The sequence below is a fragment of the Myotis nattereri genome (assembly GCF_964212035.1).
Source record: "Myotis nattereri genome assembly, chromosome: 8".
Classification (NCBI taxonomy): Eukaryota; Metazoa; Chordata; class Mammalia; order Chiroptera; family Vespertilionidae; genus Myotis; species Myotis nattereri.
The window spans coordinates 6326197-6387144 of NC_138083.1; the positions used below are offsets into that span (position 1 = coordinate 6326197).

Below are 60948 nucleotides of genomic sequence, written 5' to 3' on the forward strand. Positions count from 1 at the left end.
ACTCCAAGTAATATTTTTGTATACTCTTTAAATTTTTTCATATAAATAATTATGACATCTATAAGTATAAGGAGGCTTGTTGTTTCTTTCCAGTCTCTACAACTTTTATTTTTCTTGCCTATGACACTAGCTAGGCATTTCAGTACAGTGTGGAATGAGAATGATGAGAATAGACATTCTTGCCTTGTTTCCAATCTCAGGAGAAAAGCTTTTAATATTTCCGCAATAAATATTATGTTAACTAGAATTTTCATATGTCCTTTATCAAGGAAAAGTTCTCTTCTTGTCCTAGTTTGCTGACAGTTTTGGTCATGAATAGGCACTAAATTCTGTCAGGTACCTTTTCTGTATCTTTTAAAATGATCATATGGTTTTACTCATTTGTTTTGTTAATGTGATGAATTATATCAGTTATTTTTTAAATGTCATATCTTTGCATTTCTTCCTTGGACAAACTACTTAATTATGATGTATTACCATTATATGTATCACTGGATTTAATTTGCTAATATTATGTTAGGGATTCTTTGCATCTGTTTCATGAGGAATTTTGGTCTGTAGTTTTCTTATAATGTCTCTGTCAGGTTTTGGTATCAGGATTAGGCTGACTTTCTGAATGAAAGTTTGTGTGAGTGGTATTATTTCTCCCCTGTGTGTTTGGTAGTGGTCACTAATAAGGCACTCTGGACCTGGATTTCCTTGTGGGAAGAATCCAATAACAAATTCAATTTCATTCATAGATATTGGGCCATTCAAAGTATCTACTTCAAGTTGTATCAGTTTTGGTAACTGGTGTTTTTCAAGGAATTGGTCCACCTCATATAAGTTTCAAACTCACTGGCATAGAGCCTCCCAAAATAATTATTTTATGTCTGTTGGATCTATAATGATATTCTCTCTTTAATTTCTGATACTGGTAATTGGTTAGTCCCCACCCCCTTTTATCTTGATCAGTTCTGCTAGGGATTTTAAAAGAGCTTTATTGATGAAAAACCAAGATGGAGGCATAGGTAAACACTGGAGATTGCTGCCTCACACAACCACTTCAAAAATACAACTAAAAGACGGAACGGACATCACCCAGAACCACAGGAAGGCTGGCTGAGGGGAAATTCTACAACTAGAAGGCAAGAGAAAAGCATACCTAGACTCAGAGGAGGTGCGGTATGGAAGTAAAATACGAAGGTGCAGAGGTGCGTGTGGAGCGGGTTGGCGGCTGAGGGCGCAGCTGTCGTTTTCAATCGGGAGGGAGTCTCAGGCTCTGTGCTCCAGTTCCGGGTGAGTCTCTGGGGACCCAGACTCAAACGGGAGAAGCGGGACTGTCTGGCATCGGTCAGAACTCGAGGGCAGCTTTCTCTCTGAGGTACTTGCAGCGGTTGCTGGGACACTGAGAGGCAGAGCCTCTGGGGACAGGACTGAGAGCAGCCATAACTGCTCGCTCCACCCACCCTGTTGATCCCCTGGGACCAGCCCTGCCCAAGCCCTGTGCAGAGGCATTTGCTGGATAGCCTCAGGCAAAGGCTAGATTAGCACCTCCCTAGAGGACAGAAGTTCTCCCACTGCAGACACAACTGATTCTCACAGCCAGCTGGCCTGGAGGTCAAATCCCCGCCAGTGTTACTTACAACAATCAAGGCTTAACTACAACAAGACTGCGCACAAAGACCACTTGGGGGTGCACCAAGAAAGCATAAAAAAATGCGGAGACAAAGAAACAGGACACAAATGACAGAAAAGGAAGAAAGCAAAATGCTGGATATAGAGTTCAAAACCACACTTTTAAGGTCTCTCAAGAACTGTCTAGAAACCGCCGATAAATTTAGTAAGGCCCTTGAAAAGACTGGTGAGACCACCGATAAATATAGTGAGATCCTCAAGAAATCTAATGAGACCCTCGATCTTGTGATAAAGGACCAACTAGAAATTAATCATACACTGACTGAAATAAAGAATATTATACAGACTCCCAACAGCAGACCAGAGGAGTGCAAGAATCAAGTCAAAGATTTGAAATGCAAAGAAGCAAAAAACACCCAACCGGAAAAGCAAAATGAAAAAAGAATCCGAAAATACGAAGATGGTGTAAGGAGCCTCTGGGACAGCTTCAAGCACACCAACATCCGAATTATAGGAGTGCCAGAAGAAGAGAGAGAGCAAGATATTGAAAACCTATCTGAAGAAATAATGACAGAAAACTTCCCCTACCTGGTGAAAGAAATAGACTTACAAGTCCAGGAAGCACAGAGAACCCCAAACGAAAGGAATCCAAAGAGGACCACACCAAGACACATCATAATTAAAATGCCAAGAGCAAAAGACAAAGAGAGAATCTTAAAAGCAGCAAGAGAAAGAAAGTCAGTTACCTACAAGGGAATACCCATACGACTGTCAGCTGATTTCTCAAGAGAAACTTTGCAGGCCAGAAGGGAGTGGCAAGAAATATTCAAAGTGATGAATACCAAGAACCTACAATCAAGATTACTTTATCCAGCAAAGCTATCAGTCAGAATTGAAGGTCAGATAAAGAGCTTCACAGATAAGGAAAAGCTAAAGGAGTTCATCACCACCAAACCAGTATTATTTGAAATGCTGAAAGGTATTCTTTAAGAAGAGGAAGAAGAAGAAAAAGGTAAAGATACAAATTATGAACAACAAACACACATCTATCAACAAGTGAATCTAAGAATCAAGTGAATAAATAATCTGATGAACAGAATGAACTGGTGATTATAATAGAATCAGGGACATAGAAAGGGAATGGACTGACTATTCTTGGGGGGGAAAGGGGAGTGGGGGATGCGGGAAGAGACTGGACAAAAATCGTGCACCCATGGATGAGGACAGTGGGTGGGGAGTGAGGGTGGAGGGTGGGGTGGGAACTGGGTGGAGGGGAGTTGTGGGGGGGAAAAAAGAGGAACAAATGTAATAATCTGAGCAATAAAGATTTAATTTAAAAAAAAAAGAGCTTTATTAAGGTATAACTGACACACCTTATGTATAAACTGCACAATTTGATGAATACTGACATACATATACATCCATGAAACCATCACCATAATCAAGATAATAAATATTTCCATCACCTAAAAGTTTACTCAGGCCTCACTGTGATTCCTCTCCCACCTCCACCTCACCTCCACCTCCACCTTCACCTCCACCTCCACCTCCACCTCCATGCTTTTTGTAACTAAAGATCAGTTTATATTTTCTAGAAGTTTATATAGATAAATATATAGTATATATGGTACTATTGGAGTTGGCTTTTTTCATTCAGCATCATGATTTTGAGATTCAATCATCCATACTAGTGCATGGATCACAAGTCTGTTCTTTTTTATGGATGTATAGTATTATATTATAAAGAAATACCAAAATTTATTTCTTTGTTCACCTGGTGATGAACATTTGAGTTGTTGCCAGTTTTAATCAATAAAACAAATATGAACATTCATGTGTAAGCCTTTGTATGCCTTCATTTCTCTACCTTGAAGTAGAATGATTGGATTGTGTGGTAGGTTTTCTTTAACTTTTACGAAATTATCAAAATATTTTCCAAAGGAATTGTACGATTTTATATTCTCATCAGCACTGTCTGAGAATTCCAGTTGTTCCCTGCCCTCTCCAACATTCTGTGGTCAGTTTAAACATTTCAGACATTCTAATGGCTAAAACAACCTTTAATATGATCGTTTTTAAATTATAGTTTTAATTTTATCATATTGTTTTAATTTGCAGTTACTGAAAAATGATGTTCAACATCCTTTCATGTGTTTATTTGCCATCTATATATCTTCTCCAGTGAAGTGTCTGTTCAAATCTTTAGGCCATTTTAAAGTTGTTTGTTTGTATTCTTGTTAAGAGTTATAAGAGGTCTTTATATATTTTGGATAAAAGTCTTTTGTCAATTATGTGTTTTGCAAATATTTTCTCTCAGGCTGTGGCTTGCCTTTGTCTTTTATTAACAGTGTCTTTTGGCAAACAAAGCTTTTTAATTGTGATGAAGTCCATTCGGCATGATTCTCTTGAGTACATCCAAGTTGTCGCATATGTCAATAGGACCACTGAGTAGTATTTCATGGTACAGATGTACCACAGTTATTTAACTGCTCACCCAGTGAAGTTCGTCTGGGTTGTCTTTTTTTTTTTTTTTTTTTTTTTTTTTTGGTTTATCACAACTGAAGCTGCTATGAACATTTGTGTATGGGTTTTTGTGAAATCTGTTCCCATTTCTCTGAGTGAATGCCCAAGAGTGCAATTGCTGGGTCATGCTGCATGCTTAGTTTCCTAAAAAGCTGCCGAACTGTTTTCCAGGTTGGCTGTCAATGTATGAGTGATCTAAGTGGGTTGTATGGTAAGAGTCCCTCTAGTTTTGTAAGAAACTGCCAAGCTATCTTCCAAAGTGGCTGTACCATTCGGCATTCTCACCAGCAGTGAATGAGTGTTCCTGTTGCTCCACCTTCCCAGCAATTGCCATTATCAATGTTCTGAATTTTGGCCATTCTGACAGGTATGCAGTGGTATCTCTTTGTTTTAATTTACATTTCCCTGATGGCGTATGATGTGGAGCGTCTTTTCATATGCTTAGTTGCTGTCTGTATATCTTTGGTGAGGTGTCTGTTTAAGTCTTAGGACCTAGGACCTAAACAAATCGGGTTATTTGTTTTCTTACTGAATTTTAAGAGTTGATGAGGTCTTTACTGTGAATAGATATTGAATTTTGTCAAAGGCCTTTCCTGTACCTGTTGAGATGGTCATATACTTTTCTTGTATGGTCTGTAGATATTAATTACATTCATTCATTTTCTAACATTAAAATAGCCTGAGTTCCCAGGATAAACCCTACTTCATCATGAGGCATTACATATATATATTATTACATAAATCTGAGAGAACCTTGCTGAGGAATTTTGCATCTATGCTTATGAGGGCTATTGTTCTGTTGCTTTATCCTTGTAATGCATGTGTGTGGTTTTGGTTTCAGCAATGCTGGCTTCATAAAGTAAGTTTGGAAGTACACTCTCCTATTTTCTGGAAGAGTTTGCATAGAATTGATATTATCTGGTTCTTAAATGTTAGCAACAAAGCTATTTGGGCCTGGTGTTGTCTTTATGAGAAGTTTTTAAAGTTCAAATTCAATTTATTTAATAGTTACATGGCTATTCAGGCTTTATATTTCATCATGGGTAAGTTCTTGTAGACTGTGTCTTTTAAGCAATTTGTCCATTTTATCTTAGTTACTGAATTTATTGAAAAAACATTGTTCATAATACTCACTTAATATCTAAGGATCTTTAATGATTACATCTAGTTCGATATTAATTTATGTCTCCTTTTTCTCCTGATCAATCTTACCATACATTTATAAATTATATTGATATTCTTTTGAAATGAGCTTTTCCTTTAATTGTTTCCTATATTGTTTTTCAGTTTTCTCTTGTACTTTGGGTTTAACTTACCTTTTTTTTTTTTCCAGTGGAAGTTTAGGTCATTCAAGTTTTTTCCTACTTTTCTAATATAAGCACTTAATGCTTAAAATTTCCCTCTAAGCATTAACGGCATGTCACAAATTTTAAGTATGTTTTCATTTTTATTCAATTCAAATATTTTATCATTTTTATTGTGATTTCTTCTTTAACTCATAAATATAAGTATGTTTTTTAGCTGTGGCTGGTTTTCTCAGTGGTGAGAGCATGAGCCCCCAGACCGAAGTGTCAGTTTCAATTCCCGGTTAAGGGCACATACCTCCGTTGCAAGCTCTATCCCTGACCCCGGTTGGAGTGCAAATGGGAGACAACCAATCAATGAGTCTCTCTCACATCAATGTTTCTCTCTCTCTTTCTTTCTCTCTTTTCTCCCTCTTTCCCTACCTCCACACTCTCTAAAAAAGTCAACGGAGAAAAAATATCCTCCATTGAGGATGGGGAAAAATTATATAAACAAAATTATCTTTTGAATTTATACAATTTAACAAAAGGAAGACAAAGAAGCCAATTAAAAAATGGGAAAAGCACCTACATAGACACTTCTCCAAAGTGGACACTCAGATGGCCAAGAGACATATGAAAGAATGCTCAAAGTCACTGATTATCAGAGAGATGCAAATTAAAACGACAATGAGGCATCACCTCACACCTGTCAGAATGGCTACCATCAACAAATCAACAAATGACAAGTGCTGGTGAGGATATGGAGAAAAGGAACCCGACCATAGTACATATGCTGGTGGGAATGCAGACTGGTGCAGCCACTGTGGAAAAGAGTATGGAGTTTCCTCAGAAAATTAAATATGGATCTTCCATTTGACCCAGTCATCCCACTTCGAGGAATATATCCTAAGAAACCCGAAACACTAATCAGAAAGAATATATGAACCCCTATGTTCATAGCAGCACAATTCACCATAGCTAAGATGTGGAAACAGCCCAAGTGCCCATCAGTAGATGAGTGGATAAAAAGCTGTGGGACATTCACACCATGGAATACTATGCAGCAGTAAAATAGATGCATCTCTTACCCTTTGAGACAACATGGAGGGACCTGGAGAGTATCATGCTGAGTGAAATAAGTCAGTCAGAGAAAGACAAGTATCACATGATCTCACACATATGTGGAATCTAAATAACAAAATAAACTGATGAACTGAGTGGATCCAGAGGCATGAAAACATGGAACAGAGTTTGGAATCTCAGAGGGAAGGCGGAGATGAGAGTGGGGGGATGGGAAGTAATCAACCAAGGACCTTATATGCATATATGGATAACCCATGGACATAGACAATGGGGTGGTGAGGGCCTGGACCAGGGATGGGGTGAGCTGGAGGGGATTAATGCAGGGAAAGGGGGGACATATTTAATACTTTCAATAATAAAAAATTATTTAAAAAACAAATAAAATAAATATCAATAAAACCATATTTTGAAAAAAGAAAAAGCATTTCAGATTAATAACCTAATTGTACATATTAAGGGGCTAGATAAAGAAGATAAAACTAAACCCAAAACTAACAAGAGAAAGGAAATAATAAAGATTTGTGCAGAGATAAATACAATGGACAATAGAAAAACAATACAGAGGTCAATGAGACCAAAAAACAACAAAAAGATCAACAAAATTGTCAAACTATATTGACTAAAAAAAAAGGGGGGGGAGAAGACCCCAAAAACTAAAATTAGAAATTGGCAAGGGCACATTACAACTGACGCCGCAGAAAACAAAGGAGTATAAGAGTATACTAAGAACAACTGTACACCAACAAAATGGATAACCCAGACAAAACAAACTCCTACTAACACAAAACCTACCAAGACTGAATCACAAAGAAACAGAAAATCTGAACAGCCCCATAATTAGTAAGAAGATTGGATCAGAAATCAAACCGTCCCAACAAGCCTGGCCGCTGTGCTCAATGGTTCAGCGTGACACATGCACCGAGGTCGCCTATTCGATTCCAGTCAGGGCACAGCCCAGGCTGACAGCTCATCCCCCAGAATAGGGCATGCAGGAGGCAGCCAGTTTCTCTCCTATTGATATTTCATTCTTTTTCTATCCCCGACCCACACCCCCCCCCCCGCCATCAATGTTTCTATCTCTCTCACACTCTTCCTTCCTCTTTCTCTAAAATCAATTTTAAAATTAACCAAACAAAAATACTAAATGTCCCAACACAGAAAAGCCTAGGATCAGATGAGGGTCACTGGTGATTCTACCAACATTAAAGAGTGAACACAAATCCTCTTCAAACATTTCACACACACACACACACACACACACACACACACACACAAAGGCACTTTTCCAAACTTAAATAAATCAACACCCTAGCATTACCCTGATAACATAAAGTTAGACAAAGACACTACAAGAAAAGAAAACCTATCCAACTAGAGGATGTAAACCTGGTAAACATATATGCACCAATTATAGGAGCACCTAAATCTATAAAAAATCTTCCGAGAAGAACACAGTAGGAGGGATCTCAATACCTGATATCAAGCTGTATTACAAAGCCACTGTTCTCAAAACTGCCTGGTACTGGCACAAGGACAGACATATAGATAAATGGAATAGAATAGAGAACCCAGAAATCGGCCCGAACCAATATGCTCAACTAATATTTGACAAAGGAGGCAAGAACATACAATGGAGTCATGACAGTCTCTTCAATAAATGGTGTTGGGAAAATTGGACAGATACATGCAAAAAAAATGAAACTAGACCACCAACTTAAACCACACACAAAAATAAACTCAAAATGGATAAAGGACTTAAATGTAAGACGGGAAACCATAAAAATACTAGAGGAATCCAAAGGCAACAATCTCAGACATATGCAGAAGCAATTTCTTCACTGATACTGCTCCTAGGGCATTGGAAACTAAAGAGAAAATAAACAAATGGGACTACATCAAAATAAAAAGCTTCTGCACAGCAAAAGAAACCATCAACAAAACAAAAGAAACCCACTGCATGGGAGAACATACTTGCCAATGTTATCACCGATAAGGGTTTAATCTCCAACATTTATAAGGAACGCATACAACTTAACAAAAGGAAGATAAACAATCCAATCAAAAAATGGGCAAAGGGCCCTAACCGGTTTGGCTCAGTGGATAGAGCATCAGCCTGTGGACTGAAGGGTCCCAGGTTCGATTCCAGTCCAGGGCATGTACCTTGGTTGCGGACATATCCCCAGTAGGGGGTGTGCAGGAGGCAGCTGATCGATGTTTCTCTCTGATCGATGTTTCTAACTCTCTATCCCTCTCCCTTCCTCTCTGTAAAAAATCAATAAAATATATATTTTTTAAAAAATGGGCAAAGGCCCTAAATAGACACTTTTCAAAAGAGGACATTCAGAAAGCCAAGAGATATGAAAACATGCTCAAAGTCACTGATCATCAGAGAGATGCAAATCAAAACAGCAATGAGGTATCATCTCACACCTGTCAGAATGGCTATCATCAACAAATCAACAAACGACAAGTGCTGGACAGGATGCAGAGAAAAGGGAACACTCGTGCACTGCTGGTGGGAATGCAGACTGGTGCAGCCACTATGGAAGACAGTATGGAGTTTCCTCAAAAAGTTAAAAATGCAATTCCCATTTGACCCAGTGATCCCACTTCTAGGAATATATCCCAAGAAACCAGAAACACCAATCAGAAAGGATATATGCACCCCTATGTTCATAGCAGCACAATTTACCATAGCAAAGATCTGGAAACAGCCTAAGTGCCCATCAGCAGATGAATAGATTAGAAAACTGTGGTACATCTACACAATGGAATACTATGCTGCTGTAAAAAAGAAGGAAATCTTGCCATTTGCAACAGCATGGATGGAACTGGAGAGCATTATGCTAAGTGAAATAAGCCAGTCAACAAAAGAAAAATACCACATGATCTCACTCATTTATGGATAATAAAGACCATTATAAACTTATGAACAAAATAGATACAGAGGCAGAGCAACATCGAACAGACTGTCAAACTACAGCGGGAAGGCCAGGGAGGGTTGGGGGTGGGTAGGTGGGGTAAGAGATCAACCGAAGGACTTTTATGCATGCATATAAGCATAACCAATGGACATAAGACACTGGGGGGTAGGGGAGGCCAGGGGAATGTCAAGGGGGAGGGAAAGGAAACATATGTATTACTCTTTGTAATACTTTAAGCAATTAAAAAAATAAAATAAAGTCAAACTTTATATATAAAGCTACTTTTATTAGAGGAGAATTATATTGCTTAAGTAAACAGTTTATTTTGTAATTGAGTTTAATTTAAATATATATAATATTATTGTGAATCAAAGTATTACTTCAATAATGTGATACAAATTTTACAGTTTAATATAGAATAAAATCAAGATTATCAAATTTTAAAGTAAATGAAATTAAAATTTTTCATGGGAGAAATATGGCAAATTAAAGACGATAAAAAAGATTAGAGAGCAAAAAAAAAAACAAAAAACAAAAAACACTTCCGGAGGACTTTAACAGAGAGATCCATAATAATACATACATAGTAGGGGACTTGAACACCCCGCTGACTTCACTGGATAGATCTTCCAGACAAAAACTTAGCAAGGAAACAGTGACACTAAAGGACACACTGGATCAGGTGGATTTAACTGACATTTATAGAACATTTCACCCCAAAGCTGCAGGATATACATTCTTCTCAAGTGCACATGGATTATTCACAAAGATAGACCACATGTTAGGAAACAAAACAAGTCTCCACAAGTTCAAGAAGACAGAAATCACATGAAGCATCTTCTCAGATCACAGTGGAATGAAATTAGAAATCAACTATAGTAAAAACATCCAAACACATGGAGACTAAATAGCATGTTATTAAACAATGAATCGTTTACCAGCAAGATCAAGAAAGAAATAAAAAAACTTCCTGGAAACAAATGAAAATGAACACACAATAACAACCCCAAAACTCTGGGTCACAGCAAATGCAGTCCTGAGAGGGAAGTTCATAGTACTACAGGCATACCTCAAAAAAAAAACACACAAGAAAAATGAACAATAAACTATTTTACACTAAACCTTAAAGAACTAGAAAGAGAACAACAAGAGAAGCCCAGAGTAAGTAGAAGGAAGGAAACAATAAAGATCAGAGCAAAAATAAATAACATAAATATTAAAAAAAATAAAAAAAATAAATGACATCAAGAGTTGGTCCTTTGAAAAGATAAACAAAATTGATGAACCATTAGCCAGACACATCAAGAAACAGAGAAAGGACCCAAAGAAATAAAATCAGAAATCAAAGCAGAGAACTAACCACAGAAATACACAGGATTGTATGAAAATACTATGAACAACTATATGCCAACAAGCTGGACAATGTGGATGAAATGGACAAATTCCTAGAAAAATATAATCTCCCCAAACTGAATCAGGTAGAATCAGGAAAACTGAATAGGCCAATAACAACTGATGAAATAGAAGCAGGAATCAAAACACTCCCAGCAAACAAAAGCCCAGTCCGGAAAGACTCACAGGGGAGTTTTACCAAACTTTCAAAGAAGAACTAACACCTCTAGTCCTCACACTATTCCAAAACATCCAAAAGGAAGAAACTCCTCCAAGTTCTTTTTATGAGGCCAGCATTACCCTAATTCCAAAACCACATAAAGACACTACAAAGAAAAAGAATTACAGGCCAATATCCCTGATGAACATAGATGCTGAAATCCTCAACAAAATAATAGCAAATTGCATCCAGCAATATATTAAAAAATCATACACCATGACCAAGTGGGATGTATTCCGGGGATGCAAAGCTGGTACAATCTTTGCAAATCAATAAACGTGATACATCACATAAACAAATTGAGAGATAAAAATCACATAGTCATATTAATTGATGTAGAAAAAGCATTTGACAAAATCCAACCCCCTTTCTTGATAAAAACCTTAAGCAAAATGGGAATAGAGGGATCATATCTCAACATAATAAAAGCCCTATATGACAAACCTACAGTCAACATCATACTCAATGGGCAAAAACTAAAAACATTTCACCTAAAAATAGGAACGAGACAGGGATGCCCACTTTCACCACTCCTGTTGGACATAGTTCTGGAAGTGCTAGCCGTAGCAATTAGACAAGAAGAAGAAATAAAAGGTATCCAAATTGGAAAAGAAGAGGTAAAATTGTCATTATTCGCAGATGACATGATACTGTACATAGAATACCCTAAAGACTCCCTCAAAAAATTAGGAGACTTAATAAATAAATTCGGCAATGTAGCAGTATACAAAATTAATGCCAAGAAATCTATGGCATTTCTATACACCAACAGTGAACTTACAGAAAGAGAGACTAAAAAAACAATCCCATTTACCATCACACCAAAAAAATTAAGATACCTAGAAATAAACTTAACTAAGGAGGTAAAAGAACTGTACCTGGAAAACTACAGGACACTGAAAAAAGAGGGAGACATAAACAGATGGAAGAACATACCGTGTTCATGGATTGGTAGAATCAATATCATTAAAATGTCCATACTACCCAAAGCAATCTATAGATTTAATACACTCCCCATTAAAATACCAATGGCATATTTCACAGACCTAGAAAAAACTCTTCAAAAATTCACCTGGAATAAAAGAAGACCCCGAATAGCTGCAGTGATCCTGAGAAAGAAGAACAAAGTAGGAGGGATCTCAACACCAGATATCAAGCTGTATTATAAAGCCACTGTTCTCAGAACTGCCTGGTACTGGCACAAGGACAGACATATAGATAAATGGAATAGAATAGAGAACCCAGAAATCGACCCAAATCACTATGCTCAATTAATATTTGACAAGGGAGGCAAGAACATACAATGTAGTAAAGACAGTCTCTTCAATAAATGGTGTTGGGAAAACTGAACAGACACATGCAAAAAGATGAAACTAGACCACCAACTTACACCATACACAAAAATAAACTCAAAATGGATAAAGGACTTAAACATAAGACAGGAAAACCATAAAAATATCAGAGGAATCCACAGGCAGCAAAATCTCAGCGATATGCCGAAGCAATTTCTTCACCCATACAGCTCCTAGGGCAATGGAAACTAAAGAGAAAATAAACAAATGGGACTACATCAAAATAAAAAGCTTTTGTATGGCAAAAGAAACCATCAACAAAACAACAAGAAAGCCCACTGCATGGGAGAACATATTTGCCAATGTTATCACTGATAAGGGTTTAATCTCCAACATTTATAGGGAACTCATACAACTTAACAAAAGGAAGATAAACAATCCAATCAAAAAATGGGAAACGGACCTAAATAGATACTTTTTGAAAGAAGACAGAAGGAAGGCCAAGAGACATATGAAAACATGCTCAACGTCACTAATCATCTGAGAGATGCAAATCAAAACGACAATTCGGTACCATCTCAAACCTGTCAGTACGGCTATCATCAACAAATCAACAAATGACAAGTGCTGGCGAGGATGCGGAGAAAAAGGAATCCTCGTGCACTGCTGGTGGGAAAACAGACTGGTGCAGCCACTGTGGAGAACAGTATGGCGTTTTCTCAAAAAATTAAAAATGGAACTCCCATTTGACCCAGTGATTCTACTTCTAGGAATATATCCCAAGAAACTAGAAACACCAATGAGAAAGGATATATGCACCCCTATGCTTACATTAGCAAAATTTACAATAGCTAAGATTTGGAAACAGTCTAAGGGCTCATTAGCTGATGAGTGGATTAGAAAACTATGGTACAACTACACAATGGAATACTATGCTGCGGTAAAAAAGAAGGAATTCTTGCCATTTGCAACAGCATGGATGGAACTGGAGAGCATTATGCTAAGTGAAATAAGCCAGTCAGAGAAGGATAAATACCACATGATCTAACTCATTGGAATATAATGGACAACATAAACTGAAGAACAAAAACAGATCCAGAGACAGAAAAGCATCGATCAGACAGTGAAACCTCAGAGGGAAGGTAGAGGAGGGTGAGGGTAAGGGGGAGAGATCAACCAAAGGACTTGTATGCATGCATATAAGCCTAACCAATGGACACAGACACCAAGGAGGTGAGGGCATGAGTGGGGGCGGGGGGGCATGGGAGTATAAGAACACATATGTAATACCTTAATCAATAAAGAAAAAAAAAATAAATGACACCAAGAGCTGGTTCTTTGAAAGGATAAACAAAATTGATGAACCATTAGCCGGACACATCAAGAAACAGAGAGAAAGGACCCAAAAAAATAAAATCAGAAATCAAAGCAGAGAACTAACCACTGACACCACAGAAATACAAAGGATTGTATGAAAATATTATGAACAACTATATGCCAACAAGCTGGACAATGTGAATGAAATGGACAAATTCCTAGAAAAATAATCTCCAAAACTGAATCAGGAAGAATCAGGAAAACTGAATAGGCCAATAACAACTGATGAAATAGGAAAACTGAATAGGCCAATAACAACTGATGAAATAGAAGCAGTAATCAAACACTCCCAGCAAACAAAAGCCAGGTCCGGACAGACTCACAGGGGAGTTTTACCAAACTTTCAAAGAACTAACACCTCTACTCCTCACACTATTTCACAACATCCAAGAGGAAGGAACTTCTCCAAGCTCTTTTATGAGGCCAGCATTACCCTAATTCCAAAACCACATAAAGACACTACAAAGAAAAAGAATTACAGGCCAATATCCCTGATGAACATAGTTGTTAAAATCCTCAACAAAATAGTAACAAATTGCATCCAGCAACATATTAAAAAATCATACACCATGACCAAGTGGGATTCATTCCGGGGATGCAAGGCTGGTACAATCTTTGCAAATCAATAAACGTGATACATCATATAAACAAATTGAAAGACCAAAATCACATGGTAATATCAATAGATGCAGAAAAAGCATTTGACAAAATCCAACACCAATTTTTAAAAAAATATTTTTATTGATTTCAGAGAGGAAGTGAAAGGGACAAAGCGATATAAAGATCAATGATGAGAGAGAAACATTGATTGGCTGCCTCCTGTATGCCCCACACTGGGGATCGAGTCTGCAACCCAGGCATGTGCCCTTGGCTGGAATCAAACCCGGGACCCTTCAGTCCACAGTCCGATGCTCTACTCACTGAGCCAAACCGACTAGGGCCCAACACCCATTTTCAAAAAAAACTCCCAGCAAAGTGGGAATAGAAGGAGCATATCTCAACCTGATGAAGGCCATATATGACAAACCTACAGTGAACATCAAACTCAATGGCCAAAAACTAAAACCATTTTCCCTAAACAGGAACAAGACAGGGATGTCCCCTTTCACCACTCTTCTTCAACATAGTGCTGGAAGTCCAAGCCATAGAAATCAGACAAGAAGAAAAAAAAAGGCATCCAAATTGAAAAGGAGGAAGCTAAACTCTCATTACTCCCACATGACATGACATTGTGCATAGTTAACCCTGAAGACTCCACCAAAAACTACTAGATTTAATCCATGAGTGTGGCAATGGAGCAGGATATAAAATCAACACTCAAAAAACAATGGCCTTTTTATACACCAATAATGAATTCTCAGATAGAGAAACTAAACAAGCAATCCCATTTACCACTGCAACAACAATAACAACAAACAAACTAAGATACTTAGGAATAAATTTAACCAAGGAGGCAAAAGACCTGTATTTGGAAAACTAAAGGATGCTGAAAAAAGTGATAGAAGAAGATATAAACTACTGGAAGTGTTCATGGGTTAGTAGAATAAACATCATTAAAATGTCCATACTACCCAAGGCAATCTACAGCTTCAATGCAATCCCTATCAAAATACCAACCACATATTTCACAGATCTAGAACAAATACTCCAAAAAATTTATATGGAACCAAAAAAGACCCCAAATATCTGCAACAATCTTGAGAAAGAAGAACCAAGTGGGAGGAATCATAATACCAGATTTCAAGTTATCCTACAAAGCCACCATAATCAAAGAGCCTGGTACTGGCACAAGAACAGGCATATAGATCAATGGAACAGAACAGAGACCCCAGAAATCAACCCAAGCCATTACAATCAATTAATATTTGACAAAGGAGGCAAGAGCATACAATGGAGTCAAGACAGTCTCTTCAATAAATGGTGTTGGAAAAATTGGACAGATACATGCAAAAAAAATGAAACTAACCACTAACATATACCCTACACAAGAATAAACACAAAATGAACAAAACACTTAAATGTAAGTCAGTTAACCTTAAAAGTCCTAGAAGAAACCACTGCAAAATCTCAGACTCTATCGTAGCAACATGTTTACGGATACATCTCCTAGGGCAAAGGAAGCAAAGGAGAAAATAAAAACATGGGACTACGTCAAAATAAAAAGCTTCTGCGTAGCAAAAGACACCATCAACAAGACGAAAAGGGAGCCACTGTATGGAAGAACATATTTGACAATAATACATCTGATAAAGGGTTAATATCCAAAACATATAAGGAACTCATACAATTTAACAAAAGGAAGGCAAAGAAGCCAATTGAAAAATGGGCAAAGGACCTAAATAGACACTTCTCCAAGGAGGACATAGGGATGGACAAGAGACATATGAAAACAAGCTCAAAGTCACTATTCATCTGAAAGATGCAAACCGAAACAACAATGAGATACCATCTCACTCCTGTCAGAATGGCTACTATCAACAAATCAACAAATAACAAGTGCTGGCAAGGATGTGGAGAAAAGGGAACCCTCATACACTGCTGGTGAGAATGTAGACTGGTGCAGCCATTATGGAAAACAGTATGGAGTTTCCTCAAAAAATTAAATATGGATCTGCCATTTGACCCAGTCATCCCACTTCTAGGAATATATCCTAAGAAACCTGAAACACCAATTAGAAAGGATGTACGCACCCCTAGTTCATAGCAGCACAATTTACAATAGCTAAGATCTGGAAACAGCCCAAGTGCCCATCAGTAGATGAGTGGATAAAAAAGCTGTGGGACATTTACACCATGGAATACTACGCAGCAGTAAAAAAGAAGGATCTCTTACCCTTTGAGACAGCATGGAGGGACCTGGAGAGTATTATGCTGGGTGAAATAAGTCAGTCAGAGAAAGACAAGTATCACATGATCTCACTCATGTGGAATCTAATGAACAAAATAAACTGATGAACTGAGTGGATCCAGAGACATGGAAGCAGGGAACAGAGTGCTGACTCTCAAAGGGAAGGCCAGAGAGGGTGAGTGGGTGGGAGGCAATCAATCAAGGATCTTGTTTGCATATATATGGCCTATGGACACAGACAATGGGGGATGAGGGTCTGGGGGGGGGGGCGGGGGCGGGCTGGAAGAGGCCAATGGGGGAAGAAGGGAACATATATAATACTTTCAACAATAAGGAATTATAAAGGAAAAAAAAAGAAAACCACGGACCAATATCCCTTATGAACATAGCTATAAAAATCTTCTACAAAATACCTGCAAACAGAATGCAACAGAATATGAAAAGAATGATGCACAATAACCAATTGGGATTTATTTCTGGAATGTAAGGGTGAGTCAACATACAAAATTCAATAAATGCAATATACCACATTAATAGAATGAAGAAATGCCTCATGCAGACTTAATATACTCATGCCTGCCATTTTGCTGTTCTCTATATGCCACATGCTTTTGTTCCTTTTATTGTCTTTTGTTATATTTGATAAATATTTTTTATTCCATTAAAAAAAACTAAAAGTATCTTTTTTAGTTTCAAATATTTGTGATTTTCTAGATATTTTGATGCTAATTTCTAATGTAATTCTGTTGTGTTCAGAGAATATTACTTGTGTAATTTCAGTGCTTTTAAATTTATTAAGAATTGTTATAGGGCCCATAATATAATCTATCTTGATAAATGTTTCATCTGCCCCTGAGATGAATATGTATTCTACTACCGTTGACAGTGTTGTTCATGTCTTCTGTATCTTTACTGACTTCCTGTCTGCCTGTTTTATCAACTATTAAGAGAAGGCTGTCAAAAACTGCAATTAATTCTGGATTTGTCTATTCCTCCTTTGAAATGTCAGTTTTTGCTTCATGTATTTTGAAGTTCTATTACTTGGTGCATAAATATTTAAGATGATTAGGTCTTCTTGATGAATCATCCCTTTAATCATTACGAAATGGTCCTCTTTATCCTTGTAATATCCCTTGCTCTTAAATTCACCTTGTCTTGTTTAATATAGCAGCTCCAGTTTTCTTTTAGTTAGTGTTAGGATTGTATCTTTTTCCACCATTTTACTTAGAAGTCTTGAAGTGAGTTTCTGATTAGACAGTGTAGAATTGGGTATTATTTTTATTTCCAATCTCTTCCTTTTAACTGGTACATCTAGAGTACTTGCATTTTGTGCGATAATTGATATGGTTGAATTTAAATGATGTTGTTGCATGTTTCATAAGTCCATTTGTTTTATTGTTTTTGTTTTTTTGTGTTTTTTTTAAAGAGAGATTTATTTTTGAAAATATATTTTATTGATTTTTTATAGAGAGGGAGAAGGATAGTTAGAAACATCGATGAGAGAGAAACATCGATCAGCTGCCTCCTGCACACCCCCCACTGGGGATGTGCCCACAACCAAGGTACATGCCCTTGATTGGAATTGAACCTGGGACCCTTCAGTCCACAGGCCAACGCTCTATCCACTGAGCCAAACCAGTCAGAGCTAGAAGTCCATTTGTTTTTCACTTCCTGTGTGTGTGAGTCTGCCATTTAAAGAATGAACACCAATCCTCTTCAAACGCTTCCAAAAAATAAAAAGAAAGATGAAAGAAAGAGGGAGGGAGGGAGGGAGGGAGGGAGGGAGGGAGGGAGGGAGGGAGAGAGAGAGAGAGAGAGGAAGGAAGGAAGGAAGGAAGGAAGGAAGGAAGGAAGGAAGGAAGGAAGGAAGGAAGGAAGGAAGAAAGAGAAAGAGTGTGTGTGTGTCTGGAGAAAGTTTCAGGGCCATAGCACAGGGAATGGGGATGCAAACATAGTCCAGTGACTCCATGAGTTGAGCAGAGTTTGGGGTTCAGGGAGCCCAAGGTGGTAAGAATTTGCAAGTCAGAGTAGAGAGAAGAGAAAGCTGAACACAGGGAAAACATTAACATCTGCAGAGGTTCCCCTTGAGCCTGTAGCTGAGTGTTGATCATGAAGTGTGTGTGAGAAAACTGTCAAGGTGGTAGGAAAAAACCATTGGAAAGCAACAGAAAGAATAATTTCTGGAGCTCAAAGTAGGCCAGGAATAATTTGTATTCCCATGATTCCTGGTGGAAAGGCCTCATAATGCATGGGGCGCAGAGCATGGCTTCAGGGATTGCTGTCTTGTCTGCTGCTTGTTCTTTATTTCACTGGTTTCTGCTTTTATCTTTATTTCCTTTATTCTCTTACTCAGGCTTAACTTGCTCTTCTTCCTCTAGCTTCTTAAATGGTAATTTATATCATTGATTTTTCAACCTTTCTCTCTTTTCCAATACAAATTAAAATCTATGAATATCTCTCGAAGCACTGTTTCAACGGCATCTGATAAATTTTATGTCAAAATGTCATTCAGTTGGAAGTATTTTTTAAAATGTTCTCTGAGATTTCATTTTTGATCCATGTCTCATTTGAACATGTGCTGCTTAATTTCCAGATATTTAGGAGCTCTTCTATATATCTTTTTTATTGATTTCTAATTGAACTCCATTGTGTTCATACAATGGGAAAAAACATAAGTTTTCAATCTTTTGAAATTTACAGAGATAATTCATGGCCTAACATATGTTCTATCTTTTTTGTTGTTATTATTAATCCTCACCCAAGGATATTTCCCCATTGATTTTAGATAGAGTGGAAGGGAGGGAGGGAAACATTGATGTGAGACACATGGATTGCCTCCCACACTTGCACGGACTGGAGCTGGGGATCGAACCTGCACCCCTGGTAGGTGCCCTTGACTGCGTGCGAATCAAATCCATGACCCCATAGTCCAAAGGCCGATGCTCTAACTACTGAGTTACACTGGCCAGGGCCTATGTTCTATCTTGAAGCATATCCATGTTTATGTGAAAAATGTATATTGTGTTGTTGCTGGGTATGGTGTTCTATAAATGTCAAAAAGGGAAGGTGGTTAAATATTGGAATCTTTTATGTTTATTTTTTGTCTAGTTTTATCACCAATTTCAGAGAGGAAGTATTAAAATCCGTCTACAGATCTTTCCATACTTATGGCTGTTAAGTTTTGACTTCATGCATTTGAAATTTTGATATTAGATCATATACATTTATGGCTATGTTTCCCTGATGAATTGTGTAATGTTCTCATCATTATTATAAAGTGTTTCATCATTATGACATGTTCCTTAGAATCTCAGGTAATACTTTCTTTTTGTTTACAATTTTTTATTTTTAATACTTATTTTCTTGTAGTCCATATTGTTATATTAATGTAACCCTATCAACCGAATTGTGCTTGCTGTTTGCATAATATGTATTTTTTACCCTTTTACTTTTAACCTGTTTCTTTATGTCTTGACTATTGTAAATTACATGTAGTTGGATCCTGTGTTTTTAAATCTAATTGAACAATATTTGCCTTTTAATTAGAGTGTTTAGTCCATTTGTATTTTAAGATAGTGATTTATAAGGTCACGTTTAAGCTTACTATTTCCTATTTGTTTTTGTGGGGTTTTTTTGTTAATCCTCACCAGAGGATATTTTTTTTCCATTCATTTTTCTAGAGAGAGTGGAAGTGAGGGGGAGAGATCGAGAAAGAGAAACACTGATGTGAGAGACACATCGATCAGCTGTCTCCTGCATGAGTCCCAACCAGGGTCAGAGATAGAGTCTGCAATCGAGATCCGTGCTCTTGACTGGGAATCGAACCTCCAATCCTTCACTCTGAGGGCAACACTCTAACCACTGCGCCAAACCAGCGAGGGCCCTATTTGTTTTTAATGTTTTTTTGGGGTTTTTTGCTTCTCTGTATTTTTCCCTCTCTTCAGTTAACAGGAGCATTTTAGTATTTTTAAAATCCCATTTTAATTCCTTGTTATCTTTTAAAATATGCAACTTTACACTTTGTTTTTAATGTCTGTTCCAGGGATTATAAACAGAATTTACCATATAATCATTTTTAAATGTACAGTTCAATGGTATTAAATATGTACATATATAATGTGCTACCATCACCACCATCCGTCTCTAGAATTCTTTTCATCTTGTGAAACTGAAACTGTGTCCCCATTAAACACTACCTCCCTATTCTCTCCCCGCCCTCAGTACCTGGTAACCACCATTTTCCTTTCTGTCTCTATGAATTTGACTACTCTTAGTACCTCATATATAAGTGAAATCAGATGGTGTTTGTCTTTTTTTGACTAGCTTATTTAATTTAGCATGTTGTCCTCAAGATTCATCCATGTTGCAGCATGTGTCAGAATTTCCTTCCTATTTAAAGCTCAGTAACATTCCATTGTATGAATATACCATACTTTGCTTATCTGTTATCCATTAATGGACACTTGGATTACTTCCACATGTTGTGAATAATGCTGCTATGAACACGGGTATACAAATATCTCTTTGAGACCCCGTTTTCAATTCTTTTGGGTATGTAGCTAGAAGTGGAATTGCTGGATCATACGATAATTTTATTTTTAATTGTTTTAGAGACCACCAAACTGTCTTCCACAGAGGCTGTCCTGTTTTACATTCCCGCCAACAGTGCACACGAGTTTCAATCTCTCCACATTCACACCAGCCATTTTACTTCCCAGGTTGCTTGTTGTTGTTGTTTTATACTGGCCACCCTATACTGCATTTCCCAAATGATTAGTGATGTTGATCATCTTTTCATGTGGTTGTTGGCCATTTGTATATCTTCTTCGCCCATTTTTGAATCAGGTTGTTTCGTTGTTGAGTTTAGGATATTAATTATCCTATATATTTTATATTAATATTCTGGATATTAATGATCAGATATATGATTTGCAAATATTTTCTCCCATTCTATGGGTTCCCCTTTTACTCTAAGAAAGTGCCTTTTGCTGTACCAATTTTTAAAATTTTCATGAAATCTGTTTTTTTCTTTTGTTGCATGTGTCTTTGGTGTCATATCCAAGAAATTAATGACAAATCCAACGTCATAAAGCTTTTGCCCTATGCTTTCTTCTGAGAGTTTTATAGTTTTAGGTTTTACATTTAAGCTTTTGACACATTTTGAGTTAGTTTCTGTATGTGGTGTTAGGTAAGGTTCCAACATCATTATTTTGCATGTAGATATTCAGTTTTCCCAGCATCATTTGTTGAAAAGACTGTCTTTTCCCCACTGAATAGTCTTGACACACTTGTCAAAAATCATTTGACCATACATGCAAGAGTTTATTTATAGGCTCTCTATTCTATTCTATTCTATTCTATTCTGTTCTATATGCCAGTACTACACTATTTTGATTACTGTAGTTTTATGCTAAGTTTTGAAATCAGAAGTATGGGTCCCGGCTAGTTTTCTCAGTGGTTAGAGCATCTGCCTGCAGACTAAGGGTCTCAGGTTCCATTCCTGGTCAAGGGAACACACCTTGGTTGCAGGTTCCCCAGTCCCAGTAGGGGCTCACGGGGAAGGCAACCAATCCATGTGTCTTTCCCATGTGGCTATTTCTCTCTCCCCCTCCTCCCTCCTTTCCATTCTCTATAGAAATCAATGGAAAAATACCCTTGGATGAGGATTAAAAAAAAGAAAGAAAAAAGAAAAGAAGAAGTATGAGTCTTCTGGCTATGTTCTCCTTTTTCAAGATTGTTTTGGCTATTTGTTAAGGAGTCACTCAAGAGGCCATATGAATTTTAGAAGGGGTTTTTCTATTTCTGCAAAAAATAATGTCAATGGGGTTTTGATAGAAATTCCATTGAATATGTAGATCGATTTGGGTAGCACTGACATCTTAGCAATATTGTCTTCCAATCTATGAGCATAGGATGTGTTTATGTAATCTTTAACTTTTTTTCAGCAATGCCTTTTAATTTTGATTGTATAGTCTTTTATATCCTTGGTTAATTCCTAAAAATTTTATTCTTTTTCATGATAATGTAAAATGAAGGTGCTTCCTAAATTTCTTTTTTGGATAGTGTGTTGTTAGTGTATAGAAATGCCACTGATTTTTGTGTGCTGACTTTGTATCCTGCTACTTGGCTGAATTCATTTATTCTAAAAATTGTTTTGTGGCATCTTTAGGATTTCCTACATATTTGATCATATCATCTGTGAACAGAGATAATTTTACTTCTTTCTTTCCAATTCGGATGCCTTTTCCCCCCTTTTTCTTGACCAACTACTCTGGCTAGAACTTCTAGTACTATGTTGAATAGAAATGGCAAAATTGACATCCTTGCCTTGTTCTTCATCTTCAGGAAAATCTTGAAGTCTTTTACCACGGAATACAATTTTATTTACCCATTCATCTGTTGATAGATACTTGAGTAGCTTTTACTTTTGACTATTGTGAATAATGCTACTATCTATGAACATAGATGTCTAACTGATTTTTTAAAATTTACATATCAAATATTCATTGCTAATATACAGAAATATAGTCTTGGCCTTGTATCCTTTACCTTCCTTAAAATAATTTCATATTCTAGGGACTTTTTGTACATTTCAGTAGGTCTCAGAATTTTATATGTAGACCATCATGTCATCTGTGAATCAATATCATTTTGCCTCCTCCTTGCCAATGCTATTTCTTACTGATCTTAGGGGAAGACTTTCAGCATTTCACCATTAAGTGTGATGTTAGCTGCAGTGTTTTTTTTTATAGATGCCCTTAACCGGATTAAAAAAGCACCCTCTGTTCGCAGTTTGCTGAGAATTTTTATCATATATACATGTTGAATCTGTCAAATACTTTTCCCTCATCTATTGAAATATGATCCATCTTCTTTAGTCTTAGTCTGTCAATATGATGTATTGATTTACTTTGTAATGTTCAAACCCATTTGGTAAAGATAAAGATGTCTTACCTTTTTATATATTGTTGGATTCGATTTACTAATATTTGATTGAGGATTTTTATGTATATATTGATGAGGTATATTGGTTGTTTCTTTTCTTCTAATGGCTTTGGTTTTGATATCTGGGTAATGTTGGCCTCATAAAATGCGTTGTAAAGTGTTCTCATCTTTTCTATTTCTGGAAGAGCTTGGGTAGAATTTGCCTTTGAAATAATCTGGGCCTGGAGTTTTCTTTGTTGGAAGATTTTTTTTTAAGAGTTCAATTTCTATAGTATATCACTTTCTTCTTGAGTTTTGGTGTTTTGTGTCTTTCAATTAATCAGTAGACTTTATCTAAATTGTTAAATTTATGGCATAGAGACATTGCCTTATTTTCCTTTTAATATCTATATTATCTGTAATGATATCCCATTTTTCATTCCTGACATTATAACCTATGTCTTCGCTTTCTATTTTGGTCAGTCTGCCTAAAGAGCTGTCACATATATTGATTTTTTCAAATAACTAATTTTTGGTTTATTTTCTATTTGTTTTCAATTATACTAATTTCTTATCTTGCTTATTTCTTTTCTTCTGCTTTCTTTGAGTTTAATTTGCTCTTTTTCTAGTTTCTAAAGTGGAATCTTAGATTATTTACTTGATACTTTCTCTTTGGTTCTACATGTTAGAGGTATGTTAATTTCCAAATATCTGTGGAGTTTTCAGATATCTTTGTTACTGATTTCTATTTTAAGAGCATTATGGTCAGGGAATATCCACTGTATAATTTTAACTCCTGTAAGGTTTTAATTTTTAATGTCACAGAATAAGATTTATTTTGGTGAATGTTCCACTTGCACTTGAAAATAATAAGTATTTTGTTACTGTTGGCTAGAGTGGCCTATAAATGTCAACTAGGTCAAGTTGATAGTATTGTTCAGGTCTTCCAGATCCATGCTGATTTTCATTCTACTTATTATTCTGTTGATTATTGAGAAAGAAGTAATGATGTCCCCAAATAGAATTGTGGGTTTGTCTATTTCTTTTAGTTCAGTCAGTTTTTGTCTTGTGCTGTTTGGTACTCTGTCATTGGGGGCATCCCTATTTAGGATTGTTCTGTCTTCTTGGTGAATTGATCCTTGTACCATTATGTAACGTCCCTATTTATACCTGGTCATTTTCTTTGTTCTGAAGTATTCTTTGTCTGCTATTAATATAGCCACTTCTGCTTTATTTTGATTAGTGTTAGGTTGATATGTATTTTTCCATCCCTTTAATTTTAATCCATCAATATGAGGAGCAAGCAAACTTTTTCTATAAAGGGCCAGTAAGAAAAGCTTTTAGTCTTTGTGGCCACATATGATCTCTGTCTCCTCTTCCTTCTTCTTTTCTTCATAACCCTCACAAAGTATTTTTTTAAATTTCTTTAAAACAGGAGATGGGCCCTAACGGATTTGGCTCAGTGGATAGAGTGTCCACCTGCAGATTGAAGGGTTCCAGGTTCGATTCCAATCAAGGGCATGTACCTTGGTTGCAGGCACATCCCCAGTGGGGGTGTGCAGGAGGCAGCTGATCGATGCTTCTCTCTCATCGATGCTTCTAACTCTCTATCCCTTTCCCTTCCTCTCTGTAAAAAATCAATTAAAATATATAATAAACAAACAAAACAAAACAAAAAAATAGGAGATGGACTGGATTTGACCTGTTGGCCAGTTCACTAGTCCCTATAGATTTTTATGTAGGGTACATTTCTTGTAGACAGCATCTAATTGGGTCCTCTTTTTTCTCTCAATCCAATATGGTAACATGTTTTTAATTGCTGTATTTAGACCATTCAGATTTAATGTAATTATTGCTAGAGCTGAATTTAGGCTTACCATTTTGTTACATTTCTATCACTCTCATTTTTTCTCTTTTCCTTTTTCTGCCTTTGAATTTGTTTGAACTCTTTTTTAAAGTATTCCATCAATTTTGTCTATTGGTTTTTTAGCTGTGTCTCTTTGTGTTACTTTTTAGTTGTTGCTTTAGGGATATATAAACCAAACTTTTCACAATCTATTTTAGAATTAACATCTTCCCACTGCATGTAAAATACAGAAGCCTTATAATCATCTGTACTTTCTCTATGTTCCCTTCTGTTATAGTTGTCGTATATATTACATCTATACAGCCTAAATCTCTCAGATAATGTTTCCATGTTTGCTTTTTAAAGTTATACATGTTTTAAAGTACTTTAAAAAATATTCCATTGCCTGGTCGGCATGGCTCAGTGGTGGAGCAGCGACCTATGAAACAGGAGGTCATGGTTCAAATCCGTCAGGGCACATGCCCGGGTTGTGGGCTCAATCCCTGGTGTATGTGTGTGTATGTATGGGGGGCGGGGGGGAGTGCAGGAGGCAGCCAGTTAATTACTCTCTCTTCATTGATGTTTCTATCTCTCTCTCCCTCTCACTATCTCTCTGAAATCAATAAAAATATATTTTAAAAAAGATTCCATTATTTTTGCCCGGATATTTACCTTTTCTGTTGTTTTTCCTTCATTCTTGATGTTTCGAGTTTTATTCTGGTATCATTTCCCTTTTGTCTGGAGAACATTCTTTTATATTTATTTCTTTTAGAGCAGCTCTGCTGGTGGACTTGTAATTTTTTCTTCTTCTTCTGAGTATGTCTTTATTTTGCCTTCATTCATAAAAAAATATTGTTGCTGTATTTAGAATTCTGAGTTGACAGTTCATTGCATATTTTTAAAGACATTGTTTTGTTTCCCTTTCTTTTGGCCATCATTGTTTCTGATGAAAAATCTTCAGTCATTTTACCCTTCAAGTAAGGCATAATTTTCCTCTGGCTGCTTTCAATATTTTCCTTTATCTTTGGCTTTCAGTAATTTGATTCTGTTGCATCTGGGTGTAGTTTTCTTTGACTGTACCCTGTTTGGAGTTCTCTACATCTTTTGAACCTGTAAATTTAAGTCTTCCAATATATTTGGGAAGGCTTAACCATAATTCTTTCATAAAATTGTTTTGGACTCTGGTGGAAACTACATATATTTAGGCCATTAAGATAAATAAGTTGTAGAGATATACTGTAAAACATAGGGCCTATAATTAATAACACTGAATTGTATATTTTCAAAAAAATTGCTAAGAGGATAGATCATAGGTTAAGTGCTCTTACCACAACAAGAGAAAAACAGAAAAACAAAAGGGGAAGGAGGAAACTTTTAGAGATGAAAAATGTTATGGCATTGACAGTGATGACAGTGGGTGTACACTTCAATCTGTTTCTCATCTGCTCAAAACTCACTGGCTTCCATTGCTCTCAGATAAAACTCAACTCCTCACATAGCCTGCAAGGCTGCGCATGCTCGGGCCCTGCTCGCCACATGAAACCCCCCTCACCGCCCCATCTCCATCCTTTTCTCCTTTCCTTTCTGCTCTGCTACCTGGGCAACACCTGCCCCACCCTAGGGCCTTTGCACATGCAATTCCACTGCCTGAAATGATTTTTTCCATCTTCTGCACCATTTAATATCCACTCATCCGTGCACTCAGCTCAGATGCCACTTCCTGGAGATCAGCCTGCCTCTGCTGGCCCTCTCTCCTGCCGAGCCCCTCACCTATAACTGCGACTTGTGGGCTGTGTATTTATAGCACATTCTCTTACCTGAGTGGTGGAGGAAATGGGACTTCATTGTTCTCCAGCCACAGAAGGAAACGGTGCCTTCCTGGGCCCCAGCTGGCTGGCAGGGCTGTGCCGCCAAGCCATTCCGACTCATGGGACGCATTTGTTTAGTATCTGAAAAATCTCCAAAAAAAAAAAGCCCTTCACAGGTGAGGGCAGCATGGCAGGATCCTGCAGGGCCCTCAGCGTGACTGTTGTCCTTGTCCACTCGCGCCGGTCCCGCTGCCGCAATGCTCAGCGCCTGCTGTCCAAACGCCAGCGTGCCTTCATTTTGGAGCACCGGCTGCGGCTGCACTGGCTGCAGGCCGCCATCGCGCTCCAACCCCTTCTCTCCGGTTCGCGGGACAAAGAACCTGAGGCCCAGGAGTCAGTCAGTGGATGGTCCTGGTGCGCAGTGCAGGGCCAGGGGCCGGCCCCCGCCAAGTCCTGTTTGCTGAGCCAAACCTTTCAGCAGCCGACTCAGCATTCTGCTCTCAGGTCACAGGAAACCAGAGGGATCTAGGGCCCATCCATTTCATAGGTGAGGACGCTGGGGCCAAGCCCAGGGCCTCAGGGCTCCCTGGGGAGTTCAGCCAGCGATGAGCTGCTCTGAGCCGCTGCTGAGATGCTGAGTCTGTCTGCATCAGGCTTGGTGCGTCTATTGATTCTTCTCCCTCCTCTGTAGGGGAGGAGCTCCGAAGGCTAGAGGTCTTAGGACAGAAGCAGAAATCAAGCAGAGAGAACACAGGTCCCCCGCTTCCCCCCAAATTTGCAAACTAGCCACAGAAAGCCACCCAACGCGTGGGTGGAAAAAAGAAGTCCCAGGCATCACCAAGAGGTCTGCAGTTACGGAGTTTGTGGAAACTTCCTGAATGGATTTGGAGGTGGGGGAAGGGGCCCTAGCAGCACGGGGCGTGTTAGTTTCGGCTGGAGGCCACCTGCGTTCTAACTGTGCTAACGGTGAATGTAAACCAGGTCTCCGAGGTTTTCGATTTGGGGGTTTGTTTTTTCATTTTGTTTCGTGACTGAAGGACTGATCCCCAAAGCTTTCAGGATCACAGTGGAGACTGAAGTGAAACCAGCGCACCAGTGGAAGTCCCTGCGGACCAGTTCTGCCCCTTGAGGGAGTGCGGGCCTTCTGGAGTCTCCTGCCCCCACACGGCTGGCCCCTGGCCCCCACAGGCTGCCGGGAAGACACAGCGTTCCCTGGGCCATCGGGCCTGGGTTTAGGGACCTAACTGGCAGCAGGAGGATGAGGGCAGCCTTTCTCCCCGTCCTAGCCACGTGTGCAAGGACCCCCACCTGGGCAGCATTCTCCGTGAGCTGATCCTGGCTCAGGGTGCAGAGCTGAGACACCGCTCCCATGAGGACAGCATCTCAATGTGCGTGGGGCCTGGTACTTTTCCAAGGGCTTTTAAATGCATTATCTTGTTGGAGGCTCATTTGAGGCAAGGACTCGCGGCAGACTGGAAAACAACTCATTTACTGACTCCTGAGTGGGGAGGAAGCTGAATGCAGCTATGTTTTTGCTGAATCTCAAACCAAAACAACCTTTTGTTAAAGAACAAACAAATAAACAAAAATGCTAAACATCAATTCACCAAATTCACCAGGGAACATGGTCTGAAGGGAGGTTCTAGGCAGAGAATCACAGAGCAAATTCAATTCAACAAACATATATTGGGGTGGCTCCTGTGGCCACAGATGTGCGCATGGGGCCAGGGAGTGACGGTGAGAAGTCCTCCCTCTCATGAACAGGGTGGGGTGGGGGAAGCGACAGCTCAGCTGTCTCAAGGTGGGTAGTGGTGAACCCGGAATCTCAGTGACCAGGAGGCTGCCCCTCTCCTAGGGCTGTGGCCTCCTCGCTCTCCTGAGAGCCAGGTGACAAAGGTCTCCCTAACCGTGTCAGAGGCCCTCCCCTTGAGTGGCCCTGTCTTCCCAGGGCTTGTGCAGGGCCTGACAAAGGCTCTTTCCTCATGTCGCCACCTCTGCTGACACAGACCTGACCTCGGGGATGGGGCTTTGGTCTCAGTGCTGGGATTGGACTTGCGGTCCCTCTCCTGGGGTGCTGCTGACCACACTCCTCTTTTGCACAGGATGAGGCTGGCTGGCCTGCAGTGTCACAGTCTGGCTCCCGCCGCTGAGGCCTGCTACCAGCCCAGCCGCCGGGCAGTAGGTGGTCCAGGAACGGTGGCCAGGCTGTGACCAGGGTGGGGCTGCGGCCAGGACCTGGAGTGGGTGGTCTATAGTGACAAATAGGCCCAGAGCCCGGGCTTCCTGGCGGGATATGGGAAGGCTCTCCCGGCCTGGGCTCCTCTGACCCTTCAGGCCCCCTCACCCCTGCTTCCCAGAACAGCCGCGTCTAAGCTTCACCCTCTCACAGGAGAGTGGGGTCTCCTGTCCTCTCACCTGCTCCCCGAGTCCTGGAGAAGCCCGCTAGCTCCAGCAGGAAGCCAAGAGTTCTTTCCACCCCAGGTACCTCCTTCGCAAAAGACACTGCCCTTCCCTGTCTCTCGTTCTGTCTGCTGGGTAACGTGCTCTGCTCCTGGCTGCCCTCCAACCCCAGGCGGGTGCGGGGTCGCAGACTACTCACGGGAAGTTCCCAGGCCGTGTCAGCCTGCCCCCTCTCTGGGCTGAGTGCAGGGCTGTGGTCTCCTCTCCGGGGAGAGGGTGCCGACCCCACACGCCTCCCCAGCTACGTAGGGCTCTACCATGTCGTGTCGGTGGTGATAGTTGTGGCCAAGTTCACCCAGAAGCACTTCCTTGGCATTGCCCACTCTCTCGTGTCTGCCCGGCTGCCTGCTGTGGGCCACAAGCTCCAGCTCCGCGCACACCTTCCTGGCTCTCAAGCTGGGCGAGCGGGGGCTGGGGCAGCAGAATCTCTGTGCAAACTCACATTTCTGTATCACTCGCCAGGAACCACTATCAAGTGGACCCACTGTGCCCACCTGCCCCACCGCCACCCCCTGACCCAGTGGCCTGGGCTTCGTGGGGTCAAGGGAAGCAGCTGTCTTGTCCTAAGGTCCTTTGGCCACTGGGAGAGCAAGGCCTTCGGCTCACAGCCGCCCCCCCCCCCCCCCCCCGGGCACCAGTCTCCCTAAGGCCTGGCACGTAGGCAGGCCCTGAGCCGGCAGCTGCTCCCCAGCTGGGTCCCTGGCCCTAAGGCCGCCTTTGTGCCCGCACAAGGCAGACTCAGTTCTCCTGCTCCTTGACCCTGCATCCTGCAGCCCCTGGCAGGGGGGCGGACAGTGCCAGCTGCCTGAAGCAGGAACTGGACCACCGCAGTGACCTCTGTCTCCTTCGGGGCACCGCAGAGGGAAGCTGGCGAGAGCTGCTTATTGCAAGGCCATTAAGCAAGCTAATGACCCATGAAGGCTCCTGGCTGTTCTGGCCACCCTGGTCGTGCCTCCCCTGGGCTTACAGAGCCTGCTACCCACCGCCCGCCCTGTGACCGCTACTACTGTTACTTAACGTGTCGGGCCAGTTTTCCCACCCAGGGCCCGGTCTGGGAGCTGCTGCTTGACTCTTCCAGCTGAGCTAAGGCTGTGCACACAGCAGGCAGGTAATAAATATTTATTTCGAATCAAGCCCAGAAAGAGTCACCTTGATTTCTAAGGCTGGGGAAGGGACTTGAGTCTGGGGACACTTGGTCAGGGGTGAGGTAGTCAGTGGGCCAGGGCACAAACTGGGGCAATGTGTCGTGCACCTGTGCTCTGACCCGCTCTCAGCAGAGGCGCGGGCAGCTGCTCTCTGCCAGGTGGGGCCCGAGCCCCTGATCTCTTTGCCTCGGCAGCTGTGGGACAGAGCACAGGAGGGGAGAGGGGCCCTGCTTGCACTCTCGCTGAACTCAGGAGAAGTTGGCTTCCAGGCGCCCTGGGCCCCTCACCTGGGGTCAAGTGGGAGGCCTCCCTGAACCCTGGCCGCTCTTGCCCTTCAGCCCTAGAATCGTGCCTTCAGTGCCAAGGAAACATACCTGACCCAGTACAACACTCAGCCTCAGGATGTGCTGGGGGGTGGACAGCCTTCCCTGCAGACCTGGGCTCTCAGAGCCTGATGCTCACTTGGGAGAAGGTGACAGCAGGCCTTGGGGTGGGTTTCTAAAACAGGGCGGGAGAAACAGCGAGACACAGGCCAAGATGTGATGTGGTGCAGCCACATTTAATTCAACCGCCAGTGAATTCTAAGGGGCCAGAGCAGACTCCTCTCGCTTTATAAAACTGAGTCCCCACGCAAGTCACCTCCATCCTTTCAAAAGGGTGGGCTGTCTGGACACAGCAGCAGCCCAGGCCAGAGCACGGGCCTGGGCTCTCCGTGACGAGGGCCATGTGGGGAACCCGGGGCAGGACACAGGGCCATAGGCACCCATCTGGGCACCAAGTAGACGCAGGAGGCCTGAACGCAGGAGGCCTGAGGGCCAGTAAGCCAAAGGTGTTGGGCTGTCCATGCGGAGGCCCCAGGAAGCAAGTGCAGAAGCTGGTGGGAGGCCTGCCGACCACTTACACAGCCCAATGCTTCCAGCCCTTCCTCAGCCCCCCCCCCCCCCAGAGCTGTTGTCTAAGACATAGGAGCCATTTCCATCACCACAACAACTAAAAACAAAAACAAACCAAAGCCCATCTTAAGGTATAATCTTCCAATTGCTTAAAATTAATCAGTGCAAAGTGAGGCAGAGCCCCTGCCACTGGGCCAGGCGGGCTGCCAGCCTCACACAAGCCTGCGCCTCTTGGAGTCCCTGTCCGTGTCCCCCTCCTGGGGGTCTTCCTCACAGCCAAGCGGGGACACCAGGTTCAGCAGAGGGTCCTCAGAGGCTCGCCCGAAGAGTGCCAGGAGGAGGGCCACCCCGAAGCCCGTGGCGCGCTCACCCTGTGGACAAAGTGCAGCTGGAGCCCCTGCCAGGGAGCCAGACCCCCTCAGCGAGCCACCTCTGCGGGGAGAGGCTTAGGCCAGGGAGAGGACCCCCACTTTCCCTGCAGACCCCTTCTGCTGCCCTCAACACTCGAACCAAGGAGTGCTCTGGCCTCACTCAGGTTTTATCAGGGTGCAAAAGGGTGAGACCAGGGCCCGGGCCTCCTGCTGAGAACGGCTGGCTGGGGAAGGATCGCAAACAGCAGCCACTCTGTTCCCAGGAATGAGGAGACCAGAGGTCAGGGGGGACCACAGCTGGCCGGGAGGCTGGGCCATAGACGGTATGACCCTCAACACAGAATGTTTCCGATGAGCTCAGCCTGCAGCTCTGGAGCCAGACAGGGCTCTGGACGCGCATCCGATGGCGGGAGCCAGGCCGAGGGGAGGGACGGGAGGGGAAGCAGACTGGAGGGCCAGCCAAGGAAGTGTCCTAACCAGGAGGGGAGGACGCCCACTGGGGCCCTGCACTCACTGCGTGCACAGGCGCGGCGATGTCCAGGTGGACCCAGACCCCAGGCCAGTCGAAGCCAATGTGTGAGGCAATGAAAAGGCCAGCACAGGAGCTGGGGCTGTTGTCCCGGTCCTGGGGAGACAGAAGGACAGACAGTGACCCTTCCCCTCCCAGCAGTGGGGGCTTGGGCGAGGGGCTCCACCAAGAGCACCATCAGGGCCTATTGTGGACCCACCTGGCCATCCTCAGCCACCTCCCCTGGTGTCTGAAAGGGCTAGGGAGGGTCCAGCGCAGCAGTGGCAGCTGAGAGGGACTTGGGACCCCAAGGACCTTGCATGTGAGCTTAGGTCTGCCTTCACCCCAAGGCAAGGGGGCAGTCAGCAAAGGGACTGACGGGGGACAACGGGCAGACCCCAGATGGGGAGGAAACCCAGTACCAGACGTGGTGCGTGCGCCGGCAGGGAGCCCAATGAATGGTACATCCCCTCTTTAGATCCCCCCTGCCACCCTCCCTCCCCCCCAGCCACAGCAAAGATCTGGGGCCTCCTAGGGGTGACCCTCGTCTACACTGCTGCTGTTTCGTGGGGTCACGCTGACACCTTGAGAACAGGGCTCTGCCTGCCCCGCTCCCTCACCTCAGGAGCCACTCCAAACCTACCGCCACGGAGTTCTTCATGTCGGCCACGGCCGAGGTGAACTCGCTGAAGTGCAGCTCGGGACAGTAGACGAGAGGGTGCACGAGGTCCCCGCATTTCCGCCCGGACTTCACGCAGGCCGCCTCCCACTCGGCACTGTTGGTGAGCACGGCAGCGTGGTACTTGCCCGTGGCGATGCCCTGGGGGTCAGGGAGAGTGGGACAGAGCCCCCAGGAGAGGGAACAAACAAGGCAAGAGAGGTGGTGAGAGACGCAGGGGAGGAAGGCCTCCGCCCTGCCCGGGCACCCAGGCCTCAGTCCACGGGCTCCGCTACCTGCACCCTCCCTGGGTCCCCCACCAGGTTATGAAGATGAAATGACAGCACCCCTCTTTCCTGGAGGCCAGGTGGCCTTAGGCTCCCACCTGTGCTCCGGTCAGCGTGGCCATGTCTAGGATGATGTCAGCCCCCAGGTCCTTGCAGGCGTAGGACACACCATCCGCTAGCACCAGCCTGCCCTCAGCATCCGTGTTGTTGATTTCCACTGTCCTGGGGGCAGCAGACACCCCACTCAGGATGGCACTCTCTGAGGCACTGGTAGTGAGTCCCTTTGGAACTGGGTGACCCCACCTCGAGCCCTTGTTTCTGTAACTACCTCACCACCCCTCTACAGTGCCAGGGTCAAGAGCAAAGGCCATTGTGTCAATCCCGCTCATCCCTGTCCAGCTAGAATCTGGACAAGCCACCCAGCTCCTGGCCTCAATTTCCTCTTCTGTAAGACGGGAGAACAGGGTTGTGTGGGCAGCATCTACACCGTTCCCTGGCCCTAGGGAAGTGCAGGGTTACCTGTCAGGGTAACCCTGGGGATGGGCACCATGTGGCAGAGAAAGGGCTCACCCTAGTGAAGCAGGGTGGTTCCTGAGCCCCTGAGCCAGGACCCTGGTCACCCTTCTGGACACCCCTGGGAGCAAGCAGCCTGTGGGCCAGGGCTACCTGTCACAGGGCATCTCCAACAGGGTCTGCCGCCGGCTGGAGCAAGCAAGGTGGAATCTGCCCCCAGCCAGCATGGCTCCAGCTGGCCAGCCTGGCCTGGGAAGGAGAGGGCAGCACGGCCGAGGGCCCGGGGCTGCGTGGTGAGCGACGGGTGGGCTTACTTTCCTGAGTAGAGCAGGTGGATGTCATCAGGCCTCGTGGCGTTGGGCCCCACTGAGTTCTCGGCCAAGCAGAACACCGCGTGAAGGTTGTCTTTGAAACCCTGGGGGAGATGTGGGCAGAGGCTCCAGTACAGGCTGGTCATGCTCGGACCCTGGAGTCTTTCTGACAAGCTCATCAAGGGAGGCAGCGGGCAAGGGGGGCGAGGGGCGGGGCAGGGGGCAGGAGCCCGGTGCTGTGCCCCAGGCAGAGCCTGCAGTGCTGAGCAAGGTGAATGCTGGCCGCACTCCTCCTTAGTCTCCGGCCAGCGAGGGGACAGGAGGGCGGATGGCTCGTGCTCCAGGTGCCGCCTCCCCTGCGGGACCACGGTGGCCTGTGGCTTGTGGCTGTGCTTCAGAGAGGCCCCAGGAAGGTCCATTTCTAATGAGGCTGTGTGGGGCAGAAGCAAGAGCAGCCAGGCTCTGGGCCCCTCCCTCCTGCAAGTTCTGTCCTCTTGCAGGGAATAGGCTGGGCTCCTGATCGGCATTAATTAGAAACTTTGCCAAGACCTTCTGCTCTCACTTTAAGTTTACCCCCCGGAACCAAGCCAAACAGGTAGGCCCTACAGAGAGAAGAGGCCTTACATTTGGTGACAGGAAGAGCTGGGCCTCCTAGAAGCAGCCGTAGCAGCTCCTTTTAGGAGGTAAGTCGTCCCTGTGGTGGTCAGGGCACATCACCCCTTTGTTGAACACACACTTTTTACCCGTTTGACATGGGCTTTGGGCTCCAAAGGACATGCATCCCCCAACCTCACCCACTGGCAGCGATCACCGCCCCGGGCAGGTGAGGAGCTGCCCTGGAGCCCTCACTTCTTCCCCTTTTAGAGCCTTTGGCCTGTGATGGGTGTGGACTCCGCAGGAAGGATAGGATGGGGGTCCTCCTCTCCCAGGACTGCAGGAGTGGGACCCTACTAACCTGCTTGACGGCAGCCCTGAAGGCCCCTAAGATGGCTGCAGCACCCCCGCAGTCTCTCTTCATCCCGGGCATGGTAGTCTGCGGACAACACCGATGGGAGAGAGGAGTGAGTAAATGCTGACTGGTACCCACCTGCCCCATCCCACCCTACTCAGCACCTGGGGCCCAGAGGGGTTCCCTAGACCTGCAATATCTAGAGAAGGGAAGCCAGGACACTCTCACTGGTCAGGTGGGTGTTCTCTAAAAGCAACGGGCAGTAATGGCCAAAGACCAGGGGACCCTTTCACCTGAGCAGAGTTTTGGGGGTTATCCAAGGAAACTGTGGGGGAGGAGAAAAGTGAACAGGAGGAGGAGAATGAAGAGGAGGAGGAGGAGGAGGAGGAGGAGGAGGAGGAGGAGGAGGAAGAGGAGGAGGAGGAGGAGGAGGAGGAGGAGGAGGAGGAGAAGGAGAATGAAGAGGAGGAGGAGGAGGAGGAGGAAGAGAATGAGGTGGAGAACGAGGAAGAGGAAAAGGAGGAGGAGGAGCCGGAGGAAGAGGAGGAGGAGGAGGAGGAGGAGAATGAAGAGGAGGAGGAGGAGGAGGAGGAGGAGAATGAAGAGGAGGAGGAGGAGGAGGAGGAGGAGGAGGAGGAGGAGGAGGAGGAGGAAGAGAATGAGGTGGAGAACGAGGAAGAGGAAAAGGAGGAGGAGGAGCCGGAGGAGAGGGAGGGCAACAATGATAAAGAACACACAACAGAGGAGATTAAAAATGGCGGCAGAGTCAGTGGAAGGTACAGGACATGCTCCCAGGACCAAACGAATTACACCTAAAATAAAGAAAAATTCCTCAATAGTCAACAGAAGATTCTCTGGAGAGAACCCTGATAACAGGACAGAGAGTGGAGACCACAGAGACTGGTGGGAGGGGCGGAGGTGCGAAAGGCCTGCCGGGCTCCCACAGACAGCAACTGAGGTTCCAGAGAGAGGTTCTCAGCTGTGGGGGTTGCCACTGAGAACTGTAGGATCTAATCCCCAAGCTGGGCCCCCAGCAGAGAGCACCAGAACTGAGAGGGTACCCACATCCCATCTGGCTGTGAGAAGCAGCAGGGTGGCTGTGGGCCAGGGAGAGACTGGAAATTCCAGCACTTTCTTAAAGGGCCAACACACAAAATTCCCTATGGAGCCACCCATCTTGTGCTCCAACAGAGGGCGGGCAGAGTGGACTGGAGCTGTGTGAGCAGAAGCTGGGATCAGAGGTTCTAGGGTTAGAGCTCAGAAGGCAGACACCCCAGTTTCCTGTGCTGAGTCATTCCCTCACACTGCGGAGGTCATCTTTCTCACACAGACATTTGCTATACAGGTGACCTTGCCTGGGGGGAAGACAGCTGATCCACCCTATTGGAAAATGCCTTGCACCACAGTGCAGAGTTTCTGAGGCCCATTAAGAGACAGGATAACAATAGCATCCAGGCAGAAGCAATTGCCCCACCTGTTGAAAACACTCTTGCCACACCTGTGGATGATTGCCTGAGGGCAATTCAAGACAAAATCCTATCAGTTTGTAGACAGAGGTGATTACTGGAGGCTTTGAATCTTGCCTGATCTAATTAGTCAGAAACAGCATTTGACACTGTCCTGCACTAGAGATTGAGAGGCATAGCAGATCTACCTAATACACAGTCACAAACCCAAACAGGCAGCTAAAATTGGGAGGCAAAGAAACAAACTCCAAATGAAAGAACAGGAGAATTCTCCAGAAGAGATAAATGAACCAGAGATAAGAAATTTATGTAGTACAGAATTCAGAATAATGACGATAAAGATGTTCAATGGCATGATAAAAGATATAGTAACTATGAAAACAGAAATAAAGAATGACATAGCACAAATAAAGAATATATTGGAAGGAATAAACAGCAGATTAGGAGAACCTGAGGACTGAATCAATGAATTAGAAGACAGGGTTGTAAGAATAACTCAATCAGCAAACCAAAAAGAAAAAAAAAGAAAAAACAGGAGGACAGCTTAAGGGAGCTGTAGGACAAGGTGAAACATAACAATATTCGAAAAGCAGGTGTGCCAGAAGTAGCAGGAAGGGAGAAAGGGATAGAAAACGTGTTTGAAGAAATAATGGCAGAAAACGTCCCTAGCCTGGTAAAGGAAAAAGTCACACAAGACCAGGAGGAACAGAGAACCCCAAACAAGAAAATCCCAAACAGGCCCACATCCAGACACATCACAATTAAAATGCCAAAAAAAAGACAAAATGAGAATCTTAAAGGCAGCAAGAAAAAAGCAAATAGTTAGCTACAAAGAAGCTCCCACAAGGCTGATTTCTCATTAGAAACTCTACAGGCCAGAAAGCAATGGCATGAAGTACTCAAGGTAATGGAAAGCAAGGATCTGAGACCAAGATTACTATATCCAGCAAAGCTACCATTCAAAATAGATGGTCAAATATAGAGTTTCCTGGACAAAAAAAGACTAAAGGAGTACGCCACCACCAAGCCAACATTATAATAAATGCTAAAGGGACTGCTGTAATGAGAAGAAATAGAGAAACCCAGGAATACACAATTAGAATGGCAATAAATAATTACCTATCCATAATAACCTTAAATGTTAAAGAATTAAATGCTCCAATCAAAAGTCATAGGGTAGCTGAATGGATAAGAAAACACAACCCATATATCTGATGTCTACAAGAGACCCACCTCAGAACAAAGGACTCACACAAACTGATAGTGAAGGGATAGAAAAATTTTTTTCCAGGTAAATGAAAATGAAAAGAAAAAAAAAAGCTGGGGTAGCAATAGTTATATCTGACATAATAGACCTGAAAGTGAAGGCCATAACAAGAGATAAGGAAGGCCACTTCATAATACTAAAGGGAGCAATTCAGCAAGAGGATATAACTCTGGTAAACATATATGCACCCAATACAGGAGCACACAAATACATAAAAAAACTTCTGGAAGATATCAAGGGAGAGACCGCCAGCAATACAATCATAGTAGGGGACGTTAATAACCCATTGACACCACTAGATAAATCCTCTAAACAAAAAAATCAGCAAAGAAACATTAATTCTAAATGACTCACTAGATCAGATGGAATTAATTGACATCTTCAGAACATTGCACCCCAAAGCTACAGAATATACATTCTTCTCAAGTGCACATGGAATATTTTCAAAGATAGACCACATATTGGAACACAGGCAAAGTCTCTTCAAATTCAAGAAGATAAAAATCCTATCAAGCATCTTCTCAGACCACAATGGCATAAAATTAGAAATCAACTACAATAAAAACAATGAAAAAAATCAAACACTTGGAAGATGAATAGCATGCTATTAAACAATGATTGGGCTACCAAAGATATCAAAGAAGAAATTAAAAACATCCTGGAAATGAATGACAATGAAAACACAACAATCAAAAATCTATGGGTTCCCTGGGAGGCTGAGATGGTCCCTGTGAAGCTGTGACAGCCCCTGTGAGGCTGAGACGGTCCCTGTGTGGCCGAACACAGGGACACGTCACGGATGGAAATAGCTACATTTTCCATGTGTATGACCCGGCAACAAAAAGCGTACACCTATGGATGAGGACAGTGGGGGGGGGGGGGTAAGGGCAGAGGGTGGGGTGGGAACTGGGTGGAGGGGAGCTATGGGGGGAAAAAGGGGGAACAACTGTAATAATCTGAACAATAAAGATTTATTAAAAAAAAAATCTATGGGACACAGTGAAAACAGTCCTGAGAGGGAAGTTTATAGCTCTATAGGCCTACCTCAAAAAACAAGAAAAAATGCTAATAAGTTATCTAACTCTACAACTTAAAAGAATTAGAAAGAGAGCAACAAGAAAAGCCAAGAGTGAGCAGAGGGAAGGAGACAATAAAGATTAGAGCAGAAATAAATGACATAGAGACCAAAAAACAAACAAAAAAAAAAAGATCAATGAAATCAAGAGCTAGTTCTTTGAAAGGATAAACAAGATTGATGAACCTCTGGCCAGGCTCACCAAGAAGCAAAAGAGAGGACCCAAATAAACAAAATCCGAAATGAAAAAGGTGAGGTAACAATAGACTCTATAGAAATACAAAGGACTGTAAAAAACAAAAACAAAACTCGAACAGACAACTCCACTCCAATAAACTGGACAACCTAAAGGAAATGGACATATTCCTAGAAAAATACAACCTTCCAAAACTCAATCAGGAAGAATCTGAAAACCTGACTAGGCCAATAACTAATGATGAAATGGAAACAGTAAGCAAAAATCGTCCAGCAAACAAAAATCCTGGTTCGTACAGCTTTACAGGGGAGTTCTACCAAATACTCAAAAAAGAGCTAAAACCTATCCTCCTCAGACTATTCCAAAAAATTCAACAGCAAGGAACACTCCCAAGCTCATTCTATGAAGCTTAGATAAAGACAAAGATAAAGACAAAACCAAATAAAGACACCACAAAGAAAGAGAACTACAGGCCAATATCCCTGATGAACATAGATGCTAAAATCCTCAACAAAATTCTAGCAAACTGGATCCAGCATTACATTAGAAATATCATACACCATGACTAAGTGAGATTTATTCCCGGGATGCAAGGATGGTACAATATTCACAAATCAATAAATGTAATACATCACATTTGAGAGACAAAGATCACATAATCATATCAATCGATGCAAAAAAAAACATTCAACAAAATCAAAAACACTTTTTTGATAAAAACTCTCAGCAAAGTGGGAATAGAGGGATCATACCTCAATATAATAAAAGCCCTATATGACAACCCTGCAGTCAACATCATACTCAATGGGCAAAAACTAAAACCATTTCCCCTAAGAACAGGAACAAGACAGGGATGCCCACTTTCACCACTCCTGTTCAACATAGTACTGGAAGTGCTAGTCAGAGTGATTGGACAAGGAGAAGAAATACAATGCATCCAAATTGGAAAAGAAGAAGTAAAATTGTCATTATTCGCAGATGACATGATATTGTACATAGAAAACCCTAATGACTCCATCAAAACACTACTAGACTTAATAAATGAATTCAGCAATGTAGCAGAAATCTATGGCTTTTTTATACAATAATAATGAACTCACCGAAAAAGAAACTAAAATAAAAAACAATCCCATTTACCAGGGCACCAAAAAAATTAAGATACCTAATAATAAACTTAATTAAGGAGGTAAAGAAAACCTTGTACTCAGAAAACTACAGGACATTGAAAAAAGAGATAGAGGAAGACATAAACAGATGGAAGAACATACCGGGTTCATGGATTGGTAGAATCAACATCATTAAAATGTCCATACTACCCAAAGAAATTTATAGGTTCAATGCAATCCCCATTAAAATACCAATGGCATATTTCACAGACCTGGAGTAAACTCTCCCAAAATTCATCTGGAATTAAAAAAACACCCCAATAAGCCACAGCAATCCTGAGAAAAAGAACAAAGTTGGAGGGATCACAATACCAGATATCAAGCAATATTACAAAGCCACTGTTCTCAAAACTGACTGGTACTGGCACAAGACCAGATATATAGACCAATGGAACAGAACAGAGAACCCAGAAATCAACCCAAGCCATTACGCTCAATTAATATTTGACAAAGGAGGCAAGAGTATACAATGGAGTCAAGACAGTCTCTTCAATAAATGGTGCTGGGAAATTGGTCAGATACTGGTACGTGCCAAAAATGAAACTAGATCACCAACTTATACCATACACAAAAATAAACTCAAAATGGTTAATGAACTCAAATGTAAGACGGTAAACCATAAAAATATTAGAGGAATCCACAGGCAGCAAAATCTCAAACATATGTCGTAGCTACATCTTTACCGATATAGCTCCTATGGCAATGGAAACTAAGGAGAAAATAAACAAATGGGATTACATCAAAATAAAAAGCTTCTGCACAGCAAAAGAAACCATCAGCAAAACAACAAGAAAGCCCACTGCATGGGAGAACATATCTGCCAATGCTATCTCAGATAAGGGTTTAATCTCCAAAATTTACAGGGAACTCTTACAACTTAACAAAAGGAAGATAAACAATGCAATAAAAAAATGGGCCAAGGACCTAAATAGACACTTTTTGAAAGAGGACATACAGAAGATTGAGAGACATATGAAAACATCCTCAAAGTCACTAATCATCCGAGAGATGCAAATCACAACAACAATGAGGTACCATCTCACACCTGTCAGAATGGCTATCATCAACAAATCAACAAACAACTGCTGGAGAGGATGTGTAGAAAAAGGAACCCTCGTGCACTGCTGGTAGGAATGCAGACTGGTGCAGCCACTATGGAGAACAGTATGGAGTTTCCTCAAAAAATTAAAAATCGAATTCCCATTTGATCCAGTAATCCCACTTCTGGGAATATATCTCAAGAAACCAGAAACACCAATTAGAAAGGATATATGCACCCCTATGTTCATAGCAGCATAATTCACCATAGCTAAGATTTGGAAACAGCCTAAGTGCCCATCAGCAAATGAGTGGATTAAAAAACTGTGGTACATCTACAACAATGGAATACTATGTTGCTATAAAAAAGAATGAATGTTTACCATTTGCAACACCATAGATGGACCTGGAGAGTATTATGCTAAGTGAAATAAGCCAGTCGGAGAAAGATAAATATCACATGATCTCACTCATATGCGGGATATAATAAACAACATAAACTGATGAACAACAATAGATCTAGAGACAAAGTAAGCCTGAACAGACCGTCCAACCTCAGAGAGAAGGCAGGGGGAGGGGGGGTAAGAGGTCAACTATAGGAGTTGTATGCATGCATATTAGCATAACCAATGGACATGGACACTGGGGCGGTGGGCACTTATCCTGGGGAGCGGGAGTGGCGGGGGGGAGGGGAGTCAAGTGGGGAAAAGGAGACAGAGGTAATACTTTAAACAAAAAGTCATAGGGTAGCTGACTGGATACAAAACTATGACTTAACTATATGTCATCTAAGAGACCCATCTCAGAACAAAAGACACACAAGGGTTGAGAGTGAAGAGATGGAAAAATTTTTCCATGTAAATGGGAAAGAAAGAAAAGCTGGAGTAGCGATACTCATATCTGACAAAATAGACTTTAAAATGAAGGCCATCACAAGAGACAACAAAGGTCACTATATCTATCCAACAAGAGGATATAACCCTGGTAAACATATATGTACCCAACATAGGAGCACCTAAATGTATAAAAAAACTCCTAGAGGAATTTAAGGGAGAGATCGACAACAATACAGTCATAGTAGGAGAGTTTAACACACCACTGACTTCACTGGATAGATCTTCCAGACAACAACTTTACAAGGAAACAGTGACTCTAAAGGACACACTGGATCGATGGATTTAATTAACATTTATAGAACATTTCACTCCAAAGCTGCAGAATATACATTCTTCTCAAGTACACATGGATCATTCACAAAGATAGACCACATGTTAGGACACAAAACAAGTCTCTACAATTCAAGAAGATTGAAATCATATCAAGCATCTTCTCAGATTACAGTGGAATAAAACTAGAAATCAACTACAGTAAAAACACTCAAAAACATTTAAACACATGGAGACTAAAGAGCATGTTATTAAACAATGAATGGGTTACCAATGAGGTCAAGAAAGAAATAAAAAACTTCCTGGAAACAAAGGAAATGAACATACAATAACAACCCAAAATCTCTGGGACACAGCAAAAGCAGTTCTGAGTGGGAGGTTAATAGCACTACAGGCATACCTCAAAAAACAAGGAAAATCAGCAATAAATTATTTAACCCTACAACTTAAAGACTAGAAAGTGAACAACAAGAAAAGCCCAGAGTACGTAGAAGGAAGGAAATAATAAAGATTAGAGCAGAAATAAATGACATAGAGACTAAAAAAATTACAAAAAATCAAGGAATGCAAGAGCTGGTTCTTTGAAAGGATAAACAAAATTGATAAACTGCAAGTAAGACTCATCAAAAAACAAAGAGAAAGGACCCAAATAAATAAGATCAGAAACAAAAGCGGAGAACTAACCTCTAACACCACAGAAATACAAAGGATTGCAGGAAAAATACTATGAACACCTACACTGAGTGGCCAGATTATTATGACCACCTGACGTTTGTAGGCAAATTAGCCGTACACTGCATTGTATAGGATATGGAAGCCGAAGGCCTGTTCAAACACCTTTGCTGTCTGCAGTTACCAAGATAAAACGTCTACAATTCGCACAGGAACACAAGGATTGGACAGTAGAGCATTGGAAAAAAATCATGTGGTCCGATGAATCACGTGTCCAGTTGCATCATGCAGATGATAGAGTGAGAATTTGGCGGAAACAGCATGAAAGCATGCACCCCACATGCATGAGTACAACCCTTCAAGCTGGTGGGGGCAGTGTTATGGTTTGGGGCATGTTTTCCTGGCATGATTTGGGCCCTTTAATTCGTGTGGAACAACGTCTGAATAGCACAACATACATAAGTATCGTTGCTGATTAAGTTCATCCTATCATGTTGATGGCATATTCCAATGGAAATGGCTTCTTCCATGCCACGGTGCTCATATTGTGCAGGAGTGGTTTCAAGAACATGAGGGAGACTTTACCTTGCTCAGGTGGCCCCCACGATCACCAGATCTCAATCCAATTGAGCATTTGTGTGACAAAGTTAAAAGCCATCAGGCAGCTGGTTCCACAGCCATCAAATCTCACAGAACTGGACAGTGCTATTCATCAGGCATGGTGTCAGATTCACCTTTCAACATCTCGTGGAGTCAATGCCAAGAATCACCGCAATATTAAAGGCAAAAGGTGGCCCAACGAAGTACTGATGGGGTGGTCATAATAATCTGGCCACTTAGTGTATATGACAACAAGCTGGACAATGAGGATGAAATGAAAAAATTCCTAGAAAATACAACCTCCCATAACTGACACAGGAGAAATCAGAAAACCTGAATAGGCCAATAAAAACTGATGAAACAGAAGCAGTAATCAAAACACTCCCAGCAAACAAAAGCCTGGGTCCGGACAGCTTCACAGGAGAGTTTTGCCAAACATTCAAAGAAGAACTAACACCTATACTCCTTGAACTACTTCAGATTAATCCAAGAGGAAGGAATACTTCCAAACTCGTTTTATGAGCCCAGCATTATTGTAATTAGAACACCAGTTAAAGACACTACAAAGAAAGAGAATTACAGGCCAATATCCCTGATGAACATAGCTGCTAAAATCCTCAACAAAATAGTAGCAAATCACATCCAGCAATATATGAAAAAGATTATACACCACTACCAAGTGGGATTTATTCTGGGGATGCAAGGCTAGTACAATAAATTGATAAATTGATAAATTTGATAAATCACAGAAACAAATTGAAAGACAAAAAACACAAGAGGATATCAATAGACACAGAAAAAGCATTCAACGAAATCAAACACCCATTTTTGATAAAAACTCTCAGCAAACTGGGAATAGAGGGAGAATATCTCAACATGATGAAGGCCATATATGACAAACCTAGAGTGAACATTATACTCAATGGGCAAAAAAAACCCATTTCCCCTAAACAGGAAAAAGACAGGGATGTCCGCTTTCACCACTCAATACTACCTAAGGCAATCTACAGATTCAATGGAATCCCTATTAAAATATAACGGCATATTTCACAGACTTAGAACAAACACTCAAAAAAATTTATATGAATTTAAAAAGACCCGGAATAGCTACAGCAATTTTGAGAAAGAAAAACAAAGTTGAAGGAATCACAATACCAGATTTCAAGTCATATTACAAAGCCACCGTAATCAGAGCAGTCTGGTTCTGGCACAACAACAGCCATATTGACTAATGGAACAGAACAGAGATCCACAGGTTGACCCAAGCCATTACGCCCAATTACTATTTGACAACAGAGGCAAGAGCGTACAATGGAGTCTAGACAGTCTCTTCAATGAATGGTGTTAGGAAAATTGGACAGACACGTGCAAAAACAATGAAACTAGACCACCAACTTACACCATAAACAAGAATAAACTCAAAATAGATAAAAGACTTAAGTGTAAGTCAGTTAACCTTAAAAGTCCTAGAAGAAACCATAGGCAGCAAAATGGCAGACATCTCTTGCAGCAATATGTTTACAGATACATCACCTAGGCCAGTGGTCGGCAAACTCATTGGTCAGCAGAGCCAAATATCAACAGTACAACGATTGAAATGTTTTTTGAGAGCCAATTTTTTTAAACTTAAACGATATAGGTAGGTACATTGTTATTAACTTAATTAGGGTACTCCTAAGGCTTAGGAAGAGCCACACTCAAGGGGCCAAAGAGCCGCATGTGGCTCACGAACTGCAGTTTGCCGACCATAGTCTAGGGCAGCCGTGGGCAAACTACGGCCTGCGGGCCGGATCCGGCCCGTTTGAAATGAATAAAACTAAAAAAAAAAAAGACTGTACCCTTTTATGTAATGATGTTTACTTTGAATTTATATTAGTTCACACAAACACTCCATCCATGTTTTTGTTCCGGCCCTCTGGTCCAGTTTAAGAACCCATTGTGGCCCTCGAGTCAAAAAGTTTGCCCACCCCTGGTCTAAGGGCAAAGGAAACTAAGGAGAAAATAAACAAATGGGACCACATCAATATACAAAGTTTCTGCACAGCAAAAGAAACCATCAACAAAACAAAAAAAGAGCCAACTGCATTGGAGAACATATTAGACAATGATACATCTGATAAAGGGATAATATCTAAAATATATGAGGCACTCATACAAGTTTATGAAAGGAAGACAAACAAGCCAATTAAAAATGGGCAAAGGACCTAAATAGACACTTCTCCAAGGAGGACAAACTGATGGCCCAGAGACATATGAAAAAATGCTCAAAGTCACTGATCATCAGAGAGATGCAAATCAAAACGACAACAAGGTACCATCTCACACCTGTCAGAATGGCTACCATCAACAAATCAACAAATGACAAGTGCTGGCAAGGATGTGGAGAAAAGGGAACCCTAGTACACTGCTGGTGGGGGTGTACCCATTTTGAAAAACAGTATAGCGTTTCCTCAAAAAATTACATGTGGAACTGCTATTTTACCCAGTGATCCCACTTCTAGTAATATATCCTAAGAAACCCGAAACACCAATCAGAAAGAATGTATGCACCCCTACGTTCACAGCTGCACAATTTGCAATAGCTAAGATCTGGAAACAGCCCAAATGCCCACTGGTAGATGAATGGATAAAAAAAGCTGTGGTACATTTACACCATGGAATACTATGTAACAGGAAAAAAGAAGAATCTCTTACCCTTTGAGATAGCATGGAGGGACCTGGACAGTATCATGCTAAGTGAAATAAGTCAATCAGAGAAATACAAGCATCACATGATCACATTCATATGTGGAACCTAAATAACAAAATAATCTGATGAACGGAGTGGATCCAGAGACATGGAAGCTTGGAACAGTGTGGAATCTCAGAGGGAAGGCGGGGGAGGGAGGGTGGGTGGGATGTGATCAACCAAGGACCTTGTGTGCATATATGCATGGCCCATGGACACAGACAATGGGGCGGTGAGGGCCTTGGACAGGGGCGGGGGCAGGCTGGAGGGGACCAAGGGGGGTGGGGGGAATGGGTAATATGTAATACTTTCAACAATAAAGAATTATTAAACACACACACACACACACACACAGAACAGTGGGATGTCCAGAGCTGCTGCAGTCGCCGCGGCCATGCTGCTACACAAACACGGCCAGCATGGCTTGGAGGCCAGGCTGTGACCTGGTCCCCAGGCTGTCCCGGTAACAGGCCCACTTCCTTGCACTGGCATTTAAAGCTGGCACCATCTGGCCTCATTGACACTTTTGTTCTCTCTCTTTGCTTCTCCACGTCACTTTCTTGAGCCATCCACTTGGGATAATGTGAAATTTTCCCAAATGTCACTCTCACATCACCAAGGCACCCCCGCCCACCCCAACACACACACACTGGCAAGGACACCTGCAGCCCCACCACCCTGCCCAGCCGTTGGCATCTCCTGGGTAGACCAGTCTAATGAGAGGCTGCTAGAAACAGAGGTGCTTTCCTGCCACAGAGGTGATTGTGATTTTCTATAAACTGGTGGAGAGTGGTCACATATTTTTACATTTTATAGGCTCCCAATGCTAATTGACAAGTTCATATTTTAAATTAACAGCAGGTCATCACGTATAAGGATTCGGGTTTGAAATGTACTGAGCAATGTTTTGAACCTTTATCAGATTACATGAGCCCAGAGTTTTAATGGAAAGTATTTTTAGGTATAAACTGAGCTGCTTTTACAATTAAATTGAGTGAAAATGACCCAGCTAGCACTATTGAAAATAAGCTGTCTCTTTTGACCTAAACTGCGAGAAAGCATAGGACTGTTCAAAAGGAAAAATAGGGTCTCGGATCTGGAAGCAAACCACTTGCAAAATGGCCCACAGAAAACTGCTCGAGATGGTCACTGGAACTGTGTCCCTGTCACTGGCGCAGCCTCCCAGCCGCGGGCAGACAATGCCAAACCACAGGGGTAGGTCTACTCATGTGCTTGCTTTGCAGCACCCCGGTACCCCGTTCCTACTTTTACAAAAGAAACGATCCCCATCTTGACACTACGGTGGCATTTCCCTTTTGCATTGGGCTGACGCTTGTACCTATGGCCCGAAAGTGAGAAGTGGGCTGCAGGCGGCCCTGAGCAAGGCATGGCACCCAGGGAGCTGCCGGTGCCCGGCCTCGTTGCCAGCCTCCGGGAAAGGAACGCGCTGCCCATTTCACTTGCGTTTCCTTGCTGAAGCAGTGAAGTTATTAACTTGAAAACATCTCAACCGCTGATGCAGCCACTTTCCATATTCGGTGTGACGGAATGAAGGTGCTCGCAGAGCACCGAGGGCTCAGGTTTATGGCTGCCGGCTACACGGCTGGCCCCACGCACAGCCTCAGCGATGCGCCTCCATCCTGAGGCCGGACACAGCCTAGAGTTCCCACTTCGTCTGGCTTCTGTTCTCACCAGCACCCTTCCTCCTTCAAAGAACAGCTGATGCACGGTGGTTATTCACACGTAGGTGTCTGGCAGACATTTCCTCAAAAATGAACAAAGCCAGCCTCTTACTTCCACGAAATCGGTTCCATTGTTATTTGTTGCTAATGGTAAAATCTGAGCTTTTAAGAAAAGAAATCAGAATTTTGGAAAACTTGTATCTGCCTCAGGCTTCCGAATACTCAATGACTTTTTAAATGAGACGAATGGTGATATTAAGAAATGTGATTTAATGGAAGGTGTCAAGCTTTAAAAGTCTGCATAATTCTACAAACAACATCTTCCAAATGACCCAGGCGCAACATTACAGAATCATGCAAAATCCAAGCTGGACCACTCAATTCTAACGTAACAGCACAAACGTTCACTGGCATTGTTTCAGGTTCCACAGTAGAGTGAGCCTTTGGGAGCCACTGCTTGGAGGGTTTGGTGTAACAGCAAGACGAACGGCCCCAGTTCCTCAAATTGTACTACCCTACCTCCCTTTCCAACTATGAAGTGAGTGAAGCCAAACTTTCTGTTGACATTTGACTAAAACAACATATCACGATACACTAAATGCAGCAGACACATGGCCACACATATCTTCTATGAAGGCAAGCACTAAAGAGATTTGCAGAAATGTAACATGATGCCACTCTCCTCGCTGTTTTCCACTTTGGAAAATAGTTATTTTATAACATTTACATTAACATGCAGGTTTAAAATGGGTTTATATTATGTTCATTTCTTAAAAATCTTTACTGTTGAGAGTATTACAGATGCCCCCTTTTTATCCCATAACCCCACCCCAACCTGTTCCCACCCCACCCCAAGCCTTCACCACCCTATTGTCTGTGTCCATAGGTAATGCATCTATGCATATAAGATCTCTGGTCAGTCTCTTCCCACCACCCTTCCTTCTGAGATTCGTCAGTCTGTTCCATGTTTCCATGCTTCTGATTCTACTTTATTCATCAGTTTCTTTTGTTCATTAGATTTCTTGTTCATTTATTTTGATTTTTAGATTCAATTGTTGATAGATATGTATTTATTGCCATTTTATTGTTCATATTTTTAATTTTCTTCTTCTCCTCCCTTCTTAAAGAATACCCTTCAACATTTCATGTAATATAGGTTTGGTGGTGATGAACTCCTTTAGCTTTTTCTTGTCTGCAAAGCTCTTTATCTGACCTTCAATTCTAAATGATAGCTTTGTTGGGTAGAGTAATCTTGGTTGTAGGTCCTTGCTTTTCATCACTTTGAATATTTCTTTGCCACTCCTTTGTGGCCTGCAGAGTTTTTGTTGAGAAATTAAATGACAGTTGTATTGGCATTCCCTTGTAGGTAACTAGCTACTTTTCTCTTGATGCTTGTAAGATTCTTTGTTTTTAACCCTTGGCATTTTAATTATGATGTGTCTTAGTGTGGGCCTCTTTGGGTTTAAATGAATTAGTAAATATATCTTTAAAATTTCCCTGTTTTAATTTCTTGTAGGAGAAATATCAACAGACATCAACCTTATACACAAAACCTTTTGGGATCCATAGTTTTAAGAGTGTAAGGGGTCCTGAGACTAACGTCTTTGACACCTACTAGTTCATGCTGATCCTGATTTGTCTTTGAAACTTTGGAAGTGGAGCTATGAGTGTTCCTGCTAAACGGGGAGCTGGTGCCACCAGCAAAATGACTAATTCATAGGAAGCCGCTTCTCACTCTGACCCTCCAACAAGCCAACATCAAAAAGAAGCCTCTGATCCCAGGAGAAACCACCCCACAATTCTACCGGCCAGCATTCAGCTGCCTCTGGGGCAAGGGTGGGAGGGAGGGGGCGGCCGGCAACAGAAGACTAGAGAGGCTCATTGTCTGGGGAGAACTTAGGAGCAGTAATACACTGACTAAAAACCAGTTTGCCTGTTGTCATCAGTGGTAAATTCTTCCTCCCCAAAAAACCTGTAGCTGGTAAAAGTGAGTCCTTATCATCTAAATAAAAGCTTCAAACTGCCTATTTTAATTACTTATCCTTTTAGAAACATTATTCTAATGGATGGTGATAACTGCTGGCTTCACAGCTGGCCCCACACTCACAGCCCCAGGGCCACGCCTCCACTCTGAGGACCGTTCCAGCGGTCAGAATGGCGCGGGCTGGCTTCCGTGTCACAGTGTCCACGGTGTCCGCATGCTCTTCCCTTCAAACGTGGACTCACAGTAAACCCGAGGGGGCCATGAGCTCACGTCTCCTCGCCTCTCTCAATCCAGGTGAATGCGTGGAGTTGTGTTTGAAACGTTCTTACTCCACGGATATTTGAAAGCTGCTAGAATCAATCTCAAAGAACTGAACACATGGACAGTATAGCAATTTCTGGAGTTTCTTGGGTAATAGAGATTTTAGCAGTCTTCATCAAGAGACACTTACGCTAAAGACTGTTCCTAAGTACTTGTGTGTGTTGCTTCATGTCACAGAAACTCCTCAAAATTAAAATGAATAGTGTTTTTATGGGCCATGAGTGAAGACAGACTGACAAATCTGGTGCCTTTGTCTATCTAGTGATTGTGAAAATGTGGAGATCTTTTCTGATTAAGTCATTGACAGATCTGCAGATGCCAATGCCTGAGAACAAAACTATAGCTGACATCTACTAACACAACCAATACGGAGGCATACATTTTTTTCTATTAAAAGAATTATGGCCCTGTCCAGTTTAGCTCAGTGGATAGAGCGTCAGCCTGTGGACTGAGGGGTCCTGGGTTCAATTCCAGTCAGGGGCATGTACCTTGGTTGCGGACACATCCCCAGTGGGGGGTGTGCAGGAGGCAGCTGATCGATGTTTCTCTCTCTTCCGATGTTTCTAACTCTCTATCCCTCTCCCTTCCTCTCTGTAAAAAATCAATAAAATATTTTTTTTTAAAAAAAAAGAATTATGCATTGGCTGGTAGCTCAGTTGGTTGGAGTGTCATCCCAATACACCGAGGTTGGGGGTTTGATCTTTAGCCAGGGCACATACAAGAAGCAACCAATGAATGCATAAATAGGTGGAACAACAAATGGATGTTTCTCCCTCTCTCTCTCTCTCTAACCAATACATAAAAAGAAAATAAAAAATACAAATTACATTAATTCTATTTAAAAGTGTTAATCCATTACTGTTTTCTTCATTTGTACTGTAATATTTATTTTAAGAGTTTTTACTGGCATGAAAATATGTATGGAATTCAATAAAGGAGAATTCACTGTCGGTTAATTCACTATTGGTGTGTGCTTTTTAAAAACCTTTATTATAATTAGTTTCATTTCCTGATTAGTCCTGAAAATAATTTTGTTGTTTGAAGAAGGAAGAGTGTTATAAATCAAACACAAAACTAAACAAACAGATCATCCACTGTAGGAACCAAATACTAGACAGACTAGAAGTACAAAAACCAGTAGCACAATGCCTAGCCTAAGTAGCAACTGACACTGGGGTTCAATGTCTGAGAGGCGGCAGGGAGTGATGGGGCTTGTGGCAAACTGCAGGGTGTAGGCTATATCCATGGTGTCAGCAGCCACTGAGCTGCGGCAGAAGGCCGCCAGGGGGGACGCAGGCCAGGCATGGCTGGACCTTCTGAGTTTACAAAAGGTCAGAAACCCAGTCTTTTGGGAGAATTCTTCCTGTTTTTAAAAGCTGGTAACTAATTCAAATGTTAAAACCCCATTTGGGCCAACAGGACACATCTGTGAGGCACGCGGGCAGCCAGTTTTCAGTGTCTGCTCTGTATGAGCTCACTTGTCCTCCCTTCTAAAGCTTTCTCTCTGGGATGGTTGCTTCTCCTCCTTTCAGACTTCCTCCTGCATACATGTCACATGTCTGCTCTTTCCGAGTCCCTCCCTAGTCTTTGTCCCTTAGAGCCCGGCCCAGGCCTGGTGCAGTGTGTGGGGTGATCGATGAAGGTGGCTGGCTCTTCCTGTGCCCAGCTGAGTGTGGAGGAAGGCAGGCCTCTCAGAGGCCGACGGACACGGGCACAGATTGACATCCCACATGCATCCATCCCCGAGACAGCCAACTCCAAAGGCCGCCCACAGAGGTGACTGCTGAGGCCTCAGCCTTGTAGCCACACCGCAGGGGGCTTGCCTCTGGGCCCACATCCCCCTGGCTTCACCTCGCGCTGTGCTTTCTGTACAGACCACCCCTGAGCATTCGGTCCCTGGAAACATGCTCATTCATCTTCACGCAGAACAGACGCCTGATTCCTTGCACGCTGCCTCCCCCGTTCTCCTGACCCACCCTTTAATCACTTCTGCAGCTTGTTTCTGGATCCCATCCAGACTTTCTGTTTCCAGACCCCTGTCTGAAGTGGGGCACGTAACTATCCCTCTCAGAAGAACTGGATCCACTATCTCCCTTCCCGAACCCATCCCCCCAGAGGTGCACCCAGCGCCAAGCTCCTGGCCATCTTCCTCTAACACTTGAGAGCCATGCACCCCCTAGATTTCTGCACCCGGGACTGCCTGAGCGGCCAGCACCTCACCTTCCCTTTGATGCTGAGACCCCCGGTGTCGTAGACGATCCCCTTGCCCACCCAGGCAATGGTCTGGGTGGCTCCGTCGGGGGTGTGGCTGAGGACGGCCAGAGCTGGGGGGTGGAGGGCGGCTTTGCCAACACCATAGATTCCTACGGGAAGCACAGGGAGGGGCAGTCAGACTCAGGTTAAACTGAGCAGAGGAGACCCAGCAGCCCCCGCCCCCAGAAACATCAGTTCCCCCACAGGAAGTGTCCTCAGGCTTTGGGGTATTGCTCCTGGAGAGCTGCGCTGTCCACGCTGAGCTCCCTGCCCCCTTTCCTGCCCCTGGCCAGCGGGGGATGAGGAATGCAAATCAGTTCCAAAGCTCTGGACTGCAAACAAATTCTATGCGAAGCATTGTTAGGCAAGAAAACCCGCTGAGAAAAAAATATTGTATCGTTCCCAGAAAGAAATGAACAGGATTGCAGAATGAAATGATTTTTGGACAATGCCTCAAGGTTGCTCCAGCCCACACTTGCTCTCCCTTCCCTGAACCCTCCATGCACTCAGCACACTGCACCACCCTTTCCAAGCTCACTCCAACTACTGCCTCACTGTTCAGTTTATGCCCCATCTGCTCCAGAAAATCATGCCTGCCGTGGGCAGAGTCCATGCCTTGGGGCCCCAAGTAACTGAACTGAAGGACACAGCAACCAGGACAAGAGCCAATAATGGCTGCCTGACAAACTCCTACTCGCCCTGCAAGACCCACTGCAAAGGACCCCTCCTCTGTGAAGCTTTCCCCTATGGGAGTGGCCTCTCCCTCCACTTGTAATTGGCACCTCTAAGATGACCTCCTCCCTAAGTGTGGGCAAGATCCTGTGTCTCACTGCTTCTTGGAGGTGATGCTGAGACATCACCTCCAAGATTAGGTTACCAAGAGACCTTGCCCTAAGGGAAGAAGCTACTGCGCTGTGCCTGTTGAGGAGAGAGCTGGAAAGGAGCAGCCAGGGAGCCCGAGGCCTGCTGGCAGAGCCATGAGTGTGCCTTGCTGGGAGCACAAGCCCAGCCCCAGTCAAGCTTTCAAATGACAGCTGCCCCAGTCCATACCTTGGTGGCAGCCTGGGAGAGACCCTGGCCCGATTCTCTCCCCGCCCCCGCCCCCCGCCCACCACAGAGCTGTGAGACATCCAGCATCCCTTTCTGCACTACCTTCTGGGGTAATCTGTCCTGGGAACATGGAGAGCAAATACAGTGAGCCTCCCCCAAGCCAGTCTGAGAGCACCGTGTCCTGGTCATCACTGCACCGCCAGGGCCGGGCAGCGGGAGGGGGTGGGCCTAGTCATCAGGGAAGTCTCTCTGAGGAGGTGGCTTTGAGCTGAGGTGTGCAGGTAGGGCAGTCCTGCCCTGAGAGTGTCTTGGGAAAACATATCCTAGATACAGGAGTCAGTAGTACAAGGCCCTGGTGTGGACATGACTGTGTGTCTTCGAGGAACAGAAAGGCCCCGATGAGCTGGCCCGAGGACCAGGGCAACAACACGTGAGGAGGCCGGAGAGGGAGCAGGCGGGGGAGGCCTTGGACCCTACGGCTTCCAGAATCTGAATCAGAACCTGAACCACTGCCTCCTTCTCCCCAGTGACAGTCTGCTTCCCAGGGCCTGGTCTTGGGGTTGGACACAGGCCGGTTTCTTTCGAGGTGAAGCTCAGGACGACACACCACGGGCCCACTGCCACTCTGTCAGCCAAGTACCCGGAGCACCCAGTCCTGCAAGGCCCAGCCCCCACCCACCTCCAAACCCTCTGGTCTTCAGCTCCTCGTCCCGGATGATGGTTGGGGCGATCCCCAGATCTTTTCCAACTTTCTTAATCTCCTGGATATGTTCGTGGAAAAAACAACACAAAGACACGTGAAGACAGCTTAACTCGAGGCGAGGCCGAGGCTTCGGGCCAAGGACTAGCTGATGGCTGCACCGTGGGGGAGGGACCAGGCTTGGGAGCCAGCGGCTCTGAGTCTCTTGCTTTGAGTGTGATTAAACCCAGGAGAGAAGGCTGGCCCTCCAAACTCTGCAATTTCCTGTAGCTCCTGGCTGGAGTCCTGCAGAGGGGCCTTCGAAAGAGGCTCCTTCCCCCGCCCCCTGGCTGAGGCTGCTGGCCCGAGAGCTGGGTGGACAGCAGGTCTTTGTCTGCAGCAGCCCCGGGCTTCCCCAGGCAAAGAACAGAGACGATGAACACTGTCCCCCTCTGGCCCCCAGCTTTCCTGTGACCCTGCCTGTGGTCTACCGATACCCACCCATGCCGGTCCCACCCCCCGGCCTGACCCCCCAGGGCCACGCACCTCAAGGAAGGTGTCTGTGTTCATCTCATTGCAGGGTGTGTCCACAATGCGGGCTGCCAGCCGGACGCCGTCCGTGGCATTGGTCAAGCACTAGAAAGAAACAGAGGCTGTCACCAGGGCCTTGAGACCAGGTGGAAGGGGGCTGTCCCTCCTGTCCATTCCCCTGGTGACTGGAAGGTGTCAGAGGCATTTGTCACCTGGGGGAGGTGGCGGGGCTGCTGACAAAACAGCAGGGGCAGGTGGAGGGGAAAGCAAGAGCCAAGCTGCCTGCTCTCACTCCCCAGCTCCTGACCCACCAGCGAGCTACAGAATGCCAGTGGCCCTTCCGCCCGGCTAGCGTCCGGCCTGGCATTGTGGGGGCCCACCTTCTCCCCAAGCCTCCTCGCCTGCTACTGCACTCCACACGGTGGCAGGTGACCCTTGTGCTTGGCCTGCAATGTGTCCTGGGCATTCCCACCTGTGGCCTCTGCCAATCCCCAACCCTCTCTCAGGGGGAGGTGCTGACCTCTATTACGAACATGTCTGGGCCCCTCAGATGCACTGTGGAAGCCTCAACCCCCACTGGGATGGTATTAGGAGGCCTCTGGGGGGTCAACAGCATGGGTCCCCTTGATGGAATGAGTGTCTCTACAAGCACGCTCTCTGCCCTGTAAGGCACAATGAGGAGGTGGCCGTCTGAAAGCCAGGGAGGGAGCCTTCCGCAGAACCCACCCTGATCTCCGACTTCCAGCTCCAGAACTGTGAGGTAGAGGCGTTGGTTAAGCTGCCTCGTCTGTGGTATTTCCTCGTGGCAGTCTGAGCTGGCCAATACACCCTCCCTTCTCTTCTCTTGAAGACCCCAGCCATCCCGAGGCACTGCTCAGAGGCCACACCCCCAGAGGCTCCTCTGGATCTTTCCAGAGTAAAAGCACTCCCCGCTGGCCCTCGGGGAGGCGTTTTTCTGACGTGAGCCCCTTGTGAGTGTGTGGTAGACCCAAGCCCACCCTTGTTTTCCTGGTCATCTGATGCCATTCTACTCTGAGACAGAAGTGAGGGAAGAAACAGGCAGACCTGCCTTGTGCAGCCCATCCTCCACCCAGCACCCCAAGTCGGCCACCACAGGCACCTCAGGCAGGGGCGCACCCGTGCCTACAGACTCGTCCCACACACTGGCTGCCCCATCCCCACCCCACCCCGGCCTTTCTGCTGAGAACTCCCATCTCACTTTTGCTTCTGCCCTGACCTGGAAGTTTTCTGCCTTCTCTCCTTTGTCTCTGCCCCAGTCCATCCCCCCAACAACCCTAAGCTCCAGACAGGCGGCAATATTAAAAGAGAAAAGCTGTGCAGGTTTAGCGGGGGTGCAGACACCACTGAGTTCATCTGCGGCTTTTCTGGCCCCATGGTGTCAGGGCGGGCAGGCTCAGGGACAGCGTCAGCCCGCCACCTCCCAGGCCCTGGCCAATTGCTGCGCGAGCTCTGCCTGCTCTGAGGTAATTAAACCCCAAAGCCTAAAAGGCAGAGATACAGGACTTGACAGCTCAGATATGAGATGTGCCTGTGGGGTCCCGGTGACTGTCAGCGGGCTCTCCCCAGGGGAGGACCAGGTCCCCATCTGTGGGCGTCACACACACAAATCCATTGCTCATCTCTGACGCAGCCTGTGGCCGCTGTCTGGGAAGTGCGTCAATGCCCTGAGACTGGTCTCGAAGGAGGCCAGGTGGCTGCCTCACAGACCTCCGGTGAGCAAGCTCTCCCACGCAGCTGGCGCGGGTTCGAGGGCAGAAAACACACAGAGCCATGTGGACTTGGGTAGAGTTTGTACCTCATCACTTCCCCACACACACAGGATCATTCATTCATTCATTCCATCCATGCTTATTCGAGCACCCACTGTGCGCCACACTGGATTTAGAATCCAAAGATGTCCAAGAGACTCAAGTCCAGCAGAGACCACAGCATGCCATTCCATTCAAGGCTACAGTGACCTGGAGGAGACCAGGGTGCCCCCGTCCAACGGGGGCTGAAGAGGTCCCCACAGTGAGGAAAAGGCCATACGGGATATCAGCACCTCCTGTGCTCACAATTCTAGACAGACAGCGGCTGCAATGAAAAACTGACTCTACCCCTTGCTGGAGTGGCCCCAGAACGTCACGTCATGTCGCTGAGCCTGTTTGCTCAGCTCTATAATGGTAATAACAACAGGACCCACCTCACGGGGCTGTTGTGACAGTTCAGTGATCTGACCCGTCAGTGTGCACACATCGGCTCAGAGCAGGGCCTGCTACCTGACAAGCACTTGGAAGACACTGGTGCGCGTGTGTAAGGCAAGGGGGAGGGACCTGGGGGCAGCAGGACCAGTTAAGGGACCACTGCAGTGGCCCAGGAGAGCAGGAGGTGTGGGTGGGGCACCCCGAGGTAGTGGGCAGTTCAGCCAAGTCCTGGGAAAACCATACGTCAGATCAGGCCTCTGCCCTCCAGGAGCCCCGGAGCGACAGTGACCGCTTTCCGGAGACAGAAGGGTGAGATGGGGAAAGGACAGCGCAGGTGTGGCTGCTGGAATGGGACTGGAGGTGGCGAGGGCAACAGCTCATCGGTGGGATCTGAGATGGTCACACCACAGGGGAGGGAAGCTGACCCTCAATCCACACGAGGACTTCTGAGTTGGAAATCACTTCCGGCCTTGCCTTGCTCACAAAGGGTTGTCCTGAGGTTCCGGCGAAATAACACATGGAAAAGTATGCCGTAAAGGGTATGTGACACGTGCGTGCACAGGACGACTAGCATTCGAACATGAAAGAGCCTGGCACTGCCTAGGTGCTCAATAAACACTAGCTGCACAAACCCGCATCCTGAAAACAGACCACCCTGAGGGAAAGGGAGCCCGCAGCCGGCTAGCAAAGGCCTCCCCAAGAAGGGAGAGAGCACGCCCCAGACGTCCCTCCCAGCGGCCCAGAGACTCCGCTGAACATCCAGACACCCACTTGCAATGTGGACACTTCTACTGGCCCATTGTCTTGTCCCACCAGGAAAAACTCCACCGTGACCGTCTTCTTCTCTGTGCGCCTGGAAGCACCGGAGCGGTGGGTGAACAGCGGGAAGGCTCGGGCCAGAGCACAGGCAGAGGCGAAGACATCGGCCCGCTCGCAGACCATCTGCAGCACAGAGAGGAGAGCGGTGATGAGGGCGCGCGGGCGTGGCAGGACGCGGCCCCCAGGGCGCCGCAATCGGGCCGTGCTAGGCTCACAGCAGGCTCAGAGGCCACCTGCGCACCATGTGCACACAGGGGGCCCAGCCAGCCTTCACCCGGGCCGTCCCGGAACCACGGTCTCACAACCTGACAATAGACCCGAGTCTGGATCTGAGTCTCAGATGTGCCTACAGAACTGCTCTGGGGGAAATGGCTTCTCTCCGCCCCGAGTTTCCCGTGTGTTAAAGGTGGGGTGACCGTGCCGGTGGCGGCAGCTCTGAGCTCTGGGCCACACTGTGGCGAGCTGGGCTCGGAGGCAGCCTGCAGGCAGGAGCCCTCCTCTCGGACCACTCACCACGATGCACCGGTGCGTTCCCGGCGGCAGGCAGGTCCGCACCAGCCTGGTGATGAAGTGCGCTGCGGAGGGGCTGTTGTGCCGGCTCACCCGCGAGGGCAGCGCAGCCACTGTGGCGCAGTTCAGGTAGAGGGGGCAGCTGTCCGTGGGGTTGGGGTTGAGCGTGCTTAGAGCAGCCTGCCACAGCTGGGAGGGAGGGAGAGAGAGACAGAGGAGATCAGACGCCGCCTGCAGGTGACCGGGCTGGGCGCGGCGTCACTAGCAGGACGAGTGCAGCACCGCGCTCGCTGTGTGTGTGCTGGCACCAGGCCCTTTGTGGGGCTGAGCAGTGCAGTGGGCAGTTGCAAACAAGGCCAGTTGGGGGGCTGCGTTACTTCGAACGCGGGAAACGCACGCTGGGGGGCCCCAGCCAGGTGCCCCTGGAAGCGGGGACGGGTGGGCACTGCCACGGGGCCTGGAAGGAGGCCGTTCCTTCGAGGAGGCCCGGTGCGCGCGAGCTGGTCGCGTCGAGGCGGCGGCCTGGGCCTGGAGGCCGGCCTGGCGCTGCGCCGGGCAGGAAGTGCGGGCGGCGGGGGTTGGGCGCGGGGATCGCACGGGCCAGGCGGCCTCCGCGCCCCCGGCCCGGGCCCCGCGTCCTCGGCTGGCGGCGCAGGGCGGCGGCGCGGCCCGCTCACCTCCTCGGTGACCCGGGGCTGCAGCTTCCCGCGGACGTGGCTCCAGGGCACGCGGTGCAGGTGGGGCAGCTGGCCCAGCAGCAGCAGGGGCCGGCTCTGCGGGTCCGCGTCCCCCGCGCTCGCCTGGAACTGCAGCCCCACGTTCGCCATCTTCGCGGCCCGCGGCCCCCCGCCGCCCGCTCCGCTCGGGCTCCGCTCCCGCCGGGCCTCGGCGCCGCCCCGGCCCGGCCCTGCCCGGCCCTGCCCGGCCCCGCCTCCCCCGCCGCTCCGGGCCGCTCGCGAGACGTGCAGGGCCCGCCCGGAGCGCGAGGGGGCGCGACGGGGGGAGGGCTGGCCGGCGCGCGGAGCGGACCCCAAGGTCCGGGCCCCAAACTCCGAGCAGGCCCCAGCTCCGCAGGCCTCCGCCCGAGCAGGCCCCGAACCCGGGCAGGCCCCCAAGCAGGTCCTGCCCTCCAAGCCGGAAGCACCGCCGCGGACGGCGCTCTGGCGAAGGGCCAGGCCGGCAGCCCGCCCGAGCCCGCGGACCTCGGCCTTGACCTCCAGCGGGGCCTCAGCAGACTCGGGCCCAACCGCAAGGCCACCCCAGCAGCGCCCACCGCCCCGTGCCCACGAGCCCCGAGCAGGCCCCGCTCCCACGGGAGGCAGGCCCCAGGAGTCTCAGGACCCCGTGGTGACCCCGGGGCACCCACACAGGCAGGCTTGCCCTAACCAGCCTGGCTCGGGTTGGGATGGGCGTCGTGGTTTTTGGACCCGTGCCAGCTCCAAGTTGTTAAAGCCCCTGCCTGGCATGGTCAAGCCTCTCCTTCCTCACTGAATGGGTTCCTCCATAACGCTCAGGCCCTTGCTATGTGCCGGGCGCTGTCCTGGAAGTGACAGAGGGTCAGGGACGTGGCCTTCCACCCAGGTTGCTGTGTCGGGGGGGGGTCGCCACTTATAAATCCAGGTTATTGCCTTGTTGAGTCGTCGTGTCCTTCCCCGCCCCCCCCCGCCCCCCCCCCCCCCCCCCCCCGCCCCCCGCAACAGCCTGGGCAAGCTGCAGGCTCACCCAATTTAGGGAAATAAGAAGGTACACGAGAAGGGGGAAGTCAGTGGTTTTAAGACAGCACCTGAGTTATCTCATTGAAGAGGGGCAGTGCCTGAAGGGTGTTGGGGGCACCTTGTGGATGGTGGACGATGTTGGTAAGGGTCCTGGCTCCTGCTGTGGCTCAGGTACAAGATTTGGGGATTGATGACCCAGTTGTGGAAGCTGTACCTGTCATTATCCAAAGGCCTTTTGGTTGGCACCCCTCGTCTTACTGTTTCCTTTTCATGATCAGCCTTTGAAATAGCAAAGCCAACTCCCTAGTGTGGCACCCAAGGCGCTCAGCCCCTCTCCTGTCTCCCTGACTTGCAATCCAACCACAGCCACACTTTCACCTTCTCTGCTGCTCCCTCGGTTCCTTGGAAACACCCCACTAGACTCCGCGCTTCGAGCTTCGGCATTCTGCAGGCAGGTCTTTTTGTCTGCTTTCTCCAGTGCCTGGCAGAGCAGGTGCTCAAAACACAGTTTTTGAATGGCGCAATGAATTCCTTCGAAACCCTCAGCTTTCCGACATAAAAGTCGGTGCTAATTGGATCTTATTTTCTTCA

General features: G+C 44.9%; 1 protein-coding gene across 1 annotated transcript; it reads right to left on the reverse strand.

Annotated features, from left to right (window-relative positions):
• Positions 1-31757: 31757 nt before the first annotated feature.
• NPEPL1 (aminopeptidase like 1) lies at positions 31758-59539 on the reverse strand. The gene is made up of 12 exons (XM_081096635.1): positions 59320-59539; positions 58646-58831; positions 58085-58255; positions 55125-55214; positions 54579-54660; positions 52817-52959; positions 35242-35319; positions 34290-34390; positions 33561-33684; positions 33161-33337; positions 32524-32634; positions 31758-32009 (listed from the first exon to the last, which is right to left on the reverse strand). The coding sequence occupies exons 1-12, from the start codon at positions 59467-59469 to the stop codon at positions 31851-31853; spliced, it is 1572 nt and encodes a 523-aa protein (XP_080952761.1). The 5' UTR covers positions 59470-59539; the 3' UTR covers positions 31758-31850.
• Between the last annotated feature and the right edge of the window lie 1409 nt (positions 59540-60948).

What these genes read in the sequence shown, in the direction of transcription:
- NPEPL1 (XM_081096635.1), bottom strand. Translation starts at nt 59,469, where the DNA reads ATGGCGAACGTGGGGCTGCAGTTCCAGGCGAGCGCGGGGGACGCGGAC. An exon ending in GAACGCACCGGTGCATCGTG is followed by an intron (nt 58,256 to 58,645) that starts GTGAGTGGTCCG and finishes TCTGTGCTGCAG; the next exon opens with ATGGTCTGCGAGCGGGCCGA. An exon ending in TCAGGGCTGCCGTCAAGCAG is followed by an intron (nt 34,391 to 35,241) that starts GTTAGTAGGGTC and finishes CATCTCCCCCAG; the next exon opens with GGTTTCAAAGACAACCTTCA.